Source organism: Amphiura filiformis, chromosome 6 (assembly GCF_039555335.1).
Source record: "Amphiura filiformis chromosome 6, Afil_fr2py, whole genome shotgun sequence".
Taxonomy (NCBI): Eukaryota; Metazoa; Echinodermata; class Ophiuroidea; order Amphilepidida; family Amphiuridae; genus Amphiura; species Amphiura filiformis.
The window spans coordinates 16,811,340-16,877,342 of NC_092633.1; the positions used below are offsets into that span (position 1 = coordinate 16,811,340).

At 36.5% G+C, this 66,003-nt stretch overlaps 3 protein-coding genes across 3 annotated transcripts in view; 2 read left to right on the forward strand and 1 right to left on the reverse strand.

The window, feature by feature from the left end:
- The window catches only part of LOC140155073 (peripheral plasma membrane protein CASK-like), a 277,597-nt gene extending 273,118 nt beyond the window's left edge, over positions 1–4,479 (forward strand). The window contains 2 exon segments of the mRNA XM_072177760.1: positions 767–853; positions 1,524–4,479. Of these exon segments, the coding sequence (XP_072033861.1) occupies positions 767–853; positions 1,524–1,703 (267 nt within the window). The 3' untranslated portion in view covers positions 1,704–4,479.
- A 13,018-nt stretch (positions 4,480–17,497) lies between these two features.
- LOC140154213 (uncharacterized) lies at positions 17,498–22,118 on the forward strand. The gene is made up of 3 exons (XM_072176817.1): positions 17,498–17,581; positions 21,022–21,183; positions 21,754–22,118. The coding sequence occupies exons 1-3, from the start codon at positions 17,500–17,502 to the stop codon at positions 22,116–22,118; spliced, it is 609 nt and encodes a 202-aa protein (XP_072032918.1). The 5' UTR covers positions 17,498–17,499.
- A 2,322-nt stretch (positions 22,119–24,440) lies between these two features.
- On the reverse strand, positions 24,441–52,225 carry LOC140155074 (DNA replication licensing factor mcm7-like). The gene is made up of 16 exons (XM_072177761.1): positions 52,007–52,225; positions 39,034–39,119; positions 38,088–38,256; positions 37,215–37,344; positions 36,546–36,726; positions 35,231–35,292; positions 34,605–34,785; positions 33,117–33,194; positions 32,663–32,744; positions 31,988–32,119; positions 30,776–31,071; positions 29,960–30,141; positions 28,857–28,940; positions 27,988–28,156; positions 27,551–27,660; positions 24,441–25,917 (listed from the first exon to the last, which is right to left on the reverse strand). Exons 1-16 carry the CDS (start codon positions 52,035–52,037, stop codon positions 25,710–25,712), a joined length of 2,181 nt encoding a protein of 726 aa, XP_072033862.1. The 5' UTR covers positions 52,038–52,225; the 3' UTR covers positions 24,441–25,709.
- Between the last annotated feature and the right edge of the window lie 13,778 nt (positions 52,226–66,003).

Here is a 66,003-nt window from a genome sequence, read left to right on the forward strand (position 1 = left end):
TACTGAAGTGTTGCTAGAAAAGCGTGAAAAACAAAATTGCACTTTTGTGCATGCGTTTGCAGGGAGATCCTCATTATGGAAGCAAGATGGCGGATTTGTGCATAGGTGAATAGGCTGATAATGGAATTATCCATCTTTCAACTAAAGCAGTAAATATTTGTTTTACATAACTCACTGATGTTAAATAACATCCCTAGACTGCATGGCTTTAAATGATTGCAAACATGCATCTTTAAATATATTATCATGTGTCGGTTACCCACACAAGCATATAATGAATAAAACAGCACATGTACAATATCCATTACACAATACTATCACATGAATGATAGTGCTGGTATGTAACCAACATGGATGATGCAATGGCAAATGTAATAAATGATTTTGTGGCAGATTTGTACAAATATTTATATTATAACCTATGGATGAGTTATACATTTATAAAACCTAAAACAAGGTGCCATTCATGTTTTTTAGTTATATTATGCACTGATTAGGGGACTAGGGGACTTTTTATATCATTTTTGTGAATATTTGGTAAACTTAACTGGTATATTTCTTAAACTAGCAATGATGCAAATATACCAAAATATAAGTATGACATTATTTAGAAAATAAGTTGTTTATGCTATGGGCCTAAATATCATCTTGGTGTCATTGCAAAGCATAGTTTCAGGTTTTTTAGACATTTGTTGTAAGGAATTAAAAATAAAGCAAATAATAAATAGCAATTATTTAATTTGTTTATGCATGTGTTTTCTTTCAGGCTTTGAAGGTGCTCCGTTGTGCTGAATTTGCTCCATTTGTTGTCTTCATTGCTGCACCAACACTTACAGGCATTAACGATGTACATGTAAGTAATACATATTATTTTATATCTGTTATGAAACAGGCCATGACCAATAACATGATCTGATCCAATCTGACCAAGGTGGCACTTGAGAAATTGAGATACAGGCAAAAATTGGGGAGCAAAATATTAACGATACATATGAAGTTTGGCATTGTAAAATTTACTAACTTGGCAACAAAGTATTCTTAGGGCTGTACGGATTTCAGTAATATAGTCTATATATCTACCTCGAGTTACCGGCACTAGCTTTGAAGTTCAGCGTGTGCTGCGTTAGCTTAGCGTGGTTTCTTGCATGTACATATGCGGCACGTTGATCGCGCGCGTAAAAGTATGTACACGCACCAAGTAACGCGAATGCAGAACACGCTGAACTTCAAATCTAGAGCCGGTGACTCGAGGTAGATATATAGACTATAGTAGATGTGGTTTGCTGTGCCAGGTTTTCCTTTGCTGTTGTTCATTAGGTTTGTTTTGGGTTTGTTAAGTCTATATTTGATATCAAATTGTCAGTACCAACTTCTGTCATTGAAATACAAGATGCAAGTGCAATTCATATTATAAAATATGAAAAGATTTTAACTCAAAAATCACTTTCTAACATGTGGTAATGTTATGAATTGACTCACTGTAAATATCACTTCTAACTGTTTCCTTTATTTTCTGCCCACAGCATGATAGCAGCTTAGAGCGCCTTGCCAAGGAGTCTGAACTCCTGCGCCAGGCATACGGACATTTCTTTGATCTTACAATCGTGAACAATGACATCGAAGAGACAATTCGTACCTTGGAACATGCCATGGAAGAGATATGCACCACACCGCAGTGGGTGCCTGTCAGCTGGGTGTATTGATGTAGTTAATAAGCTTGGCCATTAATGACTGTACCAAGCAAAGACTTATTTACTGGGATGGATGGATGGATGAATGGAAGGCACTATCAAGCAATTACTTTTTATGTGAGAGAAAATGCAGCAAGCCTTTATCGTGTTAAAAGGCATGCTTTGTCTTGTATAGAGGGCAGGCTAACTAAATCACAAACAGTATGCATGAGGGCTGAATAAATGTTGACCAAGTCTGGTTGAGGATATTATACACAGTTAAATTCTTGCTATAGGAGTTACCTGCAGGTGCTTTATGGGCACAAAATAGTATCTATTCTCTGAGAGACATGGTGAACACGAGAGGTACCACCATGTAAACAAATGTCATGACAGTGGTACACTGAGTGGATTCTAAAGGTATGTCAGGGATACTCCTGATATTGACCAAGGTACCCCCGAGATAACCATATGGGTAATTACCCCATGGTTACCTACAGGTATATGCCATGGTTTCTCATCATTCATAATTCAGGGTAACTCTTACTGCAGGAGTTTGACTGTGTAAGCTTAGTGCAGGTAAAGAGCAAACCATACCACCTCCTTTATGGCTTACATTTCATATACATGAAATAGTTTGTGTCAACATTGTGATGGTCACAAACTTACTTGTGAGCAAATCTAAATATGTAATACACTTGTACTGTAAATATGTTCCTCTCTGTGTGGTATTTGTCATGCGTTTGAGTATACAAAAAAAACCTATTTGGCTTGTTACAAAATTTGCATAAATTTGCATTTCCTTACATTTGCATGTTGTTGAATTCACAAAATACGCAACTGCATGATAATGAATCCCACCAGAAAATGATGATATTTAGAGTATTTGTTGTATTGCAAGTTAGACTTGCAATGATCAATCACTCGGTGTAGTTACATGCTGATTGGTCTTTTGTACACACAAAAAAAAGAAATCAACTGTGGTCAAGTTTTGCCCTTTGAATTGTTATAATCCATTCTTGAGTTCTATGCATAATATTGTAAGAGTTATGGTTATAACTTCTGCACTAAGCTGAGTCGGGTAAAAGCAGTTTGCTTCCAAATTGATGGTATAAAGCCCAAGTGATGAAAGGAAGCAACATTGCCCCAATGCAAGAATCCTGCGATTATCTCATCAATCAATGACGAAGAATCGGGAGAGATGTATATCCTGGAATAATTCTGACAACTTGATAGTGTATTAGTGGCAATAATGGGAGAATTGCGTAACAATGAGTGTATGACAACATAGAATACAGAGGATTCATCTATCTGCAGTGGTTTCACCCGCTATTGTGCTGTAAATGTGGGTTTGAATTGTCTGCTACAAGCCGTGGACGACGGACACCATAAGAAACCACTGATCACAGAAGACGTCACTTAAATCTTGCTATAACCACATTGACAAATCTCAGTTTGAATCTTGTTTTTGTTCCAAGTGTGAATGTACCACAAGGCATACTGCTGTTCATCTGCTTGCACACTGTGCTAGTTATTCACTTGCTGTTTACAGGGATGTGTGGATTACCTCTATCTTCTTGTCTATGATTGTAATGATTACACCACCAAGAATAGGAGCCAAGGATTGGATTCTCTAAGTATCATGGAAATTCAGAAAGTTTAATGACATCACTGTAAAAGATTCCTGGTATCTATCTGCTTGTACAATCAATGTTATAGTGCTTTTACTTTAGTGCAGCCAGTGACATCACAGCATATTTCATCGGGTGCGGTTTCAAATTGAGAGCGTCAAGTCAAAGCGCTGGCATACACATGCACATGTATATCTATGTGTCTTCTTTAAACATACATGTGCATGTTAAAGAAGTTTAAAGAAGGAGGATTGTAAACACTACGCTGAATGAAGACGTCGCTGCTAACCAAGACTCTGAAAAAGGTAACTTTTTAAGCAAATGTCAAGAATGACAGAGTCCAATATCAGTATCCATGCTGCTAAGTTTAAAGAAGTTAAACATGTGCAAGAAGACACATAGACATACCCCTGGAAAGCAGCCGCCTCAACACATTGATACCACTGACTACACTTGGCTAAAAGCACTATAATAGTAGGGTGACATTTGGTGTGTATTTTGTTTTATTAGAGGTTCTATGTTCAAGGGTGTTGGGTTTGTCTATAGTTTTTAATCATTCTTTGTAAAGAATCATGAAAAAATAGAGGCTTTATAAATGGGAAACTTTTAGAGGCTTATAAATTGAAAAAAATGTTTTTGTGGCACAATATGTTTTTGCAATTTGAAATGAACCCTTGTTGAAGCAGTTTTCCCAATATTTTTGTGCTTTTCACGGAAAAGTGAAATTTGTGACCACCAAATGTGCACCAAGTGCTTATACAAGATTGCAAAAATATTATGCACCCTAAAACATTAGATCTAAGGTATGTTATTTAACACATACAATGTGTAATACAGCTATGGAATAAATGGATTTGCATTGTGTCCATATAATTCTGCAAGATTTGCAATCGCTTAATTATTCATATCCAAAACTCAAACTGACACTACCCTGTTATATTTATAGAGTGCTCAATATACTTTAAAATGGTAACTCATTGTGGCATAGATACGACCCATGTTGAATTTCGTTATGCTTGTGTGGTTTTTCTGTAATGTCCTATAGTTGCAAGTAATAACTATCTGCCATTAATGAACTTGAAATACATTGCAAAGTTATACAATGATAACATCATCAGGTGAATAACAGTGCAGATCAGTAGTAACAAATTCACTCAAATGTTTAAACAAGATGATTATAAAACATTGCTGACATTATCCTGTATTTTACTTCATATGCTTCACACTCAATTCTCCCTATAAAGACCTGTGATGATTTTATAGAAACTGTGCTTAATTAAACTAACTAAGAAAGAAAAGCTTGTAATATATTGCCTATTTTCAAAAAGACACTTTTCTTTTTTGAATAGAGAGGTATGTATTATCTCTGTGATAGATATTAAGTCAACTTTCATTTATGGTTCTCTGTGTTCTTTCATTATCTTACACTACTAGGTAGTATATACGTAGTGTTTTGTTTAAAATCAACACCATAATCCATAAAACTCCCAAGATAATTCTGAAGAAAGTGATGGAAATTGGCTCTCATTTGTGCCAATTCATTCTTGTATACAGAAACAAACAAATTATGACTCCCTATTAAAATGTTTGTACTAAATATTATGAGCACTTAATTAAGGGATAATAATCTCAACTAATTCCCATGTGAATGGTACCAGTTTGCAAGGGTTAATTAATCAAATCACTGTTTATTTTTCATATTAGAATTATTTTTTATCTTTGATAGAAACAATTCTGGGCATTGTACTTTAAACTTTAATGTATCATAAAAAATTTATTAAGAAAATGAAATAATACACTTTCTGATGAAATAGACAGTCTGTTGAAGATTATTCATGTAGTGTAAGTTTCATTTGGAAAACAACTCATTGTAATAAGATAAATATCTCTTGCACATGTTGAAGTTCAAAATAATTAATTTGTAAATCATATTAGATTGTCCGAAAATGTTATTTTATATCACTCATACATAAACTCCAGACAGTCGGTTGATTGCATTTGTAATTTTACTATCAGCCTCTCAGTGTGATAGTTTTTGCCATCACAGTGCTGTGCAGTTGTGTGCATACACCAGGATGTATACCAACTGTTTAGACTTGTTGATTTAGCTGGGGTAGGCTTTAAAATTTGGAGTGTCACTTGGGTGTTATGTTGATGAAAACATGCATTTCCTACCTTGAATAGTATTTTTAGTAAACAAAATTTATGTCTGAGTGATATAAAATAAATATTAACTGTCTCAAATCTGTGTACTGGTTGAAATATAATCACTTAGTGAAAGATTTATTGTTCCATTCCACTCGCCGTCCAGCTCGTGGAATGGAAAAATCCATCTTTCACCTCATGATTATATTTCGACCATCACACTCATAGACAGTTGATGTTTGTATACTATCACATTGTGTCAGTTGTGGGAAACATAAAACTAAAAACCATTTCAAGTACATCAGGATAATTACGCATTTGCTGTCTGTGTTCTAAAAGGTACTTTAATAATAGAAACTAATGAAATAATTTCACCCTTTGTTCTAAATGGTACCTTAATAGAAACTTAATTTAGCCAAGAAATCAAGAAAATGTTATATTTAAGAAATTTGAATGGACTCTTGCTTTGCCTGGCATACTAGACCTATATCATTTACAATTTTGAAAAAAATCATGGTAATTGTACCCTCCCTTATATTATCAAAATGTAATGTTTCAAATTAAATTCTGAAATCATTCCATTTATTTTAATGCCAACAATTGATACCAGCTTTTGCCAACAAGTAACATTTTTTTTACTTCACTATGTACAAAGGCAATATTAGTTCTTTAAAAGTAGTAGAATGGTGATGGCCCCTTTTGATATTCCTTTCTTTCATCAGTCAATATCTGCACTTTCAAATAATTCTGCTTGTGTTTTGGGAAGTAATGCATACTGACAGGGACAGGTGGTTTTGTATTTTTAAAGCAGATCTATAGTGTTTTGTAAAACTGTTGGTTCATTATGGTTTGGTGTATTACTTAATACACTTATGCTTTTCCCCAATTTGTTTTCAGTTTTTGCATTCCTTAATTATTTATTTATATCCCTACCGATTTCTCAATTTTCAAAAAATCGGCCTCCAAAGTACTTTTCACAGCAACATGTTATTCTAAATAAAATGATCCGACGCAAATGACTTGTACAGAAAATGCTTTTGCGGAGCGCCAATATACTGTTTTATCTCAATGTGCAAAAGATAAATAACTTAGAAAAAGCCACTACAAAGTTTGTTATAATTAATTTAGAGCCAAATATTATGGAAACCATTAACTCGAGGGAATGACTGCACCACTTAAGGAAAACCATTATTGAAAAATTTCAAGCAAACAAGTGTTTATAGATTAGGTCTCTGTCTCCATAACAAAGTTATGATAGGACTTGCCAATAAGTCGTGGGTGCTGTAAAATGGTGTATGTGAAAGTGGACTCAAAACATGTTCACAATATTGAGCAAAGAAAATATGTATAAGACTAATTTCAAAAAATTGTCAAACGTGACGTAGCAAATCAGGTGATATATATATTTTTTCAGTTTGTTTTTAAACTAGTTGCCGGTTAACTAGTTACTGGAGTGTTTCATTATCATATTACGCATATTTGAATGAGATAAATGAATCATGTCAAATATCATTTTTCTCTCTTTTGGTCCATAAAACTGCATTTAAAAAAAATGCCATACATGTGATACTGACTGAGCGATTGTATTTAGTCTGGATATGGTTAACTTTGTTTTTGCTTTGACACATTATTTGCTGAGCAGGTATGTTCCAGCTGCTGCCAGCTCATATGTGAATATGCTCTAGGTGCTGTAACTTAAGTTGACCTAGGAATGGGTAAGAATTTCAAGGCTGTATGGTCACAAGACACTCCTTAGAGTTTAATGGTGTATATATTTTAACAGCTTTACTAGGTTCATTAATTTTTGGTAAATCATATCTGAAATATACCAGTATAAGCAGCTTGTTGGTGTTATATTGTGCTTTATCAAGCAAATGGTCATTTTTATGGCATTATTAATATGTTCTTACCTAGTTTTTATGTTTACTTTTCTGTTCCGTTATCATCGTAATTCACAATATATTATCAAGTCTGGTGGGACTGATTACGGTAGGAAATTTAATAATAATGTGCATCGGTATGTATTCCATAATCGATGAAAAGGGAAAGAAACAGTCAAGAATACTGATTGGAGAACTTGAGGAAGATACAAGTTACATATATGCAAAATACTGTTAATGGTAAAGTTACACAGCCTTTGGAAATACCCATGTGTTCCTAAATGGTGTTGAGATAGCATGGCAATCTGGTATTATTATTTATTCCTATTAGTGGGGATATCAAATCTCTATATCCTTGCACTGTCATTTCATTTCCCCAGATCTCACTCCCTCCCTCCACATATATTTTATGGTAATATATCTGTAATTAGACCTACTATTTGTACATCTTACCCTGTTCACAAACCTCAAGCTCAAAGTATGCATATTTGTTTCAGGTTCTATCAGGTTTAGGCATTTTGGGGAATATGGAGATGTGATGGTTTGGTAATGTTACCACAATTTTAAAGTCTGTTATCAAACACATGAAAATGAGTAGCAGGGTTTTAAGAGGGATTTTTGGTAACTAACGCTTTTACAGTGTAAACAAAGTATTTAATCTAAAATTGATCTTGATTCTAAACTTAACCTATGGGTCTCTGTTCTATACACACATATTGTGGAATAAGGTGTCATACAAATTTAAACATTTGAAACAAAAACTGATTTTTACTATATCTCCATTGTTCCTCCACCCAGAAGTATCTAATATTGATAGAACACGTCATATTTGAAAACTAATTAGAACTGTGAATTTGGACCCCATGAAGCCTGTGTGTAATACTCTCCCATATTGGATTGTTTTGCAAAGGGACCAAAATATTGTACCACTGGCATTGAGTGAAATTGATGTGCATCTGAAAGCATGAGTGTTGCAACTATTTGTAAAAAAAGTTTAGCTTGTAGTGCTTGTTATTGGTACATAACAGTACAGGCTGATCGCAGAGAAGTACCCATCTAAAATCATAATAGGCTAGTTGAAATCCCTATGCCCTCTATGAAAGACATTACTTTATCTTCCACACAGCAAGTGTGAATTTCAAATGGGGTTACCTGAATGTGTGGCTCCATTTAAAATCTACACCCCCTTTGTGGGAGATTAAGGTCATGTCTCTCATCGGGGGTGTATGGATTTCAACTAGAATAGCCAATTTGCTTTGGAATTGCAAAATAATCCAGAAGTATATAGTTTCCTTGTGAGTGATTCAAATGAGAGACAGAAGTCCAAATTCTCTGGTCTAGTGAAATGATACAAATTCAAATTCATTTCCCCAAATCACTAAGTCAGTTTGAATGCAGCATAATAGTGAATAAGCACTGTCTAACTGTGTCACAAAGGTGAGGCTATTGAGCTCATTGTGATTCTTAATCTTTTAGTCAATCTAGCTGATACTAATAGTAGTAGCAAATAATGTTTTAGCGGATATTATGATTTTCTTTCTGTGTTTTTTATTATTAATCTCCTAGTGCACAGCCAGCGTACCTCATTGGTAACTACTAAAGAAAAAAAAGGTAATAAATGACAAAAAGTATAATCAATAATTTAGCTGGACATCAAATTATTGATCATATATTGTGGTAAAAAATAGTGTTAATACTTAATAAAATGTATTATTATTATTATTGTTGTTATTAACCATGCATCTACATAGTGTTTATATGAAATATCAATAAATCATCAAGGGGTCAGACCGTAGATGTAGTGTCAAGATATTGTAGAATGACAGAAACAAGTCCTTTGGAACTAACTTTTGTATGATTAGAATAATATTACCTAGTAATTAACCATTTTGTATAAATGTCTAAACTTCAACACCAACCATTTGTATAAATAAATAAGACCTGCTCATTTTTTGAGCTTTTTTTTGTTCATTTTTTCGTGAATGATTATTTGTGTGCAAACTGAATTTTGCCTCTGTTCAGTTTACACATTACCCCAGGGGTTGAAGTTCATTTTACACATTTTGTATCAACAGAAAATGAACTTCACCCATGGGGAATAGTGAAAATAAGAATGTGAAATATTGTATGTATGAATTGTATAATGTAATTAAATGGATTTGTGAATTGAGATTATTAAGGTGGCAGGCAGGGGGATATCTTTGTATTGGAATTACAAAGAATTTTCAACTTAGTTCAAGAACAAATTCAAGGTGATTGCACTTGCTGGTGTCTCATCACCGAAAGAGCAATTTGTTTATTATTGATTTCAATCAATGGCATAACCAAACGTGGCCAGAGCAATGTATACCAACTTGTATGACTTGTCAGTACATGGGAGCTCAACTGAGGGAAAAGAAATTACTCATGTGTTATGTAGCAATAAAAGATTATATCGAAGTAAGAGTTTGTGTCCTCAATGTAACAAAATATTACAAAGACCTCATCTTATTTTTTGTCTTCAGGTTTTCATACTTATGATTTCTTCAATTGTGCAACCATCTAAAAAATTCAATTGGAAATTTTAAACAAATTCTATAGTGTATATACCTTCTTTGAGGCAGTGATTTAGATATTGTTTTTATGTGAATCTCTAAAAATAATGTTGGCAATTATATAGGCCCTACAAATATACATTTTCAGAAAGGAAATGACACAAGGAACAGTGTATGATAAAATCACAAAATTTTATTTTACTTTACTGACTCAAGGAAGGCATGCAGGCTATCGCCCTTTGGTCAGTAGATGTTGGTTATGCCACTGATTTCATTATTTGATCTAAGTATGATTCTATTACCCCCACGACCCATTATTCAAAATCGCGCACTGTGATTTGTTGAAACGCGTCACGTGACAGACCATTAATTAGCGATAAAGTGTCAAGGGCAACGAACTTTATGTTCTTCTATCATTACAGCGCACAGCAGAGCGCACAGCACACCTGCTTATGTAGGGGAGAATGGAATGTCAGGGGTGTGTTATTGTATGTGCATACCTGCTTATAGGGGAGAATGGAATGTTAGATTGTGTTATTGGAATGTGCATACGCTTTTGGCTACGCGTGTATGCGCTCCACCTTGAGGTAAACAACTTGAAATATTTGGGCAAAAAATTTGATATTTTCTCTTTAAATCACACTATTTTGTGGTAATAGAATAGAAATAAAGGGTGCAGCATTATCCTTTACATAAATAATGTGTCCTCGGCAGTAAAAAGCGTTTAAATAATGGGTTCGGCTGCGCCTCACCCATTATTTACGCTTTACTGCCTCGACACATTATTTTCGTAAAGGATCATGCATTACCCTTTATTTCTTAAATAGGTGATTGATATGGGGGGAATGTGTGGGTTTAAGCTAGACATTGATAAAGTCATTGAGTTGAAAGATTGACTGTACCAATGCTAATGTGTTATTTCAGCAGCTATCTGTCATTTTACTGATGAGTTTCACTTTTATGTGAAATTTATTTGAAATTTGATGTGATCAACAATAAACAAATCTACAATAAACAAATCTTGTGAATATTGAATTATTTGTGTGTTCTTCTCTTTATTCCTAAATCCACATCAAGTAAAGCAAGTCAAAAGTGCTGGAATTCCATATACAGAAAAGGAAAAATAAGATTCTCTCAGGTTCTGCTTGCCTAGCTAATTTGAGACCTATTGATATGCATGCTGGTAAATAAATGACTCTGGAGGCTTCTGAATCAGATAATGTTACTATCTTCAGTAGATAGTAGTGCAAATAAATAACATCACATGGTATTAGTTGTATATCGCTTTACGAAAACAGAAGAGGTTGAAAATTAAGAATTTGAAAAATATGAAGTTTTCACTTGGACCCCAGAAGATGTGTTTGAAGGCCTATGAAAAAAGTGAGAGTTCACATAAACTTCAAATCCCAAACTGTTTTTACTCATTCGTAAAACAATAGATACATTTTTTTCCCAAAAAAGACTTGCCGTATTCGTTCCAATAAGCGCCCATGCCCCAATAAGCGCCCACCCAGGGTATTTTCAATTTGCTAAAAGTGACGGATAGACGTCGACACAGTGAAATAGCTGGGGGATTAGAAGTCCTGTGTAAACATGCAATATATTTTCTGCATCAGAAAAGCTACTGGAACGTCTCAGGACCCTTTTATAACGTATGTAAATTTGTCTCTAATAAATGCTTGTTAGGAAAAAATTGGGAAAACCATGTAAAGAATAAGCGCCCACCCATAATGACTTTGTTAAGCGCCCTGGGCGCTTATTGGAATGAATACGGGAAATGTTTTTGGTGGGTTTTTTTTTGGGGGGGGGAATCTATATCTTCAGTACGAAAGGTCAAAATTTTCATATGATGGACAGCTTTTCATCCCAGCTACATACCATTAAATCTATACAATTTACTCGCGAGGACTATTAAATTAAAAAAATATAAATTTTGAATCATTTGCCATAAAATGTGTAATATATCCCGAATTTCAAAAAATCAAAATTGTTTGATATTAGAAGGACATTCTTTGATTTCAAAATGCAATTCGATTATGTCTGATGTGCTCTCAGGCCCTACGAGGCGGATCTGCAGTTGACCGTTCTGGTACAATAAATATGTGAAAACGTTGCTACAAATCAATATTTCTATTGTGGCTTTCAAAATCATCCATCCCTGGATACATTCTCGAGTTGATTTTGACAAAATGGTAGTCGGAATTGAAAAATGGGGCAATCAAAAAAGAAATTCTGACAAAACTATATACAAAACATATAGTCCTATATGATGTGCTTTAGAAAGTTGGGAAATATCGTTCGTCAGCGAATTATGTTACTTTGAAAAGTAAAAAAGCTCACGGTGTGAGTTGAAGCCTGTGAAAATCTAAATCTAAATCTAAATTTTACACCTAATTTCAAAAACCGGGGTTTGAAAAATATATACAGTACCAAGCATTATAGTTTTCTTTTGACATTTACCGAAGAAATGAAAATGATTGCTTTTCACTTGACCGAGAAAATAAATTATGAAGTGAAAAGGTGTAACTTAAAAAATTAACACCGAATTTGATCGTTTCAAGCGCCTAATTAAGTGACTGAGTGGGTCTTGTTAAACAAAAGCCATCGACTGACTAGCGTTCTACGTGTAGAGATATCATAGTAGCAGCGTATGTTAGCACATCTTGTATGCCACCCCACAGAGGTGCAACATCACGGGGGTGGGGCACTTATGACCATACGGGTATGCTTCCCCGAATAGACCCCCTTTTGGATTTCGCAGCTCCGAAAGACCCCGTTTATTTGACCAAAATAGAGCTCCGAAAGACCCTTGATTTTGATAATTCAGCTCTAAAAGACCCCAAAATTGCTCATTCCTCATATTTCTGGTTTTTTTTCAGGCGATTTTCAACCAAAAAGCCAAGAAAGACCCTTGATTTTGACTGTTCGCAGTCCCCATTTTACTTCAAGCGTTCGCAGCTCCAAAAGACCCCCTTTTGCCCTGAGACCATAGTATTTAATATGGTCTCAGCTTTTGCCGCCGTACGCCGTCAGCTCCCAAAGACCCACCACCTCAAAATTCCGGGGGAACATACCCACCAAATTTTTTTGATGTGCCCCCCCAGGTGCAAAATACAGAATTTCGATTATTTTTACGATATCGCTATATAAGCCATTAATTAACCCTCAGTCTCAGAGATATATTTTGTTTTAAAACGGACGCCAAACAATCCAGTTAAATATGTCCATACTGAATGAAATGGCCATACGGGTATGCTTCCCCGAATAGACCCCTTTTTGGATTTCGCAGCTCCGAAAGACCCCGTTTATTTGACCAAAATAGAGCTCCGAAAAACCCTTGATTTTGATAATTCAGCTCTAAAAGACCCCAAAATTGCTCATTCCTCATATTTCTGGTTTTTTTTCAGGCGATTTTCAACCAAAAAGCCAAGAAAGACCCTTGATTTTGACTGTTCGCGGCTCCAAAAGTCCCCATTTTACTTGTTCGCAGCCCGGTTCGCAGCTCCAAAAGACCCCCTTTTGCCCTGAGACCATATAGTATTTAATATGGTCTCAGCTTTTTGCCGGTACGCCGTCAGCTCCCAAAGACCCACCACCTCAAAATTCCGGGGAACATACCCACCAAATTTTTTGATGTGCCCCCATTTCGGGGCAAAATACAGAATTTCGATTATTTTTACGATTTCGCTATATAAGTAGGTATATCACCTCAAAAATAATTGCAGCAGAAACGCGTTATTTAATGTTCCTACATTATTAAGCTTTATTAAAGCATCAAAAATCAAAAACAGAATTGAAATCGGTCAATGCATTGTGATGTAATGTCAATTTAAAGATGCTCGTAGATGGAATGAAATCCTGCCACAAATGGCTGTAATGACAAAATTGGCACATTTCGAGATTTTGAAGGTTTATTTGGACGCTTGCTTGGAAACACAGCGTTAATTTAAATAGCACATGTTAAATGCCTATCTTTCCTGACTTCGTTACAGAAAACAAAATTAAAAAATCCATCATTGAATAATTATAATAAATTAATCAAATATACTATTTTAGCCATTTCGGCCAATCTGCAGACAAATTAAATCTCAAAAAATGACTAAGTTCAGCTTATTAATATGCAAAATTGATGCCAATAGAAAACCGTACATGATATAAAGGTGCGGTTTTTTTGCACACATATGTATACAAAGTTCTTTCAATTGATGACAAAAAATACACAAAAAGTAATTAATTATGCAAATTAGGTAATTACAGCTAATTATGTATTTATGATATTATTATGCAAATTAGGCATGAGTAATTTTGGGTTTTTTTTCAATATTTAATGAACGTCTGTTCATTCATCATAAATCTTTTAAGTATGATCCTGTTATGAGGTTGAATAAATGAACTGCAGTTAATTATTTAAAAACAATACAAAAAAATTAAAAGTTTGACATTTTGACGATGTCTGGAATATAATTTTCATTTTTACTGTAAACATGGTATGTGTCACCATTACTCAAAGCCAAGTTCGAAAAGTAAAAATTAAAATTCAGTTGCAATGAGACTTTAAATTAACATTTTGTCATCTGGATTAACATGGGAGGATAATCGGTACAATGAACAGCAATTTTACTGTACCGCGTATACAAAAATAGTATGGCCTTGGACACACACAATGGCTTAGAGCTATTGTGGTTTGGAAAATTACTCCCTAAAAAAAACATTGATTAATGTTTTGCTTCAACTAGTTTTAGGGAAGTGTTTCATTTGTTGTCGACGGAATTAATTTACATGCTAAGAAAGATTAGTATTTCAGCTAAATGGTGGTAGTTCCTTTACTTCAGTAGGCCTATATTTACTGATTTATGAGCGATCTTCAAAAATCCATAAAAACAGGCAGTAGTTCTTAAACAAAACAATTTTTAATTTGGGGATCCGATGGTAGCCTCAGGAAGGCTTCACACACCATATATTAAAAATTCAAACAATTTGGATAAATGAAGCATATGAAGAAATTCATTTATCGACATGGATGTTTTCTAAAATTGGCCAAATTTGAAGCGCGCCCTTTCAATTCACTGTTATGCTTGCATGCACAGTGTAGCAGAATTATTGTGCAGCCACTGTGACATACCTAATATAAGCCATTAATTAACCCTCAGTCTCAGAGATATATTTTGTTTTAAAACGGACGCCAAACAATCCACTTTTTATGTCCATACTGAATGAAATGGCACATCTGATTTATTAATAAAAATTAATATTATATTAAAAGGGCATTTCGTGATCCACAGCCTCATCCCCCCACTTTTCTCAAAAAAAAGTTGAGATTTTTTATACCACTGCCGACATAATGTTTATGTACCAAATATTTCTTGCAGATTAATTCGTTTAGCAAAATATCGCCAAATTTTAATTTCGTTCTGGTATACCAGAACGAAATTACAACAGTGGCCAATGGAGCAGTGTAATATACATAATCATGCATAACTCGCAAACACGAAATCGGGATCAACTGAAATTTTGGGAATAAGCTTTTTTTCGTAGATATCTACTGGAAAATGTCATAAAAAGAGGATGCTAGGATCACGAAATCAATATTAAAAATAATATTAAATGCTAATATTGTAATAAAAATGAGTAACAAATAAATGATGTATTTATTTTTTTTTCTAATAAAAATTTAAATAATATTAAATGCTAATATTGTAATAAAAATGAGTAACAAATAAATGATTTTCTAATATCGTATTCTTATTGGGAAGCCTAAAGAATACGTAATTACATGTCAAAGAATCCTGGCATTGAGAGGATGTAATCACAGATAAACGTGTTCCAATATCTTTGGTGTAATGAATGTTCGAGTTGCGAGTAAGTTCGTTTGTGAGTTCGAGTTGCGAGTTAAATCTGCAAGATATTCATTCGTTTGTTCGTTCGTTCGTTCATTCATTCATTCATTCATTAATTCATTCAATCACTCGTTCGTTCGTTCGTTCTTCATTCATTCATTGATTTTTTTTTCATTCATTTCATAAATTTACATAATTAAAATAGGCTAATTAGTATATCAATATACACAAAACAAAACAAAACGAATCATGAAGAAGATGACCGAAGTCAATAATATCTCAGCCATCATGTACGATCTCATATGAAATTGGTTTATTTGTTTCAACCCCGATTTTTATATTTGCAGTGTTTACACCTAAATGGAATCAGCCGAATTTGTGGTTACTTTTATTAATAGATTTTTGAATGCGAGCATGGCTACCCTTGATCCTGCCATGAAAACATGAGTTTGTGTGAGATGAATCTACGCTGAAATATATGTATGCCTATCACATATGGCTTGAAGAAGCACGTTTTTAAAATAATTCTGTAAATAGGCCTATAACGTGCTGAGTGAAGCACATTATTGGCTTTGCCCCCTCACACTATTATGGCTACGGTGCTGAGTGGGTTCCTTCATTGGACGGGGGTGGGCAGGGGACCATTTCCATGATAATCCTTAAAGCGGACCTTAAAGTGATCGATCTTTTTTTTCTGTGATTGTAGAGCTTTCCGGGAGAGCTTTCATATTCTTTGATCAAGATGCATGCCTATAGATTTAGGTCTAGAAAATTTATTTCTGTTTTTGACAACTCATGTGTGAATTTCAAAGTCGCCACATGAGCTGATGCGACTTGGTGAAACTAGTTTGGTTTCTCCTAACCGATCCATATTAGAATCACTTGAAGATTTGATCGCTTTAGGCAACGAAAATAAAACCCCTGTTCTACGGGCATACGGACCTTCAAGTATAGGGTCGATCGGTCGGGTTTTTTTCCAATTTTTTTTTTCAAGTTTTCTTCTTTTTTTTCTTTTTTTGAAATGACCATCTGGGTTGATCGAGTCCGTAGAACAGGGCTTTCTTTTTTCGTCACATTATAGAAATTAATGTAGGCCTATGCTTTACATCACATATAGCTCTGGATGAATTGTCTATAATAGCTACATCTGCTCGTTTAATACCAATATGAGCATAAACTCATTTATATGCGACGCAGTTTCTATGCTCCCATACGACGGATACGGCATGCATTCTGAGAAAATACGTTCCACAGATTAATTTCCGGTAACGACTTGTTCGACTTCATATTGAATCCGAAGTTGAAGAATAATTATATTGGAGAACATTCTATCATTTTCTGGACGTTTTCACTGCTACGTTATAGTCTTTGTAGTTTTATAGATAGCTCTTTATTTCTAAATCTGCTATTTCAAACGCGCAATTGAATTCGAAATTTGCAAATGTCATCTCGCAAATGGCATCTCGCAAATACCAACTCGCAAAAAGACACTTCCCTCGCTCGACAACTCTCAAATTTTAACTCGCAACTCGAACTCACAACTCGTAACTCACAACTTCAAAGATACATTGACCCGCCCATGCACATCTACTGTGGCGTGGCCTTGTGGCCACTGCACTGGTCAAGCACTGTAAGGCATCATTGCATTAAAAGTTAATCGTATGTATATTACTGTACGATATTATAATAATTTTATCATTTGGAAATAGTCGCTGTCTGGTATGTTAATGAATAGGCCTACTGAATAAAAACTACACAGTAGCTATTATTTTTTTCTCACCATCGTTTTGGATGGGAAGTTCATGATGAATGCATTAAAGTCACACTTATTCGGGTTTGTGTTGGCCATCACTGTTCTAGCATTTGCATTTCATGCAGTTGCAGGTAAGTTCTTAGTATTAAACACTCGGAATTTGATTTTTATGACTACGAATTTCAGTTTTGATGGAACTGAATCAGCTTGAATCCGACATAGCCCGAGCCTGAAACGGTCCAAAATCATTTTATATAGGTGCATGTTTACACTGATTTACGATAGGGTCTATGGATTTACAGACTTCAAACATAGCCTAAATTTACATTCGAATCTAGATCGTGCAAAAATGTACCAATAATTCAAGACGTGATGGACATTATGAGCTCATTTTGAGTAGGCCTTAAGGGATCTAAAATGAGCGTTTATTGCGTTTCGACAGTATTTTTTGTGGACATGAGAGCACCTCAGACCTATCGAATTGCATTCTGAATACGAAGCATGTCTTTCTGATATCAAATAATTTTCATTTTTTGAAAATCACAATATAATACAAATTTTATGACAAATTATAAAAATTTGATATTTTTCAAAATTTTGCTATATAACAGTCTAATGATATTTCTTAAAGTGTATGTAGCAGGAGGAAAAGCCGACGGTCAATTGAAAATTTTGACCTTTCATATTGAAGATATGGATTTTTTTCCCAAAAAGACCTAATTTTTTTGGTGTTTTGGGAAAAAATCCATATCTTCAATACGAAAGGTCAAAATTTTCAATTGATCGTCGGCTTTTCATCCCACCTACATACACTTTAAGTACAAATCATCAGATTTTTAAAGTTTACTTCAAGTACTGTTAAATATCAAAATATCAATTTTAATGATTTGCCATAAAATGTGTATTAAATTGCGAATTTCAAAAATCAAAATTATTTGATATCAGAATGACATTCTTCGTATTCAGAATGCAATTCGATATGTCTGATGTGCTCTAATGTCCCAAAATAAATACTGTCCAAACGTTCATACCCCAGCCCTTAATGGTAACCATTTTGGTATGGGCCAAAAATACCCTAAAAATAAGAAAATATTCCATTCCCGGGATTCCATTTCAATCGCGATGGATCCTCGTTTACAAGTATGTTGGTTGGTTGGTTTGAGCCTCCCCCATGAGCTCCCATGGGACAGATGGAACTCATCAGGTAGGCATTTACATATGAAAGACATCCAGTCGGAGTAAAAAGATGGAACCCGGGACCTCCGATTGCAGTTGGAAGTGTAAATTTGTATCAAAATTGATAGTGCGTTGGATTTTGAAATATGATTGGAAATAGCTGAAGCCGGTAGCTGACTATTAGTTTAATAATTTATTTGATCCGTTATACCGGTACCAAAGGAACAATGGGCTATTCCAGAAAATAGAGGCACACCCCCTATAGAGGAGTTCGGATATCCGGACTTTTTGTCCAGTCGTGACTGTTGGAAATCCGGACTTTTTAAGTGCCCAAAGGCAAAAAAATCCAGCAGAAAAATAGTTTAAAATCAGAAATCCTCAATTTGAGAGCTCATTTTCAACATTTCCGTGATTTTTCCTTCAATTGATTGGATTTCCAAGCTTTTTCCAGTAATATTGGCAACTGGAAATCCAGTCGTTTTCTGAAAGCAGACTTGGAAATCCGGATATTTCTTTGATTGACGACTGGACAAAAATTTACTCCTCTATAGGGGGTGTGCACCTATTTTCTGGAATAGCCCAATACATGTATACGGTCAGTGCATTCAATACGTGCTATAAAGCCGTTGAAGTCGGACAAGGTCAAAATCTCATATGATGAGGTCGATTTCTGCATAAACAATTAGCCTTTGAAGCTTAATTAATGCTTTATGACCAAGTAAAATAAAATTTAAAAGAAAAACATGTTTCACGTCCGGGATTTTGAAAAATAAAAAGGAAGAGGGCTTTTTAATTCATTTTATCCCAAAATCGGTGTAAATACCCATAATTTATTAGAGCTGTTTTAGCATACACAATAATGCTGGGAAAAAGAGGCCTCTTTTTATTTGTTGTTCTGAGAGATAGACCCTCTCTAATTAGGCCTACCACAAAACCTAGCTTCCAAAAGTGGTTCTTGTATATTAAGCAAGGCTATAGAAAGCATCTCTACTTCCTAGACATATTTTTTGAAAAGTTAAAACTGATTTAAAAAAAAATAAAAATATAATTGAAGAAACTTCAAAAAAGGAAGCGGTAGGGGACGTGAAACACGTTTATTTTTTTATTTGGCCTAAAAATCTCCTCTTTTGTGGTTTTCTTCCAAAATCATCTTTAAATCCATGGTTGTATTTGGTCCAATGATTATTCCACATGGAGTCTTTTTCACCACACCTATAATTTGTGCGTAGTGCACAAAGAACGCTAGTCAGTCGACGGATATTGTTACAAGACCCACTTATCACTTAATATAGACTTTTAAAGTCAATTTGACAGTTGACGAATAAAGCATACCGTCGTTTTAAGGGCTCTGGTAGCAACGTTTGGACAGTATTTTTTGTGGGACATGAGCCGGGTACATGAGAGCACATCAAACACATCGAATTGTATTCTGACTACGAAGAATTTAGATTTTTTGAATCTCGCGATATAATAGGCCAACGCATTTGATCCTCGAAGCCAACTTCGAAAATTGACCTCGAAGCCAACTTTATAAATAAAATGATGTACTTAAATTGTATGTAGCTGGGATGAAAAGCCGATGATCAATTGAAAATTTTGACCTTTCTTATTGAAAATATGGATTTTTTTACCAAAAACACCAAAACAATTTAGATCTCAAGTTTGGGACAAAAATGTATATCTATATGAAAGGTCGCAATTTTCAATTGACTTATATTTACTTCGAGGACTGTTAAAAGGGCATTTCGTGATCCACAGCCTCATCCCTCGACTTTTCTCCACAAAAGTTGAAATTTTTATACCAAAAAACCTCTGGCTACATAATGTTTATGTACCAAAACACCCAAAAAATTGGGTCTTTTGGGAAAATAATCCATATCTTCAATATGAAAGGTCAAAATTTTCAATTGATCGTCGGCTTTTCCTCCCAGCTACATACACTTTAAGAATATATCATTAGATTTATAAAATTTACTTCGAGGACCGTTATATATCAAAAATGTGAAAAATATCAAATTTTAATAATTTGTTATAAAATTTGTATTATATCGTGAATTTAAAAAAATGAAAATTATTTGATATCAGAAAGACATTCTTCGTATTCAGAATGCAATTCGATATGTCTGATGTGCTCTCATGTCCCACAAAAATACTGTCGAAACGCTCATTCTAGATCCAAGTCGTACATTAAGGGGAAAACATCGTGTCGCCTTAGCGTTCTGAGATTATTTTTAAACGACATTTAATGCTTTGTGGCTTTGTGTGAATTCTGAGTTTGGTAGTGATATCTAAACCCACTTTCTTGGTTTTAATCTCTACTTGGATTATTATTATTTATTATTATTATCATTTATTATTTTTATTTTTACTTTCATTGTTGTTGTTGAAATGGAAGGCAAGCGGTGTTACAGTTGTACTGCCTATAAAGGATCATGGCCGGAATGCCAGAAGATGGACAACTTTACTCTTGATTGTGGAGGAGAAATCGTGGACCCGACATGTGATTCAGGAGAACATAGATTCGTAGAAATACGTTACAATACTAGTTATAAGAGTGGTAAGAGAAATTATCTTTGCCCCCACATTGAATACAACGGCTACAATATTAAATCGAGATGTAGATTCAGAATCCGCCGGGTGCCAAGAAAGCACCCCTGTAGATACTCTTAAAGGCCCAAAATCATTGGCCAGGCCAACTGGTGACCTTGTCCTTAGATCACACTCCTGCATACTTGTCTGGACTTAGGTGGCTCTGGAGTGACTGACATGCCCTGGGCCACATGTAGTTCTATTATTCCAGATGTGGTGGTAGCAAATTGAGTTATTGAGGTCAAAGGTACCACAAGGGGGATTATATTTTAAAATAAAATCCTCACACAGATGACAATCTCCAAAATGGTGCAGCTTTCATCAATCACTTTCTTCAGGAAACAGGTCACAAATAACAAAGGTTGCTCCACCCATTTACATAGACAGACAGGTTGTTTCATGTTTAACGTGTATGTAGCTGGGATGAAAAGCCGACCATTTAAAAATTGTGACCTTTCGTATTGAAGATATACATTTTTTACCCAAAAGTTTTCATGTTATCTAATCATTTTGCATATTTACTTGATACTCTGTATAGGTGGCCTTTCTCTACCCGACTGTATAGATGATGGTATTCGAAATACTGTGTTCCCAGAATCTGGCGATGTCTGTGTTAGTGAGGAAGCACTGATTGGAAAGTTCCGAGAGCAGGTTGACAAGAGTAGGGTTTTTAACAGTACCACAGACGAAGAAATTGACCAGGGAGAATTCCAAGGAACAGCTTGTTTTTGTCAGACATCTCTTTGTACTGCAGAAGGATTAGTTCATACTTCAACACCGAAAGGAGTGATTGAAACTACCACACCCAAAGGAAATGCTGCTGTGGGCAATTCAAAACACATTTCTTATTTAGTAATTGCAATTGCGACACTTGTAATTGTGACAAGTGTGAATATTTGGTAGATATGGGGGGGGGGGTAGAGGCGATTCCCCAACAACTCAAAGAAAATCACATATTCTTTGTTGAGTACCGTTTAACATCAGGTATAAAATAGTGCAAATATTCCAAAATTGCACCTAATGTGTCATTTTCACTTCAAATAGTATGAAACCGACAATTTTCTTGCACTGCACGCGCAGATAATTCACTTGGCAACTTGGTTCTTTCCCCCGCCACTCTCGAAAAAAAGTCCAGGCACATCACTTCATTTTGCCAGATATATTAATAATAATATGTCCTTGCCTGGACCTGGCAGGGATTGTGCTTCTTTTGAAATAAAAAGTACTATGTTATAGAATGATCAAAACTCTGCTATGTCTAAACATTCAGGACCGGATTTACCATTGAGCCAGATGGGCCCAGGCCCCCCAAATTTGCCCTATGCATCTTCCTTTTAGCCACCAAAACTGCAATTTTTTTGGTGCTTCTCGCATACTGGTCTTTCAAATAGCAAATTTCACCTTCATTTTGGGCCAAAATGGTCGTATGCTCATGCCCCTCTAAATTTTAATACACCGGCCACCACTTTCGATCTTGCACATAAACCAAAGCTTGCCCACTTGAGTTTGGGGCCTCTCAATTTTGACCTGGCCCAAGGCTCCCCAGTAGGTAAATCCGGTAAACATTGTTGCCGATGTTATTTTAAGTTTTGTACTGGTGTTTTAATAACTGTCACAAAAACGTATGATTTGCCACTCTTGAATAGACAGATTGAAATATTTAACAGTTTATACAAATCAATCTAAATAGAAACAGATTGAAATGTATTTTTGGATAATAAATACTGTTTTGTAGATTTCACCATTCAATCAAATGTTGATACTGTTGCTCCCAATTTCCTGAAAATTACCGTTATGCGTTGCATAATATTTGGAATGCGATTTCAAACTTTCTTATAGCAAATATTTTCAATTAAAAAGGAATTGTCCCAAACTTCAGTCGGTGACAAATTGGAAAAGATTGGTCCCCAACTTCAATCGCTAAAGATTGAGAATTGCCCTCACTGCAGTTGGCAAAAAAAATCAATTGGTAAATTTAAGAGTAACAAAATAAGATTGAACAGTAAATTTGTAAAATATATTTATTTTTAATCAGGAAAAATGAATTTAGTTGATCATAATCAAGATTAATAAATGACAAATGGTTCCTCAGCAAATAAATTACTTGCAATTTCATATATTGCCACTGTAGGAAGTTGAGTCTCTAGTCTTATTTCAGGGTAAAAATCTTGGATAAGTAGATGTTAAATCATGACAAATGCTGCCCGACTATTGCAACACATAAGGCGATTAAGTTGACGTTTGTATGTTCATTATTGTTTGCAGATTTCCATACACCCCAACGTAAGACAAGATCGTAATCTCCCACACGGTGTAAGAATTTTAAACGGAGCTACACGAACTGAAACCAGTTCCGCCGAGAGCCATTACGGGCCAGGGGGTAAAATGAATGTCGGGGCCCCTTTTTAATGGGCCCCGAGGTCTCTTTTCTTTGCTTTTATGGGCCCATTAAGGCATCTTTTCTTTATTTTTATGGTCCCCTAGGATCCAGGGGTAACACACCCCACAGTGTCTTCGACCCTATATCTTCATGGCAGGAATCGCCATGGTAGGTTAAATCCACAGCCACGATTAGCCATTTGGTTCAAACCTTTAAAGCTCTTTTAAACTAATAATTAGTTGAGGGACATAACTAAGGCTACTCACAATAGCCGGGTAATCGATCTTGGTTGTGCGTGATTAAGCTTGTATACCCCATTGAGGTCAATGGTCATCGACTTTTATACTGCCTACAGTGAGTGCAGCTGTACTACACGCTGCACGCTGTAGTCCATAACAGGACCAACGCAATATAAAATGGTCAAATTTTGAGTTCAAAGCGCACGGCCAATTTTCAAAGCGCATTCTAGCGACTATCATATCTGTTCAACACGTATTTCCAAGTTTATGAGACCAAATCTGGTTTCTTGAGAAAAAAATCATGACGGGAGATATTCATCATTTTCTAACCCGGTATCAGAAGATTTTCGCCTGATATCAAAATCGTGCATAGCAATTCACGTGTATCGATCCCGTGTATTCATTTTAGTGTCCCTTCTGCACCAAATAATTATTAGCCAGGCGGTGTCGGTGTGCACCCCCTTGTCAGCGGCACTGACTGAAATCTACACCCCCTGTGTGAAAGATATGGTAATGTCTCCCATGGGAGTGTATGGATTTCAACTGAAATAGCCCACTAAATGTCAAAATCTGATGGGATGCAAATAAAAAAGACACACAACTTCATTCTTTTTAAACTAAACTGTTCAAGTAAAGTTTTATGCACATGTATCAGAAAATGTATATACAAAAAAAACACCCCCAATCCCCCAACATTTAGAACTTTACAGATAATTACATCACTCTACTTACTGACTATTAATTCTTTGAACTTACAGCATTAAAAGTGTACTACAAAAATACATTAATGGAATTTTACCAGCAGTATTCGGCTTTCAATACAAATGTCACTGCCAAATATATTCTTTACTAATATTGGTATGGTTTTATAGCAACTTCTAAAGTTGATCTTTAACCAGTAATGAGTAGGTTGCCATGCTGGAACCAGGCAGGTATTAACCTAGGTAACAATATAGAATATTGACACTTATTTTTACAATGACTATTGTTTTACAAAGATTCTCTTACCTAATTTAAACAAGCCAAAAAGAAACAAAACATCTGTTTCTTATGACAATACCTCACAAAGCTCTTCAAGTTTCAGTTCCAAGTATCTTTAAAATCTATTAGTTTGAAACTGCAACATGCCACATAATGCGAACAGTAAGTGTAGTCAGCAAGATACCTTCAATAACATCATATTTCTATGGCCTTTTAGACCATTCTATCAAAAATTCACATTCTTATTTACTCACTTTAAAAAAAAATCACAAACATAAATATTACACTTGCATACTTTGATATAATTTTTTCAACTAGGGATGGCAAAAGGGTCAGAAGTTATAAGATGGATAGAAGTTATATCGGCACTTCTTGGAGCCCATCCAACTGCAACAGATTCTTAGCAATCCGGATTTTGCCCCTTTGATCCACCACGCTGGTTATGATTCCTATAATTCTGTATCTTTCAAATAACTCGTCGCTTAAATTGAGAATTTTGGCTTCAATGTATAAGATAATTTTGCTACATAAATGTTCAATTTCATAACTGTACACTACACCTTCCTGCTACTGCTTACCTCCACCCCATCAAAAAGAAGACCACATGCCATTTTGTTTTTAAATTCAAGTTATGGCACAAGTTCTGATACTTTCACTTTGTGGAGTTGGTGATGCAAGTGCCTTGTGTAGTCCCAGCAATTGTGGGCATCAATTATTTATGTACACAAATGTTATGTTTGTCGCATACATCACTTTAATACTGGACCAAGCTGAATACATAGTGTTATTTACTTCAGTTGACAAATTATATAATTGAATTTCTCAAAACAATCGTTAACAAAATATTATCCATTCCAGGTTAACTCAGTACTTTGCATAATTTTCTGCTGTCATTTACAAGAAATTGATCCACTTTCTGGCTTGGTCTCTCATCCAGACACCTAGTTCTTCATAAGCTTCCACAGTCTCTTCAAATTGGTCATTAGTGAATCCTTTGGCTAGCACAGCTTGCTTGGCGTGATCATATTTAATCCTGTTTGAATTCTTATCACTAGCATCATCTCGTACAATCCCATAGATGACATCTTCATATCGCTGAGCCCTAAAGAGGAAAGAGGACAGAAATGAATTATTGATATTGAGATTGATTCAATATAACTCTTAAAAACAACTGAGATTTCATGTCAAATGATAGATTATATTTCTTTTCTTAGTCACAAGGTCACTGTATAAAACGAGTGACTTAGAATAATGGTAGCCTGTTTGGCACCGATTTTCAAACGGATGGTTTGATGAAGAGGTCAGCAGACACACTGAACTTGGGTGTCTCAAGATTAGATCAGAGACTTTGCATTTAAAATCAAGAAGAGACATATCTTATCATGAAACTGGACCACACAACTTATTGGGCTTTAATCTATGTTGAAAATGAAAGACAGAAAACTCTTTGTATGTCAATGATTTATAAAGTAACAATATATTTCTCTTGCTATTGATAAGAACAAAGCTAGTGAACCATGTGTACTAAATGTTAGTCTTATAACATCTTTTTAAACGCTATAGAAAAACAATGAGCCAGAGAGCAGTTTAGAAACGGGGGTATACAGTTCATGAAGTGGGAGAGAACAGGGTAAAGTGATCAGATACCATGAGATAGAGTGATAGTCAAGCTGTGTAAATACAGTGCCAACCCCTGATAACACAAAATGCTTTTTAAGACCCAAGCATATATTCTATATATAAGAGTTTGGTTTCAAAACCCCTTACATCCATTCTCGGTAAAAATTGTTCCATTTAATTTAGTGAGTTTTTGCCTACAAATATTTATCACAGGCACAACAATTATGTATCATATGATAGAGGAAAGAATATACATGTATATTAATATTTGAGCATGGTCACTTTTGGAAGGTCACAGGCGTGTATACATTAAAACAAATTTTGACCAAGATGGGTGTAAGCGGTTTTGAAACCAAGCTCTTCATATTATGAAGACCTGATAACACAAAATCCTGTTAACACGAACTAAAATCCGAGGCCTTGGCAATTTTGTGCTCACAAGGTTCCACCCTACTAGGTTTGAGAGTGGCAGACCTGGGTCTTTGCATATATAGATAATGAAAGTCAATTCCCAATTACTATTTTTTGAAGATTAAGTAGGTGACTTTTTCATTATTCATCATTTTCAAATTTTCATTATTTGAGCTGGCTACTTGATGAAATACAGTATTTTGTACCCCAACTTTGCCAAAACCCAGCCAGTATGTGGTAAAAGATAGCATCTCAATGTTGCTACAGGTAAGTAGTTGATGTATTGGTATAGACTACGTTGCAGAATTGGTAAACAAGACTGCGGTGCAAAGTGTCCAAACCAGCATGTGGCAAAAAGGATTGCATGATACCTCTATATATCCATAAAAACATGCTTAAAATATGTTTTCTTGATGAGAAATAGTTTCAAATAGTTTTAGTTTCTCTAAAACTTGACAAAATATCAAATAATAAAATATTTGGAAATAATGAATTATTTTTTTCAGCAATATTGGGACTGGGATAGGTAACGGCAAACAGGGAATTGACTTTCATTAGCCTATCCTGTTCGAAAACCATGCATAACCATGATGTATTATGACCCAACTTGCCTCATTTTGGCTCACTGATTTCGATACGGATAAAAATGATTTTGTGTATATACAATACCACTGCTAGTGATTGTAATTAGTCCTTCATCTTACCTGGCTGTTTGATTTTGGCTGGCATTGAGAGATTCCTTGGACATCTCCATCAACCTCATAGCTTCATTTACATCCTCCTTCTCCACAACATCCACAAGACGAAGGCGAGCCTAGGAAAAAAACAAGGACAAATGTAAGGTCAAACAATGTGAATTAACAAAAAGAAATTATCATCATTACAAAATGCAGCACCAAAACTTCAAAATATCTCCCTGGCAGCATTGTAACAACGAAGCCACTCACTGGTTAGTAATGAATTTAGCCATTTTCACACAAATACCAGAAATCTTCACTTATTGACCTCAGATGACCTAGAAATACCCGTGCCATGTATGCAGTCGCAACCTGTGCAATGTTTTGCAGTTGTGTATGCCACTGAAAAAAAGTATACACTTGTTCTATACAGCATTATCCCGACTGTGATTGTGTAAACTTACCAGGGCTGTAGCCAGGCGCAGGATAGCCAGCAATGTCCTGGCTGATGTGAATGTTGCATCTTTGCTGTTGCGAGCTTCTTTACGCATTTCTACATAAGCTCCGGTGATATAGTCTGTAAGACCCTCTGGAATAACAGGAACTTTGGTCTTGCACAACGCAACATATCGCCTGAAATCAAATAAAAATATTCAGAAGAAATCAGTTAATATTTCTTATTTGCATTTTTGTCTGGTAGGCAAGGACACAAAGTACAGTAATTGGTTAACCCTGTAATACTGATTTACCAACCTAACTACAGTAGGAATTCCAACTGAATGAACACGGCTTTCAACAGATGTACTCGATCCAACCGCGATCATATATCACATTTTTCAAACTACAACACGAACGCACGACCTTGGATATAACACTAACAAATCAGGAGAGCGTTGAGATGATCGGATTCACTTCCGCGGCACTCACGCACAGTCGCACACGCTGGCATGCATCGCGCAGTGTACGCAAAAAATTGTCACGCTATGTCAGGCTGTGTTCATTCAATTGGAATTTCCACTATAATCAGCTCAATTTGGTTTCATAGTTTCCAGTTTATGCAGGGCAAGTACATAAAAAAAGTACTTAAAAAAGGTGAATTTCATGTCCTCTGTTCAATAGATGCATTTCTCTTTGTTTATTTTTTCATGAATTCTAAACACAAGTCTTCCTATAATTTCCCAAATGGTTTTCCTTTCCCAAAATATACAACATACCCACATAATGTAAACGTTGACAGTTGCATGCAAGCAAGTCACAAGTGCTTAGTCATAAACACACACTTTCAAGCTTGCATTCAACTTGCAATATCTACCCCTGGCTGGGGTTATCTTACCTCATAAGGTTCATATCAATAGGCTTGAATTGTGATGGTGGCTGTGCTGAATGCTGATGTACATAGGTAATATGTTGGGCCAACCTGTACAAGTAAAAAGATCAAATATTTCTTCAACTCAAAGACAACATATAAAAACAGGGAAAATCTGTTCCAACTGACCAGCAGGGAACCAAAGGATGGATCCAAAAGGATACACCAGTGTCACACTAGCAATGGATATAATTAACAGGGAAAATATGACACAACATCCAATGGGGGAGTAACACAAAATATATAAACAGAGTTAAAAACCCGACATTTCGAAAAGACAAAACTTTTCCTTTTCAAGGAGTAAAAAAGGATACCTGCTCTCAATATAGTGGAGACCAGCTCTGATCATAAAAAGAAGAAGATAAAAAGCTGCATTGACTAAAACATTGATTAAGCAGCAGAAAAAGAAAAGTTTTGTCTTTTCGAAACGTCGGGTTTTTAACTCTGTTTATATATTTTGTGTTACTCCCCATTGGATGTTGTGTCATATTTTCCGTGTTTTTAATTTCAAAGACGACAACAACAACAACAACAACAACAACAACAACAACAACAACAACAACAACAACAACAACAACAACAACAACAACAACAACAACAACAACAACAACAACAACAACAACAACAACAACAACAACAACAACAACAACAACAACAATAATAAGGAGAGTCTCAATACTTTTTAGGCAAACTGCATAGCCTGGAAATAATCTGGAAGATATTAGAGGCTTTGGAGAGCGGTGACATGTCAGCAATTAATAAATGGTGCTGCTTTGTAGGAGGGATCTAAGATACAACAATGGTGACATCGGCTCTCTTTGAAAGTTACAAAAGTCAGATATTCCAAAATGAAGTCAAATTGTATTTGTTCAATGCTAAATTCAACAAAAAATGGGATCCCTTCTCATCATTATGTGATAAAATGTAATTTATCAAATTACCATCCAATTTAAAATTTGGCATAGTAACATATGCAATTATAATGTATTATTTGAGTCACCTACTGTTTTAGTCATTGTCCTTGACATTACTTTTGAAAAGGTGAATGAATTATCAACATTTCTCCCTACCTTAGATCATTCTCCCTATCTGGTTTATCCTGGATCAGCCACAGTAGATCAAAACGTGACAGCAAGGCTGCAGGTAGTTGGATATTCTGCTCCAGCGTTCTTTTGGGGTTATAGCGACCATATGCTGGGTTAGCTGCTGCCAGGATTGATACGCGGGCATTCAGGGAAGTCATGATGCCAGCCTGGAATAAAATAATCAAAAGGAATTTATGTTGCATCCTCATTCGCCTTCTGGAAGTAACCAACACAATTTTCTTAATTATTTTAACTACAAGAACATATGAGCCTTCATAGCAGCTTCCTTAAGTATTTGACTCAGGAGTTGTTGTAATATTCCTTTTTATTTCATTTTCAGGTTTTATATTTGAAAACGATTTGTAATATTTTAATTTTGATTGAACTTGGGAGAGTTCATTAGCACATATCATATTCCATATCTAGACTTTGTTGATCCTATAAGGCAAAAATTTTAATTCTTTCGTTTCTACACACATCAATCAGTCCCAGCTTACGATAACGATAATTCACATAAGTGTACACAAGCCAATATGTATCAATCCACGATGTTATGAGTCTCGCCACTGCATTTAAAGTTACCTAGTTCCCTCACTGCCCAGGCTTCGCCATAATTGTGTCACAAGAGGCAAAATAAAGTACCTCCAATCATTTTTTCACACACCCAGCAAATTTTTTAATTTACAGAGTGTGCTTGTGTGTACTTGGTAATTTATTGCACCAATTTTCAGAGCAGCAAAGCAGCAGTTAAGTATGAAACTAGCATTAAGTTGCAACAAAAATTCATTCTTCAAAACTCACCTTGGCAATTGAAATAGTCTGTTGTTCCATTACTTCATGAATAGCTGTCCTATCTGTGTCATTCATCTTATCAAACTCATCAATGCAACACACGCCTTCATCAGCTAATACCAGAGCACCTCCTTCCAGTACCATCTCATTAGTAACAGGGTCCTTCATCACAGCAGCCGTGAGACCGACTCCTGATGATCCTCTGCCTGTGGTATATTGACTCCTTGGAGCAAGTCTGTCAATGAAACCTAGCAGCTGACTCTTTGCAACACCAGGATCACCCATCAGACAAATGTTGATACTTCCTGCAGGAAAATAAAACAAATAAAGCTTAGCTTCCAGTTCCTTCATGTCCAGTGAAGTGGTTACATCAAAACTCCCTGGCAACTATCATGCACCTTTACGAATGACAGTACATGCGGTAGATTCTGCGTGGCGATCATTTTGATCATGGTTCATGACTCATCCAGTTAGCATAGTAGGACACTACACATTTGAAACCCATTGAATTGAAATCTTGTTCATAATTGGTTTGGATCAGAAGCAAAGTTGCTCATCACTGATTGGTCAGCATTGGTATGTACAACATCATATCCAAAACCAATATGAAAAAAGGGGGTGGTATGTGGACAGATTGACCCTAGGAAAAATATCATGAGTGAAATCAGGACGAAAAACATTTTATCAGCCTGTTTTGTAACCTATCTCCCTTTCAACCAGGATAAATTTCGAAATGACCATGCTTTTGTAGCATTGAAACAATAGGCCTGTTTATGCACTTGTGTGAAACAAACATGAGCCTGCTCTATATGCTGATTTTACAGCTCTGCAACTGACCCCCCCCCCCTGAACATGAAATAAACGAGCATACTAAATAATGCAATCTTGAGGAAAGGTAGTGTAGCAAATATAAATCCCTTGTCAATCGATTTCCATCCTTTGGGAAAGTTTCCTTCAAAACTGTAATTATGACAAGATCTTGTCCATGGAGGCCCAAAGACGGCAAATTTGAAATTGATAAAAAATTGAGGAAAAAACAATAAAATACATATTAAGAAAATACACATCACATCAAAACTTAACTTTAGAACCAATTATGCTAGACCTTTTGTGTTTCCAGTATATGATAGCCTAATGTTTGTATGTGGTGATAATTATAGTACCGCAACTCAAAATGCCTCCTTTGGCCTCCAGATTGTGACAACATTTTAGTCAACATACCTCTAATCTTCATTCCTTTCGGTGATCTGTCTACACCCCCAACCAGCAATAACAGTAAGGCTTTCTTCACATCCTCATGACCGTAGATCTCTGGTGCAATGGATGATGCAAGCTTATCGTAGAAATCCTCCTCTGTAAACAGTGAAGAAAAGACACCAAATAATTTGTAGTATGATTCAACATTCCGTGTAGCATTAATTGAATACATTCACTAAATATTACCCGTCTTTGGATCTAATATCTTTACCTACTTTCTCTGTTCTATTCTGGTTATTAATTACACATTGTTCTCACCCCTCAAAAACCTGGTTTGGATCAGAAGCAAAAAATGCTAATCACTGATTGGTCAGCTGAAACACGGATATGCTGTAGAACATCATATCCAAACCAATGAGACCAAGATTGCCCACATGTAGATTTGAAACACTTGTATCCTCTTTACTTCTGCTATACCATTTTTCACACTGATGTGGCAGTGATGCTACATATATGTACGCTCAAAACATCTGCCTGAATCTGATAGATGTTACTGCCACACCAGGGTGAAAAATGGTACTTCGTGAGTAGGATACATGCATAAGGATATGCAGACTTGTCAAATCTCACAGGAGTACTTTGTTATCACTGAGAACATTTCAACAAGACAACTTGATTGACACATTCCCGCCAAATTACCTGCAATTTGTTGAATCTCTTCTTCTGAGAGCTCCTGCAGGGTCATCTCTGCATCTGCTGCTTTATTCATCTTCACAATACTCTGAAATGTTGTAGAATTATGACAGGTATGAGACAGAGGTTCAATCAAAAAAGAGGAAAAGCACCAAAAAGGAGGAAGAATCTCATCCCTGTTAGGCTGTTATGAAGTTCCTTGTAAATTGTGCAATTAACGAAAGCCTAAATTTATGAAAACATACACTACAAAGGTGCAAATGTTGCTGATTTTATCTCCCTTGTTAAACAAACTTGATGAGAGAAACATTTGCCTTGACCATTTTATGCATGAAAATATATTTTCTTAAAAAAACAATTGTGGTCAATTGCCTGTAGCACACTGCACTCGGGAAAGATAACTTTTTTTATATCCAAAGCAAAGCAATTTCTGACTGATCATTAATTGATGGTTACTTACATGTGCTTCCATGAATGTCTCCGACAGCAGACCCTGTGCCATCTGTCTAAAGCCTGTCCTTAGCATAGGTAGAAATATCTAACAGGCACACCAAGTCAAAGAAATGTAACACAGGAACTGTATTTTGTATCTAGTATGGTCACCTATAAAACATCGCTAACATTTTACAGAGACAAGTGCGAGACTGGGGGTCAAATAGGGGTAGAATTTTGTCTCGCATGTTGAGAATCCATTTGGATTCTGGTAACAGCATTTTACAAGAATCTTTACATTCTCCCCTATTTACTCAGTGTGTAGGCTCAAAAAATCTACAAGAATCTCTTTAGAGTCACATGATTCAGTTTTAGATTTCTAGGCCCGAATCTAATAGCCAAATAGTAGCCCAACTAGTTGTTTCTACGGGACAGGAATGTAGTGTCAGAAAGTTGTTAGCACTATTAGTTTCTATAGGACAGGAAATGGACACAAGTCGCTGGGAAAATATTCAAAAATCGCCCCACAGGAGCTATCACATCACATGTTTGATACATAGGCGTAGATCCCGGGGGGGATGGGGGGGATTTACCCCCCCCCAATATTTTGCCAGGGGATGGTCCATGCAATCATACCTCCCAATGCTGACGCCTAATAATGGGTTTCTGACCAAATTAACCCCATATTTGCCCATTTTAGCCCCAAAAGTGCAAATTTTTGCGCGCTTTGCGCGCATTCAACCTACTTTTACACCATATTTCATCAGTTTAGCTTCAAAATAGCAAAAATTTTCGCGCGCTTCACTCGCATTTATATCATAAACTAATTCTGTCGCCAAAGGGTGCTGGATTGACTATACTTCAAGATTTTTTTCCAACTTCATCCCCCCAATGTCAAAAAGAAATCTACGCCACTGGTTTGATAACCCTGAATGCAAGAGCAAAGTATACCAGGAGCTGTAAAAATGAGCAATTAGACATTGGGTGTCTTCTGTGTTGCCTGCTGTGACAAAATCCTTTAAAAAAGTAATGCAATACTCAGCATGTCTATTTCCCACTGTTCAATGCAAAATATTTTTGGTTTACTGCTGTGTAACCGTTGGACAGGAGTTTTAACACAAATCTCTCAATAAAATCAGTGAGATGCTTATAAATTGTTTTTGTAAAAAACAAGCACACACACACAAACCTGACCTAATTTTTGGCAAGTTTCAGATTTGGTTGCAGAAAGCAACAACACATTTTTTGGGAGGCTTATTAAAGGTTGCCTAACAGAGCCTTTTCTGGGCCACGTTTCACATAGCAATATGACCTATCTTTCGATTAATACACATGAAGCCCTATGAAATCAATAGTAAGATCGATCATATGGCTTTGTGAAATGGGCTCCTGGTACCCCTTTTCTACAAATCTGAAATCTTTGGTGATCTTTTAAATTTACAAATAGCATTGATATATAATTTCCTGTGTGGTTTGTGATCCGCATACACAATTGTTTCATACATAAAAAGGATACACCAGTGATGCTGACATGATCCCCAGGTTGAGTCTGTCTTGTCGTCTCACCACGTGATAACACAGTCATACTGCGCGGGATGTTACCGACTGGAACTTGGTCACTGTGTTCTTGGATTTTGATCTCCTGAAACTTGACAAATTTGGAGCCACGGGTCTGGAGGTATAACCTTCCACCTGATCTGAAATGGTTAGAATTACCATATAAAAGTTAGTATTGATCAAGACCACAGGTAAGGTGAAGATCAAGGAGGCTATCCAGATAAATGTGCCATTACTAAAGAAAGGAGTGGGCAAGTAGTAACCTTTGAGAATCTATGTCGTCTAGGTCAAAAGAATGATCAAAATTAACATAAATTTTAACCCCACTGAATTTAAATTTGGTTCATATTTGGTTTGGATCAGAAGCAAAGTTGCTCATCACTGATTGGTCAGCATTGGTATGTACGACATCACATCCAAACCAATAAGAAACCAGGGGGTGAAATGTGGACAGATTGACCTTTGGAACAAACTGGAGAGGTTAGAGATGGAAATGGATATTAGATATGGAAATATAATAACTTCCATTGATATTGTTTATGTCCCAAGAACTCACTATAAAATATTAATATCATTTAAACTTACTTATTCGTTGTACATTCTTGACCAGGACACATTAATAATGGCATAAAACTTGGAGAATTAATCTGTAAAGTAAGAACAATTAAAAAGTTTTAAACTAAACACATTTTTTTTCACTTGCAAATTCAGATAAATGCAAGAATGAAATATATATAAAACAAAAATAATGATAACAATAAATATTGGAATTATTCATTCCAGGGACCCTTGACCCCACATTAATTTCTACAGACAATAAAGAATTGAGGTGTACCAACGCCCTTTCTTGCACAAAATAACATTATGGATTATAAAGGTTAGCATGTGGCCTACCAAACTGTTTGAACTTCATAAATGTGGCCCTTGGATCAAAAAAGTTGGCTACCCCTAGTGTAACAGAATACACTTCGTACATGTGCCTGGAGATAGGGCTTTGGGCTAATTGAGATTAGTAAAGGGTTAGGATTAATAATCATCAAAATAATGAAAACCTATAAAGCACCTGTATCCATAAACTGAATAATGCTTGTGGCCTTAAGGGAACTGGAATGAGCGTTTCGACAGTATTTTTTGTGGGACATCAGACCTATCTAATTGCATTCTGAATACGAAGAATGTCTTTCTGATATCAAATAATTTTCATTTTATGAAATTCACGATCTAATACAAATCTTATGGCAAATTATTAAAATTTGATATTTTTCACATTTTTGAGATATAACAGTCCTCTAAGTAAATTTTATAAATTTAATGATATAGTCTTAAAGTGTATGTAGCTGGGAGGAAAAGCCGACGATCAATTGAAAATTTTGACCTTTTATATTGAAGATACGGATTTTTTCCCAAAAGACCTTTTTATTTTGGTGTTTTGGAAAAAAAATCCATATCTTCAATACGAAAGGTCAAAATTTTCAATTGATCGTCGGCTTTTCATCCCACATACACTTTAAATATAAATCATCAGATTTATAAAATTTACTTCGAGTACTGTTAAATATCAAAAATATCAATTTTTAATGATTTGCCATAAAATGTGTATTACATTGCGAATTTCATAAAATAAAAATTATTTGATATCAGAAGGACATTCTTCGTATTCAGAATACAATTCGATATGTCTGATGTGCTCTAATGTCCCACAATAAATACTGTCCAAACGTTCATACCCCTTCCCTTAAAACACTAAAGACTGTACTCTGATCTGAGACTATTCTATGTATTGCATGATGATATCTTGCGCTTTATGTTTATGTTTCCTTTGAAAATATGTATGAAAACATGTTACGGGGAAACAAATTGTGAAGATGTCCGTAAATCAAATAACTGCTCAATGACTTACAGGTTGATATGTTTCTGCACCACATTGGTCACACGTATACGTTGCTACTGTCATCATAGGTTTCACTTCTGTACACCGTGTCACAATACCACGTACATTCACCAGCTTGCCTATATTATTTGCTTTGACGTCACGCACCGATAGACCCTTCTGCTGTGATGGAGCCTTGAAGTAGATTTCACTGTGTAGAGGTGAAAAAATGTATGGTTCATTTTAGATCATTTTAAACATAGATGAAATGACTATTCATTCATTGCTTCCAAGATGTGAAAACTGAAAACATTTTAAATTTGCTTGTTACTAAAAATCTTGGGAATTCCAAGGCCAGAGAAATCAAGAAACTCATTGCTGGAAAAAAGCATTTGGAAAAAAATTCTACTATTCCCAATAACAAATAAAAAGAGATAGTGTAAAATTTGGCTGAATAGAAGTGTAAAATTTGGCAAACAAACATTTTGACTTTGTAAAATTATAACATTTGGAGGGAAATTTTGCTTCCCCAAATGCGGAAATAGATGAGAAATTGTGGTAAATGTTGCCAGTTTTGAGTGAAATTTGGCTGATTCCTTAAGCATTTTTTTTCTAAACCTACATTTGCAGAAGAAAAAAAGTAGGTCTAAGTAACAGTATGAGATAATTATGACAAATTAATCTATGGTGACAACTTACAATCTTCTCATGAGCTCTGCTGGGAATTGGTTCCTTGCGTCTTGTGGCTCTGGTGCATTGGGTCCACGTAACCTCTGCTCCATCAGCAACCTGTGTTCTATGTATACATCTAAGGCATCTTTTGAATATTCTGATGGAAGGGAAGAAAATTGAGAAAAATATTTTACACAATTCAGTTTGTGAGACTGCATCACATTTTACATAGTAGTATTTCAATTTCTGATGAGTGCACTCTTTAAATGCAGAATCTTGAAATTGAGTACAATTACTTTCAATACATTTGTCTCAAGTCACACTTATGTCTACTCTAAATGACAGAGGTCGCATTCTTGCGCTGTCTGCCGCCTGTGCACCCCTTACTTTTTGTTTTGGACCCCTTAAATTACAAGCTGAAATTGACCAACAGGTCCGATCAAAACTTCATGGACCCTTTAAAATTTTACGATGCACAGAAGCTTTTATAAATAATGTAATTCATTGCAGAGTTGCTCATAAAAAATTTGTCATTGTCGATACAAAAAATGAAACCAATTATGACACAGAAAACCTAAGAAATCTTCTGAATAGAGCATTCAAAAATCATGAAAATCGGTAATTGACAACACAATAACAATAATATCAACCTTAACAAGTTATCACATATTCCTGGTTGCGCATGCACAGGTCACAGGTGATCAGCCATCTCAACATGTATTTGCTACATGACATCGCTTTACGGCAGGAACTTCGTACCGGACCCCATAAGATTCCTCACTGGCCCCTTAAATATGGGTTTTGCAGGAAAAAAATCAACTTAGCATTTTTGAGGTCACGCTACCCCTGCTAAATGATTTTGAAAATTAAATGACCCAACAGTTGTAACCTTGCATGTACTTACATCTCTATCCTTATATTCAGGTAGCATGTCCTGTACGGCATCAGCAAATAAGTTGGTATAGCGTCGAGTGTTCTCCTGAATAGCTTCTGCCAATTCTGGGTCTATCTCATTGACATCATCTAGATCAATGGTGAGTGCCACCTGCTCACGATGGGCTAACTTCACCTGCAAGCAAACGATGCAAATTGGTTCATATGATAATGATACTGAATGAAACTGATAATAAACAACAAATCTGACATGGTCAACTCATGCGAAAAATGAACAACTTGACTTGCTTTTTGGAAGATTTAAAATAACTAGCGGGACACCCGCGCTTCGTGCGGGTCCCCGCTAGATGAGTAAATGGGAGCGTTTACTAAAAAACAGGAGGAATTATTGAACAGGTAGACTCATTGAAAAGGTAATTTTTTTATTTTTATAAACCTGTCCCTTCTTGAATTTCCTTTTTAGCTTCTTTTTTTCAGGTTCTTTTACATGGGCATTTTATTTCCATCGATGGCGTAGTGCTGCGTTACCAGCGCCGTATCGCTGCGCTACGCGAGCGGCTTGGCGTTAGATACGCCCTTGCGACGCGCGTGGCTAGGTTAGCAACTGACTACTTTTCTTTGTTTACCTAGGATAGCAACCAACCATATTTTGCCTGATTTTGAGGCAAATTCTTGACCCTTTTCAACCAAATTTTCGCATTAAAATTACTGTCTTGGTATATTCCTCGATCTCCGTATAAATTTGTTGACATTTTGGATCGAAACTGATTGAGCCTTTGATGTACTCACATCTAGATAGATATATACGTACAACATTAGCCTATTTATAGTAAGATTTACTTGTCTGTTGAGCATCCAACTCAATATTGGATTGGATATTGTGTTACTATTTTTCTACAAAAAAGCTGCCTTATAGTACCGTAGTCTGTAGTACAATAATTATAATACCTACCAGTTGACTGCCATACTTGAAGTTCTTGCCTTGCTTAACATCGTCACCTTCTTGGTAAAAATCTGACAGGAAACTACGACATTTGTCTGTAAAGTTTAAGTAAAAAAAACAATACAAAAATAAGTAAATGGTTCTTGTGCATGTACCATTTATTATTGCTATTCATCACAAGTGGTACCGTAGACAATTTCGCATACATGTAGCATTAATGTACACCCATCGAATGTGTGTCATCAGCCCTCAGATCGGCCCTCAGACACACACATACAGGCATAGAGTTCTGCAGTAGCATGTTTTGTTGACATTTTGTGTAATGTTTACATCCATGACAATTTTATCCAAAATTATGTGATACTTGTAAACAAGGATCATGTGAAACTTGTATCATGTGGGAAATTGGTGTAGAAAATGCTGGTTCCAGTTCCACAGAAATAAAATGGAACAATCTACAAACATCTGAATTACAGAGCGATTCTCTTCAAATTGCCAAAGGATTTATCTTCAACACACCAAGAGAGAGGTTGGATGAAATCACCTCCTTTGACAAGTGTGATGCAGGCAGTATATTGCTTATTATGATGAACTTTGCTCCATTTTTGGTATCCAAAGAAAGTAGTAAACAAATCCAGCAGCAAATAAGTAACAATAGAATTCAGGGCATCAAAGTTAAGGAAGCCATTGGAAAAGTTAGTAAAGGTGATTATTGATTTTTTAGCATTTACAAAACCTTACTGTATTTGATTTACTAGTAAAGCAGATGCAGGGTTAGTTTATTGTGCATCCGCAGTATGCCAACACTGGCACATCTTCAACAGGAAGTTCACCAGTGTGCAAGGGTGCAATTTTGTTGAACTTTACCTGAATCAAAATTGATTTTCACAAACTCATCTTGAGAGAGTCAAGTTAACTTTGTACCCAGTGTGGAATATATGCATGATAATAAGAGAATCAAACCACAAACTAAGTTTAGCCGCATCCTTGAGATGAGTGCATGTTTTAGTGATGGTGTATCCTTATGATGTGGATGTGGATGCAGTGTAATAATATAGTGTCCCACTATCAAAGTCTAATATATGTGTATTATGAGGTTAAGGTGGCTGTGTACTCTCAGACATGCATGTAGTAAAAGTGCAATAACTTTGTAATTATTCGCATAAAACATATAAAAGTATACATTTTTATGAAGGCAAGACATCAATAAATCTTAATATAAATACAGATTTGGGGTAAAAACAAAAATTTTGAAGAAAATCACAAAAACGTGAGTTTTGGCAATATTTGTTAGGTACATCATAACAAAAAACACTCTTTCCAAAATATTTTATTTTGTTTTAGCTCAATCTTGAGGCTCCATTCCAAAAACGTTTTTTAATTTTTTGATATTGGCCTTATTTTTTGAGAGATATTGACCATATAAGGCATCAAAATGAACTTTTTAAAATTCAAAAACGCCTATTTGCAAAAAAAAATGATGCCCAAAATCGAAATAGACCAAAATATAAAAAAATGAGAAAACCGTTTCTTGAGTCGATCATGCTTTTTACGATGATCATATTTGCTTACCTATAGATGCTGTATTATTTTATTGAGTTATCGTAGTACCTAAATCGTCATTTTACCGAGAAAATGAACATTGAAATAATGGCCGTTGAAGTTTAAAGTGGTCACATTTTGCACTTTCATCGAATCTCACAGGAGAATGCGACAGCTTTCGCTTTTGTAACTTATATCACGTGAACATCGGGCAAATCCACAGCCCCTTCACAAGTTTGCGCGAAATCCATTCATAACTTGATATTTAAATCGGGGAAAGAACTTGAAAAACCCACATTTTATCAGCTAAAACGGAGCCATTTGACCACTAGGTTTTTGTGAAATCAGTGCTTCCGTGGTGTTTCCATAAGATGCGCCACAAGATGCAAATAAGCGTCGCAGAGTATCGTAAGTTAACAAATTGCGCGATACGCAACGCGATGAGTTGTTGCGCGCGTGTACCTTGCTGGTACAACAAAGATTTTCTTTCCTTTTCAATTTCAAACATGAGTGGAATAGTGAAATAAAATCCTTAAAATATTGCAGTTGGAGTTTACAAATCTGGATTTTCATTCCTTGTATTTATAAAAACATAACAAGGTACAAACATATCATAAAAACTTAATTTTGAGAAAGAAACAATGTCTATAGTACACAGCCGCGTTAAGATTTCTGTGTGTAGTGGAAGTGGATGTGGTATATTTTAGGCTCCAAAGGGGTTAAAAAAAAGGAAGACTGTAAACCTAAAAATACCTTTTGAGAATGTGCCTGTGTTGGTGATAGTAAGGGGAGAGTAATGGAAGAGAACATGGACCTTTTCTGACTTCATTATTTCTAAAGTTTAAGACCAAATTATATAACACTATACATCAGAACTTCTCAACTAGTTTATTTGAAGTGTCAACTGGAAACTCCCATGTTTATTAAGGGAGGACTTTGTGAGGGAGCGTGTGCGCGAACAAGCGCATAGTGGGTGGGGTCCAGGGCCCACTTTTGGGCCCCTGGGTCCAGAGGCAAAGCCCTGGTGGGGGCAGCGCCCCAGCTCCTCACAGATTCTAGGGTTTTTAAAGGCTCAGATTAGGTATTTTTGCCCTGTTCTGTTCAAGATTTGGTGAAAAAATTAATATAATTACTGTGCGACACTTGACTGACTCCAAGTGGCATGCATAATACATTTTTGGATGAAAATGAGTTGAAGAATCCTATGGTAATGTCAGATTTAAACACTTTTTTACTACAAATTTTTTGTGACAATATACAAAAAAATATGTGTGGAGTAAGCTTTTTTCAGTTAGCTTTTCATAAAGTAAAGACGTGAAATTGGGGAAGGTTTTTGTTTTTTGGAAATTCCCCTTGTTCTCTAAAATATTGACAAAACACATGAAAAAGTCAAATTTGTCAGTCCATTCAGCAAAAAATTGCACATGATGGTATATTTTTGTTTAAAAAAATTAGAAAACCTTCCCTAGACTGAGATGTGCTCTAAACCATAGTGCAAAACGTTTAACGTTTGCTTACATATGTTTTGAGTTATCTTGGCACAAAAATCGTGCAACGTTGTCAAAAGTGCACTCTGAAAAATCGATGTTTTAGTAAAAAATTTCAAAATTATGCACAAAATTGTGTGTACATTTAATTTGCTCAAACGTTCCTGGTTAGGTGGTCAAAATCAGAAAAAACATTTCTGCATTCAATGCTCCAGGACAGAGTTGCGGTTTGGCGGTGAATACTATTACTTGTATCACTGTTAATTGGGGATACGCACATCATGAGAAATTGCTGTGAAAAAGTGGACACGCAGGAACCTTGGTTATCCATAATTACTGGATGTAGGGTTTAAGATCTCAAATTACATGTTATAAACAAATCTTGGCATTTCCTTGATTTAAAAATTGGAATTTAGCCCGTTTTTAAACTTTGTTCTTACTGTATTGACATCCACAGCTGAACCCTGATCCCGAAGATGCAAAGAAAGATATGGCTGACATTGATAAGGTAAACAATACAGAATTCAGAAACTGATCAAACATAATGCATTGCAGCTTTAAAATAGACATATAATCATCAATGTATTGAAGTACTCTTCCTTTTTTAACCTTCATTCTTAAAAAAATGATGTAATTTGCTGGTTTTTATTTTTAGGTATATAAAGATGTACGGAATGCCTTGGCTCATTACGAACTTGTGAAAGACCTTCAGTTGGAGTCAACACAGCTGAAAGAAAAATTGCGGCACCTGGACGCCTTTGTAAACCTCATGGAATGCTTGAAGCATTTCACAGAGGAAGATGCAATTTTCTACACTCAGAGACAAACTAAATGAGGTACTGTTGCAAAGATAACAGTCATGAGTACTAAATTTACACACTCTTACACACACACCAGTGACACTACATGTAGGGGTGCGCATGTACTTGTATCCAAGAAATGTGGTACACTGCTTCTATCCAGGGGGGCACTTGCCATTAACAAGGGGATGTCATCTGTAAACATGGACTTTCAAAAAACAACCTAAACATTGATCAGAAAATAAACTCCTAAACAAGTATGGCAGATGTCTTTCAAAATCTAAACAAGTATCGGCATTAACATTACCTTGAGTAAATTATCCATTTTCCAACTCTTAAGGGGGTACTACACCCCTGGCCAATTTTTTTGCCTATTTTTGCATTTTTCTCAAAAATTATAGCACATTGGGGACAAGTAAGATATGTATATTATAGGGGCAAGGACTACAACTACTGCACTGGAAATTTTATTTCAGCACAGACACCAGTTGTGGAGTTACAGTCAAAAATGAGGGAAAACCAATATTTGATCAATAAATCAATAACTACTTGCTTTGAGTTGCTGAATTTTCAGTACAATAGTTATAGCCCTTGCCCCTATAATATACATATCTTACTTGTCCCCAATGCGCTATAATTTTTGAGAAAAATGCAAAAATAGGCAAAAAATTGGCCAGGGGTGTAGTACCCCCTTAAACCCATCCTTATACCAGGGATTTGAAAAAAGGTCGGAAATATATATGTGATTTCTTACAACGTTTTTCTCAAAGGACCCTTAAATTATTATGTGTGATCATCCGTGAGATCATCCGTGAATATGGACTTTCAAAAAGCACCCTAAATTTAAGTATAAGCATTGATCTGAAAATACATGCCTGAACATAGGGCAAGTGTCATTTCCTATACCCACTATTCGCCCTGAGATTTAATAGCAACATCATGATTTAAAGTTTTTAATTGTGAAAAGTGAATTATTTACTTCAGTTGCAGACAAAGCTTATGTTGTATCAATTGTTGAACAAGAGATTATATTGCTTTCCATGTACAGATTCCTAGTATGCCTGTGAACCAGGGAACTTTTCTTGAGGCTTGTCGGCCATCTTGGAATACATACGGGACCTTTTACATCTGGTTCGTACTCGAGCATTGCAATGGAGTGCTAAATCGTGCAGATAGCTGGCGCAGCGTGGTTCTGACATCGGTTTTGGTGCTGGGTGACGCCCCTTGAGACTTTATTGACCCATTATGTTCCCTTGGAGAACTGTGAGTATCGGTTTACTTATTTTAGCAATCTGTTTACTGCTTGACCATGGCGGGATTGTGTCGGATTTGAAGTGGAAAACAAAATGGAGGTCATCCGACATGGCGAGTCTAGCCGAGTAAACCCAGCTATTGGAACTGTTATAGTCAATAGTCAAGAGTATGCATACTGGAGAATTCAAACAACTACACCAAAATGGTACAATGATACTAATAATCTGAATGAGTCAAATGCCAAGAGAGTGTTAAATTACACAGGTTATCAGTTGTCATGCTTGTTTGATTACCGTACCTAACTGGAATTGGCCTCACACCAAATATGATTACATCCTTCAAATACAAATACCTACCAATACCAATTATTCTGTATCGTAAACGTAACAAAATGAATTGTGGTAAGAATGTTGTAGTGTATTTATGCTTATTGATACTGATGCAATCCGGAGACACTGAACTGAACCCGGGGCCTGGGCCTGTTTCCAAAGATGATCGTGATGCAAGTTGCTCTAAATTTCCATGTATCATCTGCCAAGACCCCTGCACTTGGACACAAAGAGCTGTCCAGTGCGATGAATGTGACGGTTGGTTCCACACACAATGTATGAGCATGAACACCGTCATGTATGAGGCTCTTGGTGGTTCAAATGTCTCCTGGATATGCTGCAGTTGTGGTATGCCCAATTACAGTACCTCCCTCTTCTCACAGTGGTCAATGAACATGTCTAATAGTTTTTCTGGGTTGGAAAACCTAAGTAGTGATGGTGCACCGTTAAGTCCACCAATGGCATCGTCATCTCCCAAACAACCTCAAAAACAGGGTGATAAACAGCAACTGCCCACAAACCAAAACAGGAAACCCCAATCAAAGGTTAAAAGACCTTTGAAAGTGTTGGTTATTAATTTTGGCAGTTTGAAAAACAAAGTGGCAGATTTTGCTGCTTGTTTGGACAGTCATAAACCCGATATTGTCATCGGTAGCGAGACATGGATCAACCCCTCTGTGAAAAGCGAGGAACTCATCCCTGCAGGTTACACAGCTTTCAGAAAGGACAGGGAAGATTCCTATGGAGGAGTCATTATTGTTCTTAAAAATGACCTTATCGGTGCTCATAGGATCGATCTTGATACTGCTTGCGAGGTAGTTTGGACTCAGGTCCAACTTGTTGGATGTAAGAACTTGATAATAGGATCATTTTATAGAACACCTGATAAAAAGGATCTCAATTATCTTAATTTGTTGTATGATTCCCTGGCCAAAATCAAAAGATCAAAAAATGATCATATTTGGTTAGGGGGGGACTTCAACTTGGGTGATATACAGTGGAATTCTCAATCTGTGCGTCAAGGTTCCCCAGTCAAAAACATCTGTCACCAGATGATAGATCTTGCGAATGACTTCAATCTTGAACAAATGGTGACGGAACCCACCCGTAAAAACAAAATTTTGGATCTGTTCTTCACCACCAATGCTACGCTCGTTGAGAAGTCCATTGTGATTCCCGGAATGAGTGATCACGATGGCATCGCTATGTTGATCATCAATACCTCTCCCAAACGTATCAAACAGAAACCGCATAAAGCCTATTTATATAATAAAGCTGACATGCCTGGTATTAAAGACGAGCTCAACAGGTTTAGCAATGAGTTTTGCAATAAGTCTCACACTAGTGGTAATGTCTCTGTAGAAGAGATGTGGTCAGAATTTAAGTCACATCTGAATACCACTATGGATAAATATATCCCATCCAAAATCATGAGCAAGCAAAATAAAACTCCCTGGATAAGTCCCAAGATAAAACGCATGCAACGGCGTAAACAAAGAGCCTACAACAAGGCCCGTAAAAGTGGTAATAGCTCTGACTGGGACAATTTCACATCAATAAGAAAGGACACACACAAGGTGACCAAATTCTCATACAGAAAATATGTGAGAGATGTTTGTCTTGATTCAAAAAAGCAATTTTGGTCCTTCATCAAAAATATCTCTAAGGACTCAACTGGTATTTCAGCATTAAAAGATCATGGTGCTCTAGTGTCAGACAATAAAGAGAAGGCTGACATCTTAAATAACCAATTTTGCTCAGTATTCACACAGGAGGACATTCATTCTATACCTAATCTCGCTCAAAATACAACACCACCTATCCCAAACATTACAATTCACACGCCAGGAATTGAGAAGCTTCTGAAAGACCTAAATCCAAACAAAGCCGCGGGGTTGATGGCATATCCCCAGAATTCTTAAAGAAGCTGCTCATGAACTGGCGCCCATACTTTCTAAGATTTTTCAAGCATCGCTTGATACTGGTGAACTTCCTTTAGATTGGCGTAATGCCAACATCTCCCGATTTATAAAAGGGTGACAGAACCCGAAGCGGAGAATTATAGACCAGTCTCCCTCACTTCAGTGAGCTGCAAAGTCTTAGAACATGTACTCCACTCACAAATAATGAAACACTTGGATTCTTACAACATACTCAATAAATTTCAACATGGATTCAGACGCAGGCCATTCCTGTGACTCACAACTTATACAAACTATGCATGACCTTTTCTTTTCTTTTGATAAACGATCCAGACCGACATGATAGTAATGGACTTTTCAAGGCGTTAGACACTGTACCCCACCATCGTCTTCTACTTAAGTTACAACAACATGGCATATCTGGCAATACTAATAGATGGATTTCAGCTTTTCTTCAGGACAGACAGCAGCATTCGTAGTGGGGGGTGAACATTCTCAATGGGTCAAGGTTCAATCAGGAGTTCCACAGGGTACAGTGCTCGGACCCCTTTTATTTTTAATTTATATTAACGATCTACCTGACAATATTATTTCGACCGTACTTTTATTTGCGGATGATTGTGTTTTGTATTCCAATATAACATCGACCAAGGACGCCACCAGACTACAGGACGACTTAAATAAACTATCCGAATGGGAAAGGAAATTGCAGATGCGATTTAACCCGCAGAAATGCTTTGTTCTCAGATTTTCTGGCTCAAAAACACCCATTGTCTCCAATTACAGTCTAGGGGGTACAATTTTACAAGAAACATCGTCTCATTCGTACCTCGGCGTTGAAATTTCACAAGATCTGAAATGGAACTTACACATAGCTAAAATCACCTCATCCGCAAATAGAACCATCGGCTTCATTAAAAGAAATCTCCACTCATGCACCAAAGATACGAAAGCAGCTGCCTATCTCACATTAGTAAGACCAACGTTAGAGTATTGCTCAAGCGTATGGGACCCATACACCAGCGAACATATACATGAGATAGGCAAAATTCATAGACGGGCTGCTCGTATGGTGACAAGAGATTATAATAGAGACACAAGTGCATCAGGACTCATACGGGAACTTAAGTGGGAAAGATTTCGCGGGTCAATACTCTTCACAAAGCCTTGGGGGGTCACCTGGCCCCAGCTAATCGCCAGACCAGAAGATCTTCAACAAGCTCATACATCCAAATAGCAACTCGAACTGAAGTGTTCAAAAACTCATATGTGCCCCGCACAATAAAAGACTGGAACAGTTTACCATCCACCATCCAGACCACCAAAGACAATAAGCAATTTAAAGAAAGCATCACCGTCTTCTTCAACAAAGAAGACGAAGAGACTAACGCGCCTACTTGCGCACTCACATCCTTTTCGTCTGGTTCCATACGGGACGTTGAAAAGTATCCAAGAGAAGAAGAAGAAGAATGATAAAAGAAGTTCAACGTGCAGTAACAAGTCCACTTCTACTTATACGCAATTTATATGGATGGATTGTTTGGTAGAAATAACACATTTTCAGGAGAAGTGAATATTCATAACCATTATGGTGAGTGAACCTCTGTCCTTATTTGTTTTGTGCTGAATAGCAGGCTTAAATTGTCAACTGATAAATGTATTGATCATGACAACAAAATATGTATAGTGTAACTTGTTTCCCCAAATGTGGTTTTATATCTTTGTTTCATATTTTATAAGCTTCAAGGGATGGCAAATTTGAATTCACCTGGCATACCTACATGTATTGGGTTGATTTTTAATGCTATATGGTCATTTTCACGGTAAAGGGTGTAACTTTGGATTTTTAACATTTTGATCCGTAGTGTTCTCATAAAGCCACAGAATTCCATGATTTTTGGCCACATAAGTCATCTAGTTAGCAGCTACCTTGAGTAGCATAATCATCTTTGGGAGTTACTGCGTTCAGTTTTAGCAGGCTTAAATGTACCTAGTATTGCCATTTTGAAAAACTATAAAAAACAGTAACATTTTTGTAAAACCCTGTGTTTTCTTCAGTTAGTTCATGGATAATTTTTCTTATCCTGAAAGTACGGTCATATGTTCAGTAAACACTGCCACATTAGATTTAATTGTGAACAGCCCTGTATTTTTGAGAACCGGACTTCGAGATTTGTCGTTTCGGAGGCTTCATTTTCCGTTAACAATTGTTAACAAACTTTGTGGGTATAGCTTTGGTTCATAATTCTTGGTTATTTCTTCACTTCTTCTTGATTCATAACACTAACAGTTGATATCTTAACTTGAAATGGGTAACAAAAATTAGTCGATTTGCAAGCTTTTAAAATTTTTATAAAATCTTGACTTCAAAGAGCCGTTTTTTCCGTTAACTTTTTGAAGCCTCCAAACAAACTGTTCAGCAAGCTTGGGCAAATATAAATAAAAGAGCTCATCCAATCTATTTATCAAAATGTAGCAAAGTAGATCCTCAAGTCACTTGTTTTTAAATCATGGAGATATATATCACCGTTTGAAAATGGGACCCAATACAAACTTTCCGTTAACAATTGAAGCCTCCGAAACAAACGAAGCCTCCGAAACAACAATAAGGTTAATTATCATCTATGCATATCTAAATTGGTGTGTTCCATATTGATATCTGCATTGTAATTGTTACATGATATGTGCAGAATGTCATAAATTTAAAAAAAATTGATATTATGGTTAATGTTTGAAAAATATACTGATACCCAAGAAAGCCTGTTTCGGAGGCTTCACCTGCAAATAACACCATACTTAACGAATGGGTGAAAAAATTACCATGTTATAAATCTACAATATCTGCCACATAGAATCATTGATTCAATACACACAAGAAAATAACAGCTTAGATGATCCCAACAGTGTTGTTTTCAAAAAAACTACTTCTGCAATGTTTAACCATTGTTAACATGAAGCCTCAGAAACAAAAAAAATGACTTGCTGTGATAATTTAATTTTTGTCACAACTGAAATTCAATACTTAGAAGCAAAGCATGAAAATTGGTAATTGTGATATTTTTGACCTATTTTTTCATGTCAACTTGAAGTAGTTAGCCAAATATTTTACTTTTATGATCACCTGTGTTGTTAACTGAAGCCTCCGAAACACAAATCGCTTGAATTGCCAATTCTAAAAATAACTTCAATTTCTGTGAAACTTGGCTGGGAGGTTCCTTTCATCAAGTAGTATTTGTACATGAAGTTAGACATTCAAATTATTTTAGGAACCCAATTAAAACTTAAAAATATGTATAAGGTTGGGAAATTTCCATTGCAAATGACCCTTGATGTTAAAATTTTTCAAAATTGCAATTACAAACATAGCAAAACATGGTATAAAATTTAACTTATATCTGTTGACTTACTTTGGAATGGAATTTCACATGTATTCCAGCTTTCATGTCATAATTTTCTGAGCTTATGTAAAATACATTTTTCTTAGATTTTAACCAAAATGTTATGGAAATGTCAAATTTTTATCAGAAATCAAAAGGTTTAAGCCTTGAAACATTATTTTACTGGAATTTAAGTTGCTTCTATGCATGATTACAGTAAACAGAAACATATTTAAGTGGTTTGAAATTTTGACCCTAAAAATCAAAAGTTACACCCTTTACTGTGAAAATGACCATATATGTAATCTACATAACCAGTCGTTCTCCTAGTGCTGTACTATTACGCTGACTTTCGTATTCGGCAAGGAGGACGATTTCGACCTCCTGGTTTGTTTACAAACAGAGAGGTAGACAAATGACCGCTCCGCTTGTCCAAACACTCAAGTATCAGAAGGATGGTCCACAATAGCGTGATTCACGTAACATGAATAGGGATTAAAAAGCTGTCACGTCAGGGGTCGCGCTAACCTGCGTTTCTGCGCGTACAGCGCATATTTTGAAGTTTGAGCGCATATATTAATTTTTGCATACCAGTTCAGGGGTTTTCATGCGCGCAGAAAAATGAAAACATGTGAAAGAAAATAAAAGCTTCGATCTCCAATATTTACGGCCCGTCCAGAAATTATGTAACATAAAATGCAATGTAACATAAATGTTCCAAGTGAAGTCGCAGTAGCATTGTAACATAAATTAAAAATAGAAATAAAATACACACGCCGCATATTTACACAGATTGCGATATTGTCTAGAATCACTGCTGATGAGTTATTGCAGTACTGAATGATGACACGTACGTGAGTTGGTAATTTCTAATTCTAGGGATCGGAAAGAAATGCTTGGCAGGTGGTGTGTAGAGATATGTCATCGGTGAAATATGACGCAATGATATCGGCCGTAGAAGAAAAAATGACAAAAATTTGCCCTTGAATTATGTTTTATAGTCAAAATACTCCAGGAATTCAGTAAATATCATGATATTTGACCTAAACTTGAACTCATTTGCAATGAAATGTCATTTTTTATTGAGTAAAGCATAGCTTCCATGTGCTTGCAATGGTGTTGAATTCTGCACTTTGCCGACATGGCAAGTTGAACTGCGCTTTTATGGAATTCGCGAACTTTTATGGCATAAAGCAACACTTTTATTAAAGTACACTGCTTGGGAACTTTCTTAAAAAGTGCGATAGTTGGTTAATAGCGAGAATCGCGGCATGAAAAGCGTGAGATTGTGTTTTTTGCCGGGCCTTGCTTAACTATATGGTACAGGTAACACATCATTTTTCATTGTAACCAAAATCACAAAATCTGATACTGATATATTAAAACGGTACATTCAATACTTGACAGATTAGAGAACCCCTCATTTTAGGATTTGAGCGCATATTTTTAACACTTTCAGGGGTTCAGGGTTCTGAGAACCCCTGGTTTTAAAACCTAGTGTTACCCTGTGTCACGTAGAACCATGTGCTTCTATTGTCCAATTTGCCATCAAGAGTGCATATGGAAACAGTTCAGACCCAGAACAAAATATTAATTTCTGACATGATCTTGTACTGGGTCTGAACTGTTTCCATATGAAATCTTGATGGCAAATTGGACAATAGAAGCACATGGTTCTACGTGACAGCTTTTTAATCCCTATTCAGGTTACGTGAATCACGCTATTGTGGACCATCCTTCTGATACTTGAGTGTTTGGACACACGGAACGGTTTTTTGTCTACCTCTCTGTTTGTAAACAAACCAGGAGGTCGAAATTGTCCTCCTCGCCGAATACGAAAGTTAGCGTAATAGTACGGCACTACATGGACCCGAGGGAGGGTCTAGGAGGGAGCAGATCCAAACTTGCTGCTGGGGAGAATCATGGACTAACAAAATACTCCGCAAACATATGTGACCCCTTTTAAACTAAAGTTTTAATGTTTTGAGTACATAGCTCAAACATTTTGCAATTTAGCTGGGTTTCCTGTTACTGTTAGTTTTGAAGAAAAAAATTATTTCTTGCCAACATTTGATTTTAAAGCCTGAAAGCATCACTACTAAACTAAAGATAGGCTAGCAGTCACTTGCGCACAAGCATGTTAAACATTGGATTTCATTTCTTGTGTACTGTATCATGTGTATGTACAATACAATAGCGTCGTACCGACGACCGGAATTAATGACCGTTTTTTTTAAGCTTCCATCCAAGTCGACCATCAAAAATTCTTACCTTTCTCGGCAACGTAATCCCTTGCTGGCATGATTGCAGACTTAATTTATCTAATAATGAAAACTAAAAGCAAGTATAAACTTATTAACGAAACCAAAAACTCAAAATATCCTTGTTTTCCTCGTTGATTGTGTCACTCGTTCAGCTGTATTGTCTATCGGCTCGCTCTGTTGTGTTACGAATGTGGCGCGAAACACGATCACGTGCAATAACCCCGCGATGGCATTTAACAGCCTCTGATACACACACACACCGATCTGTCTGTCGCGATGTGCAATGGCTAGTGAGAGAGCAACGTTATATACATATCTGGAGAAGAGTATAATTTAAAAGGCTTGGCCAAAAAGAAAATAATATTGTGTTTGTCATGATTTACTCTGTTTCCACATGTCAAGTCAATGGCACGGTGAACCTGGCTCTTTTCCTTTTCAGTTGTCATAATTATTCAACAAGCTTCAAGTTCAACAGTATTGTATTTGGTGTGTTTTGTGTCCTCGGCCGTAGGATTCACTATTTAATTTTTTTGGGTAAAATTGGTAAAGTTGAGGGCCGCTTTATTCTAAGGGGTGGTGGAATAATTATGTGTACCCCCGGTCTGGTGAATTACTGAGGTTTTTTTTGGCAGGACGAAAGGGGGGGGGGGGAAGTGATTTTGGCACATATATTTTTGGCACCATTTCTATATTACGCCCTCCTAAAACATGTAAAAACGTTAGGAACACATTCAAATATGCAAATCCTGTGCTCGCTGCGCTCGCATTTATATCATAACTGACAATTCAGTGGCTCCGGAACCGCGGGGGGGGGGGCAAGTACCCTAGAGCCCCCAATAATCTTGAAGTAAAATTCATAATTTTCGGGTAAAATTCATAAATTTTCGGGTAAAATTCATAAATTTTCGGGTAAAATTCATAAATTTTCGGGTAAAATTCATACATTTTCGGGTAAAATTCATAAATTTTCGGGTAAAATTCATAATTTTCGGGTAAAATTCATAATTTTAGGGTCAGATTCATAATTTTAAGGTAAGAGGGCCTATTTATAATTTTAGGGTATAATTCAAAATGCATTTCAAAAGCTTCCGCGCTTCGCGCGCGAGGGGGATACCCCCTCCCGCACCCACCACTTTAGCGTTTCGCGCCTCGGAGAAGGCCAACAAATTTGGGCCCCCCAATATTCAAAATCTTCCAGAGCCTCTGCAATTTAAGGTTTTAAATTCAGGTTCCCCAAAATCTTGCAAAAGGGGGGGGACAAAGGTTTTTGGCACGTCAAAAGGGGGGCAAAGATTTTTGGCACGGCCAAAGGGGGGGCAAGCGATTTTTGGCAGACCGGGGTACACATAATTATTGCACAGCCCCTAAATCTGTTGTTTGTTTGTTTATTTATCAAGTTTATTTATTTATTAATTAATGATTTTACTTCATGTTATTTATTTAGGGGCCTAATTCATTTTATTTATTTATTTATTTATTTATTTATTTTTATTCATTCGCTCATTATAAATAGGAGGCCTTCTCTAATTCTGTGATGTGAATACAACTCGACGACTAAAGATTTTGCTACTTTTTGCAAGCATGTCCTGCAAAATTTCCTAAAACTAACTGTGTTCTTGGTACTAGTAATTATGTACAAATTAATACCCATTTTGGCTGAAGCAAAACTTTCTTAAGTCTTTTGAAGATCTTGTTCTTGAACGTGACATTTCATTCAGGGATAGAAGAAAATACAACTCTCTTATGAAAGTAACTTTTATAATCCCTACGGTATTGTTCAAGAAAAAATTTTTGGGAAGACTGTTGGTAGCTTATGGCAAATTAGGTAAGTTTTCTTAGGACTATAGGAACTGTGCAATAATTCATATGCCAGCCAAATAAAAGGGGGGAGGGAGGTGATACCGGGGGGGCACTCGAATATGAAAGTGAGGTACCTGTGCCCACCAGCGTACGAAACCAGGGGTCTACCAGTGTAGAAATTTTCAGAAAAAGGGGGTCATGAGGTGTTGGCAATGTCAAAAATGGGGTGATTTTGTATGGGAGCGCCCAAAATTTCACATCATTAACAATCAAAAATAGCTTTTACCCAATTTTACAGTACAAAATAGACAAAACTCATATATTTTTTGCCCCAAAAAGCGGGAGAAGCGCGCCGAAATTTCAATTTTGGGGACTAATTGTTAAAAAAAAAAAGGGGATAATAATTCGCCAATTATGACAAAGAATTTTATGAAAGTGGAATTGTATGCAAATGTCAATACCCAAACTGCACTGCGTTTATCTCTGGTACTGATTCGTCAGACGGCCCTCTCAGACATATATGTCAGAAGCAGTCAGGGCCGTTCCGACCATTAGGCCAGGTAAGGCGGTCGCCTAGGGCGGCAAACGCAGAGGGGCGCAAAAAAGGGCGAAAAAGGAAAAAACGAGAATGGAGAAAGAAAAGGGGAGGAAAAATGAGGGCGAATAAAAAGGCAAAGGCAAAGGCAAAACCCAAAGGTGTACAATTTTTTTCGCGCTTCGTGCGAATTTATTCCATAAATGCACAAATTTCAACAGTTTAGCTTCAAAATGGCAAAGTTTTTCGCGCGCTTCCCGCGCATTTGTACCATAAACTTATTATGTCGCCAAAAGGTGCTGAATTCACTATACTTCAAGAAAATTTTTCCAACCCCATCCCCCAATATCAAAAAGAAATCTACGCCACTTAGGAAAACGGTCGAGGGCTGAATACAAACAGGTCAAAACTGATGAGTTTTCAAGGGGGTAACTCCCCTTACCGGGCCCCTTAACACTTTTTTGGTATGTGGGGCGGCAGGGAAGGCTTTGCCTAGGGCGGCAAAATCCCTAGGAACGGTCCTGGAAGCAGTAGTGTGAGAGTGCATCTGATTATCAGCCTCATCATGGACATTCTTGTTGTGAATTCAGAAGGAATGCACATGATGACCACGAATACTATGTTTATGTTGGTCATGAGAGATCAGTTACTCGTCATATGGGTGCTGTTTCTGATTTTCTGATCTGTTATGGGAAGCAGATTGGAATGCAGCCGTCAGTGCTAATATGTCCAGCTCTGTCCTCGTAATTGTACTCCTCGTGCCGGGTACTCGTGTTGGTCAGTTTTCGAATAATTCGCAAAGCTCCTCTTCGCAGCATTTAAACATGTTAAATACTGCAGACTTTGGAGCAAATACTCGGAATGAAGTTCAAGTTGATGATCGCAAGCACTCCATGTATATCCTGAAAGAAGGAAAACCAACAGAAGGAGAAACTGGAGAATTCGTAATCGTGACAATAGGAAGAATGATTATAGACCTGGTATGAGCCCCGGAAGAAATGAGGATGACCGAATCCCGCGTGTCATGGTAAGGAAATCTAGTGATGAAATGTTTATGAACAGTGTGGAGTGTGTTGATACTGTCATGCTATGCTCATGCCCAAGTGAAAGAACTGCAACATGATTCGGAAAGTGAATTCATCTATACTTCTGAGATCGCCAAGAGACAAGATAGCTATAATGGTAAACCCTGGCAGGATGAGAAACTGTGCGTATAGACTCGGTATGAGTTCTGCAAAGGAGAAAGATAAAGGTGACTATGGAATCATGAGGAAGAAGAGTTTATATAGACCCGATGTGAGTTTGATGATGAGCGGATATGAGAATCAGGAAGGTTGTAGGATGAGGATGAATGCAGGGAGACTTGACATATGGTGTCCAAGGGATCATGATAATGACAGGTACCAGCAAGTCAAGTTTAGACAATTATGATGACAGAAAGACGACTAGGCATGATGGTGATAATGCATCGTTACGAATAAGGAGATTATTCTGAATGACGATAGTACCAGTGGCCAAACGAAAGATTTCCAGGGTGTTTCGCAGAATGAATCCAATGCTATATCCAAGACATAATTATAATAAAACAAATTCTGACAACCAAGATACATTTGTGGTCAACAACCACAGATTGAGGAAGAAGGACGAGTGCATATAAACCCGGTATAGGATTTGCAAGGAATGATGACGAGAAGGAGGAAGAGTAGGCTACAGATTGCGCAGATTGAGGACGGGTGTTCATTCACTAGATCTGCAAGGGTTGATGATGAGAAGGAGGAAGAGTAGGCCTACAGACTGCGTAGAATATTGAGGACAGGTTTTTATTCACCTGACATGCCTGATATGAGATCTTCAAGGGTTGGTGATGAGAAGGAGGAAGAATACAGATCGCGCAGGTTGAGGACGGGTGCTTATGCACATGGAATGAGATCCGTAATTGATGAGAAGGAAGAGTGCAGAGTGGGGAAGAGTCCGCATAGACCTGGTATAAGGTTGACCTGGTATAAGGTTGGCAAAGTGTGATGATGATGACAGACTACAGCAAGATGAGTTAAGAAAACCTAATGGTGACAGCGAGGTATCAAGACATGATGGCGAAAAATATAATGTTGAGGGCATTGGTGGTAAGCTGAGTAAAGGCGGCGGTGTTTCTATAAGCGACCCTGACCAGAATGATGTCTCCATACAAGCTGAAAATCTACAACCATATATCCAGAAAATGGAAGGTTCCTACATGCATGCTATGGAACTTGGCGCTATTGGAGTCACAGGTGTTGTTAAGCAGAAGAATAAAGCTGATCATGATTCCAATGTTCCTATGAAACAAGTAAAACCTAGCGATGACAACCTGCACCATTTCATACATGACATAAGGCTAAACTGTGGTCAATCTGACAGTGGTATCACTCGTAGCACAGTGTCTGATCTGGCGAGCAGTGAAAATCAAAACAAGCTGAACCCTACTAGTACAACATCACAGTTCTACACTAATGACTCGACGCTAGTGGACCTAACATGCCTTTAAAGACGATATATGTGGCTGGACGCGGCGAATGAGCCGTAAACTCGGCAAACTTCATTTCGAGCTACAGGTGAAAATACATGCAAATCTCGTATTTTGGCGAAGTTGAGATTTTTGCAGATTTGAAATGTTTAAGCTTTCTTCTAAACACATACAAAGTTTTATTTTAAAGAAATAAGTGGAAATATGAAATAATCTACATTTTCTGAGGCCCATCTGATGAATGGTGATTTTGCTTCACTAACTTTGAACGCGTTTTTCTTGGTTTTGCGTTTTGATTCATGGCAACCTATAACAAGCCATAACTTCGCTTCTGATTGTCATATGAAGTTCATTGAGGTGTCATTTTAATCCCTGACACATGCTCTTTGCAAATATGTAAAAAAGTACAAATGACCAGAGGGGGACTTTACGGCTTATTCGAGGTGTCCAGGCACATATGTGCATAGAGATATGTGGTGGACAATGTGCATGGTGAGACGTTCCGCCAATCTGTTATGACCAGTGAAGGTATTGGTGCTGATGGACTGAAGACAGCAGTCAATACCGAAGAAAGCTATATGCATAAGCAAAACAGATGTGTGAAGCCAGACCGGATGCAATCCAATAGCCAGCAGTATTTTTAGAGTTGGGCCGGAACCAATCCCCAATAACAAAGGAGAATGCTAGTGCTGACACTAGCCTCACAACTGCTGATACTCCTGAGAAATCAAGTCTGACTCTCACTACTGTCAACATAGAGAACATCCGGAGCAATACTATTGCTGTGAATTATATGCTGGATAAATCTCATGTTGTGTAGTAAGTAAAAGAGTCCAAGAGTAGAAATATTTGGTGTTGTGGGTCTGCAAGAACACTGGCTCTATAATTTTGGGCAAGATGATATTTCTCAAATCAATTGCAACTTCAACGCATTCATTGAATCTGTCGACGATGACAATCCAATCTCTCCTTTTCAACGCCCAAGATAAAAGGCTGTGGTGTTGCTCTATTGTGGAATAAAAATCCCGATCACTGTGTCAAGAAGCTGCCTGACGGAGGTAAACGTGTGGTATGCACTGAGATTAACCTGGAATCTGAGCCAAAAACATATTATATGTGTAATATCAACACTTATCTCCCATATAGAGGTAAATACAGTGAGATACACTGGATGAAGTGGTGGAGAGTTGTCAAAAGTATGGCTCTACGCATCATCTTATTCTTATGTGGGACTTTAATGTTTCGCTCAACAGGAACACTCCATCATCAAGAGACATGCATCTCATCAGATTCTGCGCTGATAATGACATCTCATCCAACGTACCAAGTGAATACACCTTCGTCCATGTTAATGGAATTGACAGACAAGAACCAGAGTGATTATATACTGGTCAGAGCATGTGATGAGAACCTTTTGTCACCCAACAGAGCTGTTACTTTCTCTGAACCGCTTTCCAATACTTCTGCCTTTGAAGTGTCTAATCTGAAAAGAAGGAAGGATGATCTTTAACCTCCAAAGTGTCCTGTCAAAACTAATTGGAATAGAATAGACAAAGTAGTTTACTGCAGTGCTGTTCAGAATGCAATCATGATTAGCACCGACATTACAAATATGGATGAGTTGCAGGCTCAAATTGAAAATCTTATTCACTCCCTTACTTCAGCATCGAAGCTATGCTTTCATGGTAATCGCAAGGCAAAGATCTCCAATAAAGGTCTCAAGATTTGGATGCCTGTATTGCCAGAGCTGTTGCAAACAGTAAGAACGTCCATCGTCACTGGAAGAATGCTGGCTCTCCTAGTGATCTGCAGCATGTTGCAACTGTGAACCGCAAAAAGTCGAAGGCAATATTGCGTATTACCATCCGTTCCCATGCAAGAAGTCTTCAGATCGACAATTACAATAACATTTCTGCTGCAAAATCTGAGGATACCACACTCTTCTTCAAGCTCGTAAATCAACAAAGAGGAGGAAACCGAGTCATAATGGATGAGCTAAATCACGACGGGAAGACCTTCTGTACATCCGAACATATATCTCAAGCTTTTGGAGAGTATTTCCAGTCTTTGGCTGAGCCTTCTGTGAATCCCAATTTCACTAAATGTTTCAAGGATGAAGCGGTTTAAATAGAAATCTGATCAATGATATCCTCTCTTCAGCAGATGGCGGGATTGACCTTATCACATGTGAAGAGATGAAGACCATCATTCATTCTCCTTCAAATGGAAAGGCTGCCGATCTTCATGAACTCTCAGCAGAGCATCTTAAGTTTGGTGGTGATCAAGTTATCAAGTCCCTTACCAATATTGTCAGCTATATTTTCAAATCGGAGCAGATACCAGACATGTTCAAATGTGGTGTTCTGACACCTGTACTGAAGAAAGGCAAGGATCCAAAGGACCCATCAAACTACCGTGGCATAACCGTAACTTCAATCATCATGAAGGTTGTGGAGAAGGCATGGCTGCTAAAGGCCACACCTATCATGTTGAAGAACCAGAATTATATGCAGAGATGCTTTACTAAAGAACATCTTCCATGAATGCAACACTGCTGGTGACCGAGGCAATTAATGATGCTGCTGATAAAAAGAAGGCAATTCACATCACTCTGCTAGATGCCTCGAAAGCCTTTGATGTTGTGGATCATGACATCTTACTGAATGAGATGTATGACGCTGGAGTGACAGGGAAGTTGAGGTTGGTATTTCAGTCCATGTACCAGAACACTGCATCAATGGTTAAGTAGAATAACTGTCTCTCTCCACAATTTGAGGTAAAACAGGGAGTCAGACAAGGAGGAATTACTTCTGCACCTAGCTACAAGGTCTACACAAACAGTCTGCTTGACCAAATGCAGAATCAGAAGATTGGTTATGCGATTGAAACATCGTATATTCCAACACCTACTTGCGCAGACGATATTGCCATTGTTACTTCAATTCCAACTGAGGGTCAAATCCTGCTTGATCAAGTACAGCAGTATAGTAGAGATCACATATACATGATTATCAACCCAACTAAGAATGCAACCATCCATTACCACACTTATGATGAGACCAATTATGTCGGTGACAACCTATTCCAACCCACCTGAAGCAATTCATCTTGGTATTGTAAGAAACAAGAAAAATGAGCTTAACATCGATGAGATGATAAAGATGGGTAGGAGAGTAACATATTCATAATTTGTCTGCTCACACGCCTGCTTGCACTTGTGGCCATGTATATATTTTTATATTTCTCCATGCTTAATCTTGTCCTGAACAATGCATGGTTGAGTATTAATATTGCATGCAAGTATGTTATGATCTGTGTATCTATTTTTTGAACTCACGCTTGTGACTACCGTATAGGCCTACATATAGCAATTTTGTATATTGATTGTTTTACATTAAGCATGTTAAGTATTCATGTGTAGAATAGCTTTGTACTTTAAACTTTTGTACCAGTATTTATTTGTATTTTGATATTTTAATATATATTGGTGCACCTTGCCATGTATATACATCCCTTCCCTAGCATGTTCTATGTATGATATGGACTAATACATGTTTGCTTTGCATCTTCGCATTCTGCAAAGTGTTTTTATTGTGAACTTTATATGGACCCTTCAACAGATCTGAGAGGCGGGAAATCCAGGGGCAATTTTAACGTTCCTCCTGGATTAAAATTCCATGCAGTGAGAATTAAAAATCCGTGCTTAAAATATTTATATGCAACTCAACAAACTCAATAGGGATGCTTTAAATATCACCTACCGTATGGTCACTTTCAGGTAACATTTCGCACTTACTTAACACTTCATCACCCCCTTTCCTCATGTTTCTCGAAAACTCCCAATTTTACAAGGGTCTACTACTACTACTACTACTACTACTACTACTACTACTACTACTACTACTACTACTACTACTACTACTACTACTACTACTACTACTACTACTACTACTACTAATTGACATTTAATACCGCGCCAAAAACCAAAACAATTTGCACTATGGCGCATGAAAACAAAAACAATGGATGAAAACAAGAATTACATAATACATAAAACATAATAACATCAGATAATGTCCAAAATCAAGCAAAATTAATACAGTTATCCAGGGTTGTCAGAAAACGTTTAAATGTCGGGTTATATAAAGGGTATATTAGGGGTATAAAACGTTTTCATAACATTGAAAAACATTTTTTGATAATCTACTGCCCAGCAAACACAAAATGTTTTACAAAAAATGTTTACATGTCGGGTTATGTTAAGGGTATAAAAACGTTTTAATAACATTCCAAAAACATTTTTAAAAACTTGACACCAAACATTTGGGGTTGAAAAATATTTTGCGAAAAATGTTTGCCCAAAATATTTGCAATAACGTTTTAAAAACGTTTTCATGACCTTTATATAACCCGACATTTAAATGTTATTAAAACGTTTTGAACAAAACATTTTAAGAACATTTCTGTCTTTTCTGGGTGCAAATATTTTAACATGTTATTTAAGGGCTGGGGTATGAACGTTTGGACAGTATTTATTTTGGGACATTAGAGCACATCAGACATATCGAATTGCATTCTGTATACGAAGAATGTCATTCTGATATCAAATAATTTTGATTTTTTGAAATTCGCAATTTAATACTCATTTTATGGCAAATCATTAAAATTGATATTTTTGATATTTAACAGTACTTGAAGTAAACTTTATAAATCTGATGATTTATACTTAAAGTGTATGTAGGTGGGATGAAAAGCCGACGATCAATTGAAAATTTTGACCTTTCGTATTGAAGATATGGATTTTTTCCCCCCAAAAAAACCAAAAAAAATTAGGTCTTTTTGGGAAAAAAATCCATATCTTCATTATGAAAGGTCAAAATTTTCAATTGACCGTCGGCTTTTCCTCCCTGCTACATACACTTTAAGAATATATCATTAGATTTATATAATTTACTTCGAGGATTGTTATATATCAAAAATTTGAAAAATATCAAATTTTTATAATTTGTCATAAAATTTGTATTATATTGTGATTTAAAAAAATTAAAATTATTTGACATCAGATAGACATGCTTCGTATTCAGAATGCAATTCGATAGGTCTGAGGTGCTCTCATGTCCCACAAAAAATACTGTCGAAACGCAATAAACGCTCATTTTGGATCCCTTAAGTGTTGACAAAATATTTGGCAAAAAATGTTTGCAAAAATAATTTACAATACCATTTTGAAAACATTTAAAAATATTGTTGTAGTGTGTTTTCATACAAAACGTTTTAAAACGTTTTCATGACCTTTATATAACCCGACATTTTAATGTTATTAAAACGTTTTTACCTAAACCAAAAGCCAAAATATAACTTACTTAAAACGTTTTTAAAACGTTTTTGTGTTTGCTGGGTACAGATTGAAAGCAATATTGAATATATGTTGTTTAAGCAGTTTCTTGAAAATGTCAATTGAAGAGGCGGTTTTGATATGTTCTGGTAATGCATTCCATAGTTTTGGTCCATAACAAGAAAATGATCTGTCTGCAAAGGTTGAATTCTTTGTCTTGTGCTCAGATCATTGAGTATGAAAGGGGCAGTCGAAGTTGAACGAAGACGACGATGAGATGTTGAAACATGAAGCAAATCTGAAAGGTACTCCGGTGCTGTCTGGTGAAGGCATTTGTAGACGATGATAAGTATCTTAAAGTCAACGCGCTGCTTAATTGGCAACCAGTGCAACTCAACGAGGTCTTTAGAAATTGAGTCACATTTTCGCTTCCTAGTTACAATACGTGCCGAGGTACGTTGGATGTTAACTAGCCGTTTCAGGAGCGAAGCACTTATGCCAACCAGCAAACTATTACAATAGTCAATTCTAGATGTTACAAGAGAGTGGACAGCCATTTTGGTCGATTCGGTTGTGAGCATCCATCTTGCGAGCACGACCAAATGTTTATGAGATGAAAATTTGCTGATTTTACAATCTAGGTCACTTGAGCAGACATGCTCACATTGCAATCAAACATCACACCAAGATTTCGAACTGCGTTCACCTGCACTGGGACATTCACACCAGCGATGTTGACTGAGGAGAGATGAAATTTGTTTTCAACTGGGCCAGAAATCCATAAACAATAACCTCCGTTTTCTCTGCGTTCAATTTCAATAAGTTTCGCGACATCCAGTTTTGTATATCGTTAACACATTTCTCAATAGTAGCAACAGCAAGATTTACACCATCAGTAGAAGTTGGACACTATAGATGCATACATCTGTGTGTCGTCAGCGTAAATATGAAGAGCTAAACCATAGTCGCGAATGATGTTACCAAGTGGCAGAGTGTAGACTAGAAATAACAAGGGCCCTAAAACTGAGCCTTGTGGAACACCGTAACGTGGAAACTGAGCACAAGAGAATTTTCCATCGATGCATACACGCTGTGATCTACCAGCTAAATAAGATGTGAACCACTTTAGTGGAATGTCACTCACACCTATAAGGTCTTGCAATCTTGAGAGCAGCACACGGTGATCAATGGTATCAAATGTGCTACTTAGGTCCAGCAGTACAAGAATGGTGATACCTTGTTTCTCCATTGCCCACAGGATGTCGTTGTTGACTCTGATTATCGCGGTTTCAGTACTGTGGAATTGTTTATAGGCAGACTGAAAGGGTTCATGAAGTCGATGTTGCGACATGTGATCAGTTAGTTGCTTGGCTACGACTCTCACAAGAACTTTCGAAATGAAAGGGAGATTACTCACAGGGCGATAATTCTTGAGGATGTTGCTGTCAAGGTTAGCTTTCTTTATAAATGGAATTATGATGCAGTCTTAAGAGGCTCTAGAACGACACCATCAGCAAGTGACATATCAACAATAGATGTAATGGCTGAAATAAGCACATCGAGGTGTTCCTTGACCATCCATGAAGGAAGCGGATCTAACAGACAGGATGGTGAAGGAGATTTGGTTATAATCTCCATAACATCAGTTTCAGAGACAGAAGTAAATTCATTCCATACACTGGTACACTGTGACTCTTGCGAAGTGGAAGCACCAGGTGGAAGGGCAGATCTTATATTCTCTATCTTAGTCATAAAGTAGTCAGCGAACCGATCTGCCAGGTCACCGGCAGAATCATGATCAGGTAGTCGTGATGGTTGCTTACTGTGTAGAATATCGCTAATAACAGAAAACATTGATCTGAAATCATTGCCAAGATCATTGATCTTGTTAAAGAAAGAACATATGGCGTGGTACAAAGAAACATTGTACTCATTTCGAATGTTCTTGAAATTCTCTAAGTCAACAGTTAGACCACTTGAAATCCATTTCCTTTCTGCTTTCCGACGATCTTGTTTCATCTGCTGTAGCGAATCTGAAAACCAAGGTTGCAGATCTTTAGGAATGACATTGTATTATACACATAGTTTGCGAACCCCTAGTATCATCAGCTCCCTTGCTCTTTGCTCACGACAATGTTTACAACCTAAACAAGGTCTTGCAGCTTTCATCAGATCATTTGGCAAAGTGCGTGCTATATGGGGTGGGTGCGGCAACGTTTAATAATAGCGATCGCAACAAAAAGACATCGATTTTAGGACAAATTTAAACTGTCCTTTTTATGAATATGAATGATATAAGTGCCAAATACTTTGGGAAAACTTAGTTTATTTTTTCTTAATCTTATTAACATTTCAAAACCCACCCTTAATATTATTAAGACCAGCCATCATGGTGCCGGTTACATCTAAATTATCCGATATTTTGGATAATTTAGATAATAGCTAAATATCTGATAATATCTTAATATCCATCACTTACCAAGTGCAAAATTTCCAAAAGTTTCTAATATGTAATATCCAAATATCTGATATATGTGACCCGGCAGCACAAATGAGCCGTAAATTCCCTAAATTGTATTCTGAGTTACGGTGTAAAATGTGTACGAAGGTCATATTCATCGGTAACTTCAGCTGGCCCGACATCCGTCTCATTTCGATAGTCAAAAACTAATCAATAATCCTATTGTTGAAGTGGATAATAAGCTTCTACCTTAGATGGCTATAGAACTTTTAATAGCTCTGGTCTTTGTTTGCTTATATTGCTAAATCCTGTTCAAGTGGTGGGTTACCAGGCATTGTATTTTGTACAGGTATGCATAACCAACACCGGGAACCAACAATTAACAATGAGAGAACTTTCTTAAACCTCGTTGACTTGGGGATGATTTGAAATGACCGCCAATTATGACTGTTTGATATTTATTGCCAACAATGTGGAAATAGAGACACATGTAAAAACGTAAAAGCTATAATTTTGTTGAAGGAGCAAAGTTTAACAAACCATAACCCCGCTTCTGGATATCGTTTGAAGTCAAATGATATACCATTTTAAGTTTATGATGTTTATTTTTAAACACGAAATAAAACAAAATTGACCGGGGAGGAATTTACGGCTCATTCGCCGTGGACGGTCACATATAGGATATTTTATATAATATCTAAATTATCCGATATTTTGGATAATTAAGATAATATCTAAATATCTGATTATATCTTAATATCCATCACATACCAGGTAAAAAATTTCAAAAAAATTCTAAGATCCTAATATCCAAATATCTGATATATCGGATTATTTAGATAATATCTAAATCACATACTTTGGATAATATCTAAAATATCTTATATATCTGATATTTTAGATAATATGAGATATTATGATCCACAAAAATAGCCAAATAGCTAAAAACAAGGTTGTAACTATCTAAATTAGCAGATATTTCTCCTTTATACTACAACACACAAATTATCTAAATTATCTAAAATAAAAATAAAAAGTTACAATTCCGCACCAGTATTATTGTGGTCCGCCATTTGTTCATATTTCTTCACGGTTCAACAATACAAATGTATGCCTGTAATGTATGGTAGGGCCGCTATCACATTGGGCCGATATAGACTCCGCCTATTCGACGTATAATATGTGATGTAACATATCTACGTTATTTAATCTAGTCTCATTTTATTTCCAGTAATCATGGTAATGTTTAAGTTCTAACGAATGTTTGATGACGTAAAATCGATAATATGTTACGTATAATATCTGGTAGAAATATGTGACATGTCATGTCAAAAGGAGACACTTTTGGGCAGGTTATGAATTTTGAGGTT

Excerpts from the sequence above, each read along its gene's own strand:
- LOC140154213 (XM_072176817.1), top strand. The coding sequence starts at position 17,500 with ATGATGAATGCATTAAAGTCACACTTATTCGGGTTTGTGTTGGCCATC. Across the intron at positions 17,582-21,021 it reads TGCATTTCATGCAGTTGCAG|GCAAGCGGTGTTACAGTTGT; the intron begins GTAAGTTCTTAG and ends TTGAAATGGAAG. Across the intron at positions 21,184-21,753 it reads CAATACTAGTTATAAGAGTG|GTGGCCTTTCTCTACCCGAC; the intron begins GTAAGAGAAATT and ends TACTCTGTATAG.
- LOC140155074 (XM_072177761.1), bottom strand. The coding sequence starts at position 52,037 with ATGCCAGCAAGGGATTACGTTGCCGAGAAAG. Across the intron at positions 37,345-38,087 it reads ATATAAGGATAGAGATGTAA|AATATTCAAAAGATGCCTTA; the intron begins GTACATGCAAGG and ends CCCTTCCATCAG. Across the intron at positions 35,293-36,545 it reads GTGCAGAAACATATCAACCT|ATTAATTCTCCAAGTTTTAT; the intron begins GTAAGTCATTGA and ends CTTACTTTACAG.